We start from the raw sequence: 72,089 nt of genomic DNA on the forward strand, positions 1-72,089 counted from the left end.
CTTGTATACCATCCGAGAACCTTCATCCAGTGGCTGATGGAAGCAGAGGCCGACACCCGCAGCTAAAAACCAAACTGTGGTTCCTTCTTATTTCTACCTTTTTAATCTCTAAACTGTCAGGGAGAAACTGGAGAATGTGTGAGGTTCTTTCCCTGTGTTCCTCTTGAGGAAACAAGACACCCACACAGAGTATCAAATTACCCAATCAAACCATTGTGGGAATTCATATTTTTCATTAGGTTTTAGGAATTTCTAAATTGATGTGAAGGAAAATGTGTACCAGTATATCTCCGATGAATTACAAGTTTAACATTAACCCAGCAGAATAAATTAAGGAAGGTGAATGTTGGATTTGTTTTGTTCGTGTTTGAAAACAATGCCATGATTGAATTGGAGAGAAATCAGAGCAGGGAAGAACATACTTCAAGGAATACACCTGGAAGGGAGGACTACAAAAGATAAAACTCTCTTAACACAACAGAAAGACACTTTTGAATGTTACAATACAATGCACCAGGAGTAAGAGGTCACAGTTAAGGAGTTTTAAGAAGGCTGTGACACACAATACATAAACGTCAAAGTCATTGGAGTACTTGAAGAGATGGCACATAAGATTCTACTCCAGGATGAACGTTAGGGAAAATATATAGGAACTGAAGACATTGTAGGTAAAAGTCAGTGAGGAAATTTTTGCATGATATAGGATGTTATGTGCAGTATGTAACGTATCAAAAAGAACTCTGAAATTTCAGTTCTCAACAAGTTCAAAGGAACATCAAGAAAGACATTGGGAAATAACCCCCAAAAGGGTAAGAAATAGTGTTATGGTGAGAAAGTAAACTATCCTCAACAAATAGTTTGCATAATTATACAGTCTGTTCTCCAGGGCTTCATTGTCATACTCTTGAGGGTTGTGGGTAGTTAAAATTCCAAAGAACTCCCTCTGAGTGAGAAATGGGCGGGAGGATGTGTTCTGGATGATGTAACAGCCCTCCGATTCTAGGCAAGTCCAGAGACGGATGCTATTCCCTGATGGCAAACAGCGATTAAGTATGTGTCTGAGTGCACATGAAGCACAGCAGAGGAAGTTAGGAGGCAGGAGCATCACCATTCTGGAGTATATACCAAAATCGGTTTCTCAATGACAGCAGGATTTCTACTCTGTGTTTACATAATTAATTTAGGGACTGAATTTCTTCAGACAACACTTATAATCCATTATATACCTCCACAAGACTACAAGTCACGCCTTCAAAACTTCATTTTTTTACAAGTATGTGTGATGTGAGAACACAATTATAGAAGGAAGCTGCATTGATCCTCTTAATCTTTCTGTCTTAGGAGACAAGGCCAAGGTGGGATGCACCAAATGATAAAGACGCTTGAGGAAAAAGGGAAGCTATTCTATTACCAGCAGCTTTATTGAACAGAGAATGAGAAGACAGCTGTGAAGATGGAGTACCTCAACCAGACTACAGTGAGCCACTTCTTCCTTGAAGGTCTGATGTACACAACTGAGCGCCCTGGCCTCTTCTTCCTCCTCTTCCTCCTCATCTACAGCATCACTGTAACTGGAAATCTCCTCATTCTCCTGACTGTGGGCTCTGACCCTCATCTCCACTCCCCCATGTACCACTTCCTGGGCCACCTCTCCTTCCTGGATGCATGTCTGTCTACAGTAACAGTTCCCAAGGTCATGGCAGGCCTGCTGGCTTTGGATGGGAAAGTGATCTCCTTCCAGGGCTGTGCTGTACAACTTTATTGCTTCCACTTCCTGGCCAGCACTGAGTGCTTCCTGTACACAGTCATGGCCTATGACCGTTACCTGGCCATCTGTCAGCCCCTGCACTATCCAGTGGCCATGAACAGGCGGGTGTGTGCAGGGTTGGCTGGGAGTACTTGGGCCATAGGTGCTGTGCACTCCGCAATTCACACTTCGCTAACCTTCCGTCTGCTGTATTGTGGACCTCACCATATCGCCTACTTCTTCTGTGACATCCCTCCAGTACTGAAGCTGGCCTGTGCAGACACCACCCTTAATGAGCTTGTCATGCTTGCCAACATTGGTGTGGTGGCTGCAGGCTGCCTCATCCTCATCATTATCTCCTACGTCTTCATCGTCGCTGCAGTGTTGCGCATTCGCACCGCGGAGGGACGCCAGCGAGCCTTCTCCACTTGCACGGCCCATCTCACAGTCGTGCTCCTATACTACATGCCCCCTGTCTGCATCTACCTGCAGCCAAGCTCCACTGGCGCAGGGACAGGAGCCCCGGCCGTCTTCTACACAATAGTCACTCCAATGCTCAATCCTTTCATTTACACACTGAGGAACAAGGAGGTCAAGCAGGCTCTGAGAAGGTTGGTGTGTAGAGGCTCCTGAGAGTCTCCAGGTGGCCGTCCACGCCCCCAACCTGAGCCTGTGGCTGTGTTCCTTGCCTGACAGGAAGACAACCACTCAAGTCCTATTTTAAGGAGAAAACCGCTGAGTGTCAAGTAGGCCCCATGTACTCCTCCTTGCTCTGCCAATCCTATTTTAAGGAGAAAACTGAACGCGCTTCTCTTTGATCTGCCTCAGGATCTCCTTAACAAACTCCCATCAATAAAATGCAGACTAGAGATGTGACTCTAGTATTTCCAACACTTAAGCTCAGGGGTGTGTAAATTTTGTTTAAACTCTTGTTTGTTTTAGAATTTCTATAAGATAATTTCATTGACTATATATCTATTGCTAATTCTCAAAGCAAAAGTACAAGGTCCAAATTTTTGTCATCTATTATCTAGTTTAATAGAAGAGACTAAATTTTATCATGATTAAAATAAAATTCCAGTGAGAATTGTGGTTTGCCCAATATCACTTAAAAGTCATTATATTATCTTTTCCCATTCCAGGTAGTGACATCTAATATCAAACTCTTAAGGTGAAATAACAAACACAGGCATCATTTGAACCACCCAGATCCCAGACTCTGAATTCACTAGTCAATAGATAGAAAATTTTGTACAATTCTCACACCTGTAGCTTCAAGTTAAGAAGAAAAAAATAGTTTCCTTGTGAGATTTTATGAGGTCTGAATGAGATAATTGGTAAAGTTTTTGTATTTCCATTGGTGAAGTACTTTACTTATAAAACAGCCACAAGAACAGATTTTTCTAGGTAATGAGGTGACAAATACATCAAGACTCTGCTTAAAGTGATTTGCCACATGGTTGGAGGAATTGTGATGTCTTCCAGGATGAGTGACTGATTTAACTTTTAGATAAATGTGTCTTGACTGCTAAGCTAAATACTTTATGCACATGGCAGTTTATCACTTTAATTGTACTGTTCTTCTGCATGAAGAGCCTCAGCCAAACAAGTGACTATGCTATATTTTATAGCAAAAGAAAATAAGTGGTAGAATGACCAGTTAATAAAATATTACAATACAATAAACATCAAAAGAGCAAAACGTGATTAAATGGATGAGGTCTTGGAAGTTCAAAGATGTTATTATAGTTTTATTTATGAAGGAAAATAATTGAATATATTAGGATGAAAATGGAAACTGATGGATAACTTGACTGCATCTGTAGTCAACTAAATGCAAGCTGACAAGCACACCATTGAAGGATTTTCTTGATCAAACCATGTGAGGTAGAAAGATCTACCCTTGATGTAAACAATGCCTTCTAATGACAGTCAAGATGAAAGGACACCCAGACAAGAGTAGTAGCATTGATTTTTGCCTGCTTGTCTTCACTCTTGCTAGCAAGCTTGTCTACTTTGTTGCTGCAAATGCTACATTTCCTCACTGATATTAGAACCAGACTCTTCAGGCTTCCAATGTTGACTAAAGATTAGCAGTTCTTTAATAATATCCCAGGCCTACAGAGTCAGATTGGCACTGCTGAGCCCTCCAGTTTCATGGACTGAGCATGTACAGAATTTTCATCCTTCCAGTGTAAATGAACATTTGTTGAACTACAGAAAATGTACCATGTAAGCCGACTGAATAAAGCCCCTTTAATATGTATTCATTCTATCTGCTCTCTTCTTCCGGAGAATCCTAATAGCACAGTAAATATAATCCACTATCAAATCCATTTCCTCGAGATAGTGTGATGGTTGTATAACCTATTTTACTGCTCATCAGGATTATATATCAAGGGATATTTTTATTTTTCTCTCTATATGAACATGGGGTAACTGTGGGGATATATTATTTCTGATTTATTAAAGCTCGTCTGAGGGTTCAGGATGCAAAGCTAGCCAAGCCATAGAGCCTGTCATTGGTGATACACACCTTTCATTCCAACAGCCATACTAGTTACCATAGAAGACAGGTGGTGGTGATACACGCCTTTAATCTCAGGACTCAGGATACAGAAGTAGGCAGATCTCTATTACTTTAAGGCCACACTGAGCTACACAAAATTGATCCATTCTAAGAGAGAAACAACCCACACAAAGGATATCTCAGCACTTGGAATTCCAATCCTTTCGTCCCAGGATTTGAGAGGTATAAAAGGGTCTCATGAGGGCATTTTTGTCTCCAGCAATGTTGAGCGCATGATTGCCTCAGCCTGAGTAGAGGTAAGAATTACTGACTTGGCTGCTTTCCTTCTCTTTCAGCTTGAACCCAATATGAGTCTCTGAGTTTTTACTTTTCATGTTCTAGGTAACCATAATCTACAGACACAAAGAAACTTTCTCAAGATCATGCAGATTTAAGAGCTGAAGCAAGAACATCAGCTCTAATATATATGGCTTCAAAGACAGCATACTTCTTTAATGTGACAGTTCCTTAAAGGTAATCAAACCCATCCCTCCCCATTTAGGAAATCCATAGAGGACCCAAAACCATTTTAGGTTTTGTGGTCAAAATTCCCTAGTCTTTGAATTGTGCCTAGTCCTCTATAAATGTAGGACCTTAATCTAAAACTCCTGGAAATGGATAGTATATAGGTAACAGACTTCAAGATACACAGTTAAGCTGCAGCATCCACACAGAGCTCAGGGTTATTCTCCATGACAGTTACTGATAAAACTGCAAGAACGATGAAAGTAACTCAGGCAAGCTCAATGCAAGTTTCAATGCAGACTGAGTACAGAAGGGCCAAGATAAGCCCTGGTTTCATTCTACACTTCCCTCAGCCTTCTTAAACAGCTGCCTCCTGGAAATGCAAGGATGAATTATAGAAGACCAGTCACACGAACTGCAATTAGGAATTTTTCCTTTCACCTTTTGCTTTAACACTTCTCCATGTGTCTACCCAGTAAGAATCCTTCAATCTCTTAAGTTCTTCTCTTTCTCTTTCAAATGGTTCATGACATCAGCTAACTATAAGCCTTTATAACTGTATTTATAGATATCTTGTCTTTATTAAATATTTTGTGTACATATCACAGTTGTAAGAACTATAAGCGGATTTATATTGTTAAGTGTTCCAAACAAAACTACCCAACAAAAGTATTTTAATCCATAAAATATATGTTCCTTCATTATTCAGCATGTACAAATAAAAAAAGGTACAAATACATTCTTCATATTAGAGTTGCCAGATAACAGTATTGGTTTTCTAACTGTTTTAGGGGAAAGGAAATTATTAATCCAAAGAGATGTTCTGCAGAGCTGCACATGTCTCAAGTCTGTTTACATTTGTTTAATATATGAGGGTTTGTTTCATTTTCCTACCAAATTGTCCTTGATTTGACATTGAATTGATGATTCATTAACTATGTTATATTCAATGCCTTCTAAGATTATTCAGTAAGTTTTAAATTTTATTTGTTTTAAATTCTAGTTATATAAATTTTTATTATTTTTTCTAGAGAGAGGATGAAATAAAATTTAAAAACAAATTTTAGGCATAGGCTAAGATTAGTTACTATATTGATACATCTTGAATGTTGTTGTAGTTTTGCAGCAACATACATGTCACAATTTATTAATATTGGAACTTTAACTTCATACATTTTATTTGATGTTAACATAACTCAACAAAGAAAATATAATTGATATTAAGTATACCATACACAAACATATTTATTTAATTAAACAGGTACTTAATGATCTGATGTCATTAAACATTAGTTCAAAAGATGATTATTCTCCAGTTTCTTCATGTGGGCACTTAGTGCTATGAACTTTCCTCTTAGCACTACTTTCAAAGTGTCCCATAAGTTTGGGTATGTTGTGCATTTGTTCTTTAATTTCCTTTTTATTTCTTCTTTGACCCAGGAATGGTGCAATTGTGCATTGTTCAATTTCCATGAGTTTGTAGGGTTTCTGCAATTTGTGTTGTTGTTGAATTCTAACTTTAAACCATGGTGATCCAATAGGACACAGGGAATCATTCCAACTTTTTGTATCTTTTGATGTTTTTTGTGTTGCCAACTATGTGGACGATTTAGAGAACGTTCCATGTGTCACTGAGAAGAGATATTATTTTGTGTTTGGACGGAATGATCTATAAATGTCTGTTAAACCCAATTGGGTCATAACTTCTATTAGTTCCTTTGTTTCTATATTAAGTTTCTATCTGGTAGTCCTGTCTAGTGGTGAAAGTGGGGTTGAAGTCTCACACTATAACTGTGAGGTTTTATATGCCATCCCCCCTTGGAACTTTCTGGGCCAAGACTGAGGTGTGGTCAGACCCTGGGTGGTCTGTCCTACTGGAGCTGGTTCACCACAGGCAGGTCAGGCCCAGGGAGTTCCAAAGGGGGGATGATGAGGGCAAGGCCCTAGCAAAGCCAACACTCACCTCAAGCAGAGGGCCAAACAACAAGTTTTATGGTCATCATACACATAAAGAAAGTCATAAATTTATATTTTACATATGAGAAGTCTCAGGTTCACATAGCAGTAAGGACTTGCTTAATAATACATAAAAAGCAGAGGTAGTACCAAAGTCCCAGGCTCTTCAGTTTCTATATTCTGAGTGGTGAATATTTGAAATGGTTAACATCACTATCCATGGAGCAATATCCCCCAAATCCATCCACCATGTCAGTCATCATGTGTGTTTCTTTATTAAATTGATTTTGTTCCTATACTGTAGTTACTACAACACCTTTCTTTAATCTCCTTCCCCATTGAATCAGTAAATGTTTGATTACTTCTATACTACTCAAACCACAATTGCACCTATAGCCATATCCCATGAGACTAGTCACTACTGTAGTCATAGATTATAGTTAGATAGTACTGATGACTAATTTTCTTCTCCAGTAGCATGTGTAGCACCTTACAGCATTATAACAAACAGTAAGTAGAGGAAAAGCATCCACATCAGTACTAGTCTGATTTCTCCATGTTTAATGCTTCAGTTATGTGGTGTCTCCAGCAAAAGGCCCACCATGGAGTTCTAGAGAGTAGCCAAGCAGAAGAGCAAAATGCTTGGTGTTCTATGGTATACTGCAGACCAATGATGCCAACAGAGGTAGTCCATTCCAGACCTGTGCTATTTGATAGCCTAAAATAACTAAGAGGAACATTGTTTCCCCATTATAGGGCTGTTTAAATTCTTTTACATGTGTGTCTGATATATTTTAGGAGGCTACAATGCCCAGTTTCACATGCATTTAGGGGATTCAAACTCAGATCCTCGCACTATCCCAGGATTCCCCTTATCTATGGAACCATATCCCCAGCCCTTGTTTTCCCTCCTTAAAAGAACATCAGTGAGTTTTAATCAGGACCCAGGATAAAGACGTCATTTTATCTTATCCCCTGCCTAGAAGACACACTCTAAATAAGTTCTATGATTAAAGGCTTCTGCAACCCAAGTCCTAGAGTAGAGTCCTGATTCTGGACACTCATTATGCCTGATGTATTCAATCACCAGAAGAAAGCAAATAAAACTAAGGGTTAAAAGACAGGGAAACAGATTAATCAGAATGGGTACTTGGAAAAATGGAAATTAGGTGTTTCAGCCTATGTTTGAAATAGTGATATGAATTTTAGATTTAACTAGAACAATAAATTATTCAAAGGTGAATTTGCATAATTAAGCAATGATGGTCAAAAATGTAAATTAACCAATCATGATTTTGCTTCTGGTTCTGAAAGAGAGCTCAGGAAATTTTCTTACTACTTTCAGGAACAATGTATTTCCCATGATCAACTCAGTTTGAAGGTAACCTCGTCATGGGTGACATGTCTACTAATCCTGAAATCCATTGTAACCACCTGTTTAGAGCAATGACTAGAGACATATTTTAGAAATCTGGAATGGGAAATTAAAAATTTAACAGAAAGATGCCTTAGTTCCTCTTATCTCTGGACTGTCAGCCTTGAAGGGAATTAAGACAGATTAAGTAGAACCAATTATTAAGAGAGGACAATCAAATAATTAACATGCCTACATGTAAGCAGGTAGTTGACCCAAAGAGAAGACAGAGATAAATGAAGGCAAATATCCCCATGCTTTTATCCTGCTTTTAATTACTTCCTAAGCCCAAGTAAGGAATTGGTGTTTTTCAGAAAAAAATTACTTCCTGAGTACCTGTCAAATAGGATTACAGGGCTTCCTTGTGTGCATTTTAATGAAAGTAATTACTGCTAACCACAATTAATATGAAAAAGCAAATACTAACAGAACACCAACAATAAAACTTGTAGGAACTGGCCTCAAAAACAGACTGCATAGGTCCAAATTCAGTAGTATCTCCAAGTATAGAGATACTTGCACAGGAAAGCAAAAATATCCCCCATCTATGTCTGGAGAGATGGCTCAGTGATTAAGAGTACTGGCTCTTAACCAACTCCAAAAGAGGTTCAGTTCTTAGCACTTACATTGAAGCTCACAATTGTCTGTAACTCCAGTTCTAGATAATCTGATGTCTTCATGCAGACGTGCATGCAGGCAAAACACCAAGGCATGTAAAAATAAATCTTTTTTAAAAAATAACCCCACCTATCATGTACTCCTGTTTTAGCTGACATGTCTCTCACTCATTTTCTCTCATGCACACAGAACTAGCAAAGGAAACATCACCTCTCCCACAGGCCACAGAGTTCCGTGTTACTTACAGTGTATTGCTTCATAGCTTTAACAGCAAACTGTTTCTGAAATGTCTAGGATTGGTTGGTTATAAATAAACACAGACAGGTTTCTAAACAGGTGAGGGAAGATGCAATTTTGGCTATTTAGGAGGCTGATACACTAGGATTGCTTCAGATCAGTACTTCAAGGCCATCCTGAGCAATAGATGACCCTATGCCAAAAAATAAAAGCAAAGAAAGAGCTAAGTCCTCTGTGTGACTAGTACCACCTGGATTTTTACTGTTTTAATATCAGAGTCTGGGGAGGTAGTAGGACATTGTCTAGCACTTGAGAAGCTTTTCCCTCAATCCCTACAACTGTCATAAATAAATGAAAATAAGCAAACTGCTATTTTCCCGTCAAATCCCAAATATATGAACTCTATCTCCTAATTTTCCTCTATGCCACATACTTCTCTGCTTACCTCTTTTCTACTACACCAGAATCATAATCATCAGTTTCTTTTTTATAAATTTTATTTAAATTAGAAACAATCTTATTTTACATATCAATCCCAGTTCCCTCTCCTTCTCATCCTCCCTTCCAAACAATGGGCAATCCCAGCCCAACCCCCATCCACTCCCCAGGGAAGGCGAGGCTTTCCATGAGGGATCATCAAAATCTGTCAAGTCATTTGGGGTAGGTCCTAGGCCCTCCACCATGTATCTAGGCTAAGAGAGTATCCCGCCATGGGAAATGGGCTCCCAAAGTCTGTTTGTGCACTAAGGATACATCCTGGTTCCACTGCTAGAAGCCCCATAGACTGCCCAGTCCTCCTAACTAACACCCATATTCAGGGAGCCTGGTTTAGTCCTACATTGGTTCCCCAGCTGTCAGACTGGGGTCCATGAGTTTCTCATGCCTCATAAGCATAAAAAATGTTCCTGCATTCTGAAACTGTATTCTAATTTTTCAATCTTCCTGGAATGCTCTACTGACTAGCCTGTCAGCAAATTCAAATTGCATATCCCCTCCTCAGAACAGCTTGTCCTGACCAGGCAGCAGAAAGCAGGCACATGGTTTAGTCTCTGTACCAGCAGAAGATGAACACATAACAAGTCTCTGCTGTGGAAGGATCTCCACAGCACTCCTCTGGTATATTCAGTTGTTTAGTTGTTCTTCATCTGCTGAATTTTCTTGCTCACCTGGACTTTATATCTGCCTTATTGTAACTACTCAGACTATGGAGCCCACAGATAATCTGTGCCTTCCTCACCATAATTTTTATTTTTTAAAATAATCTTGGTACAAGAAGAATTTTAGTTTATATTTCTTGATTAATGAATACATCATTTGTGCCATTTAAAATCCCAAAACAAAAGAAGAATAAAACTTAATAAAAAAAATGAAATGCAGGGTGCTAATGAATTGGAGGGACTACAGTTCCTCTACAAATAATTGATAAATATTTGTAGTTCAAGTTCTTCCTAATAGAGATCTAGTTTGTCCTAACACTCAAGTTCTTGTTGTCAAATCGAAGATATAAAATCCCAAGTAGCTTTTGTTTAACTGGCTTCTCTAGATGTTATCCAGCTCTTAGTAACTGTAATCAGAGGAAAATCTACATCCTTCCTTAAGAATAAAGTATGAAGAGACCAAAAACTGAAATGAGAAGATCATGCCACAGGCCACTGCCCTTTTCAAAACCATAAAATCTCCCAAACAAAATATTCTCCAGTGATTAATAGAAATTTATTCAATCAATAGGTAAATGGTTGGCTGAAAGTCAGCTAAATGAGAATTCTAGAAAAGTTCAACACCAAAATTAGACTGCCTTGCCTTTTCTGGATTTGTTATCATCCCACTTTTTCTCCTTAAAATCTTATAGTTTGCAAATAACCTAGGAAGTGAAATTTTTCTCTTCTCTGTCTTACTTGCCTTATCCGTACTTGAGAAACAATTTCCATAATTAATTTAATTTTCTCTATTATTTAATCATTTGCATCTTATGGCAATGATGGATGTTTCCCTCCATACATTTATATATCACGTATGTTCCCATATGCAGATTCATCATATAGATGGATATATCTTCTATTAAAATGAACACCTTTTCCTCAAAGTCTTTCTCAGTGCACGTTTGACATCTTTGTTTCTCAAACTGTAGATGAAGGGATTCATCATGGGGACCACAACAGTATAAAACACCGTGGATACCTTGTCTTGATCCACTGAACCAACAGGAGAAGGCTTAAAGTATATGAATGATGATGATCCAAAGAACAGAGAAACAGCAACCATGTGGGAGCTGCAGGTGCTGAGGGCCTTGGACCTGCCGCTTGTGGAATGGATGCGGAGGATGTTGCAGAGGATCAAGGTGTAAGAAATAAAGATGGTGAAACTGGGAACTATCACACTGACACCTACCACAATGAAAACCACCAGCTCACTGATGGCAGTACTTGTGCAGGAGAGCTCCAGGAGAGGGGGTATGTCACACATGTAGTGATTGATGATGTTGCCATCACAGAAAGTGAGCCTCAGCATGCACACTGTGTGGGCCATGGCACCCAAAAACCCCATTGTATATCCACCCACCATCAGCATAAAGCAGACCTGATGGGACATTGTTACCTTATAAAGTAATGGTTTACAGATGGCAGCATATCTGTCATAGGCCATGGCTGTCAAAATAAAACATTCATCAATAACAAAGAAAGCAAAGAAGAAGAGTTGGGTCATGCACTCAGCATGGGAGATGATGTTCTGCTTCACAAAACTCACCAGCATTTTGGGGGTAATGACAGAGGAGTAGCAGAGATCTGTGAAGGAAAGGTTGAAGAGAAAGTAGTACATGGGGGTGTGCAGGTGAGGATTCAAAACAATCAGAACGATCAAGCCCAGGTTCCCCACCATGGAGACCACATAGATTGCCAGGAAGAGGAAGAAGAGAGGCAGCTGGAGCTCTGGCTGCTGTGTCAAGCCCAGGAGGATGAACTCCTTCACTGAAGAGTTGTTAACTGAGGCCATTCCTTGGGTCATGGCTCTGAGAATGAGAAAAATATGAACATTCAGATAATATCCCAGCTTTCATATATAAACTCACATGATGAGACTAAGAACCAGAATGGAGAGGTGAGCTCTAGCCCAACATTTCTGGCCCTTTCTGTTTGTCTAAATTTCACATAACTGAGAGGATCTAAATTTCATATAATTGAGAAAATGTATAAGCATGAATGGGAAAACACAGATGACAATTTTATTCAGCATAATAATAACTGTTCCCTTGCCCTGCAGAATCTCAGTTCCATTTCTGCCTTGGCAGTCTGCCTCTCTCAACTCAGTGAAGGTGTCAGGAGAGAGGGAATGAAACCCATGAAAGGCCCCACCCCAGCTTCCTTATGTGAGGTGTAATGGCCGAGGACCTTACACACAGTTGTTCACTCACCATTTTATATCCCCACCAGGAGAGGAAAAATTTAGCTCTTCAGCCCTATTGTCATACAGGGCAAATATCTTTGACTAATTTGGGGAGTAACCACACAGGAGGGTAAACTGATCTGCTCAGTTGTTTTTCCTACTTCAACTGTCACTCCTCCAAGCTCTGAGAAACTATGGGCTTCAGACTGTGATTTCTAGGATGGTTTTGCCCAGAGTGTCCTCTCCAAACTTGTTAGTTAAGAGCGCCTTCTAATGTCAAAAGAGCCAGCTGATAATATGGCCCAAGGGATTTAATGAATTGGAAAATCCTTGGGACATGATTAAAAGTTAGAAGGCCTGTGCTTCCCCAGGGCTTTCTCGGAAGAGCATGCTAAGTTAAACAAAATCCAGTATCCATATGTACAGCCAACTTCAATGACAATGGCTTACTAAAATGTCCCAACTTTATGTATATTTGGGCACATTCCAATTCATAAAAATCAAGATGACCTTTTCTTTCCCTTCAGCTATCTGCTCCTGTGAAATCTCTGCAGTACTACAAAATATAGTAAGTTTAAGGCATTATTTTTGCTCATCCCTGGTTCCTTTTTTAATTTATCAGAGTCTAATATATTCTAATGTAGGGAAGTTAGTGGAAATGTAAGCTTTGTATTATTCTATATTATCATAAAAAATGAAGAAAATAAAAACATATATTCAGCTGGATGGATTATAGTTGTGTCCCAAAAGACATTTTTCTAACTTTTTTTGAGATAATAATATAATCACTTTTCTCCTTTCCCTTTCCTTCCTCCAACCCTCCCATATACCTTTCCCCACTCTCCTTTAAATTCATGACCTCTTTTTTCACTAATTGTTATTGTATGCATAGATGTATATACATATATTCCTAAATATAACCTGATCTTTCTGTGTAGTTTATTTATATGCATGTTTTCAGTGCTGACTAACCTGCAAGAAATGCCCACAAAAATTGACAAGCGTATTTAAAATAAATGCATAACTATGATTATAAATAATAAATTGTGGTTTTAAAAATAAATTAAAACATTAACTTTACATGAGACCATTGCCTGGGAACCACCATTAAGACTCCCTTCCCGGCAGAAGCCTACGAACCCCAATTTCCTGGTCTTCTTCTCCACCAACGGGACCAGGAAATTCAAGGTCTGTTTCTGGTACCTGTTCCAGTGCCTGGAGACTGCCATTGAGCCTTTCCTCCCAGAGGGAGCCTATGCACCCCAGATTCCTGGTCTTCTCCAACAACAGGTCCAGGCAGGGCTCTGTATCTGAGCCTGCCTTCCAGTGCCAGGGGACTGCCCGGGACCGCCACTGAGCCTCCCCTCCCACTGGAGCCTACACATCCCAGTTTCCTAGTCTTCTCCACCCATGAGACCAGTGCCTGGGGACCGCCATTGAGACTCCCCTCCCAGCAGGAGCCTATGCACCCAAGTTGCCTGGTCTTCTTCTCCACCCACAGGACCAGGCAATTCGGGGCCTGTTTCTGGACCAGTTTTCCAGAGCCTGGAGTCTGCCACTAGTCTCCTTTCCCAGTGGGAGCCTACAGCCCCAGATTCCTGGTCTTCTTCTCCACCCACAGAACCAGGACTAGGACCAGAAAGAGGAGAACTACCAGAGTATTGGACATGCTTGCACCCACCGAAAGGGAACTCTGGTACCCTAACCTCCTAGACACTAAGAGGCTCTTTCTGCACCCACTAGAAGAAGGCATGGGAAGGAGACAATACAAAAACACACTCGGCAACAGAAAAGCAAATATGAAGCCGCCAGATTCTAGAAACTCCACACCAGCAAGACTCCAACATTCCAATGCAAATGAAGCAGAAGATAATGACCTTAAAAACAACTTCATGAAAATGATAGAGGCCCTCAAGGAGGATATGGGAAAATCCCTTAAAGAAACGGAAAAAAAAAAACCAAAAAATGCAAGAAATGGAAGAAAAAACAAACCAAAAAAGCAAAAACTGGAGGAAAAGACCAAGCAAAAATTGCAAGAAACAATTCAAACAGTGCAAGGGTTGGAAACTTAAATAGAGACAATAAAAAAAAAAAGCCGGAAGGAAGGCTGGAAATAGAAAAGCTGGGCAAAGGTTCTGGTACTACAGATGCAAGCATAATCAACAGAATACAAGAGATGGAAGAGAGAATTTCAGGTATTGAAGATACACTAAGAGAAATAGATTCATTGACCAAAGAAAATCTTAAGTCCAAAAAATCCCTAACACAAATTTTCAGGACATATGGGACACCATGAAAAGGCCAAACCTAAGGTATAGAAGAAGAAAAAGAAACCCACCTCAAAGGGGCAGAAAATATATTCAAAAATCAGAAAAAAAAATTTCCCAGCCTAAGGAAAACACAGAACATCAAATAGAGTGAACCACAAAATAGTCCCCTCACCATATAAAAATCAAGACCCCAAACATACAGAATAAAGAAAGAATATTAAGAGCAGCTAAGGAAAAAATGTCAAGTAACATATAAAGGCAAACCTATCAGAATGACACCTGACTTCTCCGTGGAAACTCTGAAAGCCAGAAGCTACTGGATAGATATTCTACCAACACTAAGAGACCATGAATGCCAGCCCAGACTGCTACACCCAGCAAAGCTTTCAATCACTACAGATGGAGAAAACAAGATATTCCATGACAAAACTAGATTCAAACAATACATATCATCTAACCCAGCCCTACAGAAACTTCTAGAAGGAAAACTCCAACCCAAGGAAATTAACTACAACCAGAAAAACATAGGCAATAGATAATCACACCTTACCACCAGTCAAAAGAAAAAGGCGGTGGAAATCCAAATATAATTCCACCACAAACAACCATTCCAAATAAAAGAAGAATGAGCAATCAATGTTCATTAATATCCCTCAATATTAACGCTCTTAACTTGTCCATAAAAAGACACAGGCTAACAGAATGGATTTGAAGACAGAACCCATCCTTCTGCTGCATACAAGAAACACTTCTCAGCCTCAAAAACAGACATTGCCTCAGAGTTAAAGGTTGGGAAAACATTTTCTAATCAAATGGACCAGAGAAACAAGCAGGGCTAGCAATCCTAATATCTAACAAATTAGATTTTAAAATAAAATCAATCAAAAGAGATGAGGGAGGTAATTTCATACTCATCACAGGAGAAATCCATCAGGATGAATTTCAATTCTGAACATCTATGCCCTAAATACAAAAACATCCATGTTCATAAAAGAACATTACTAAAACTGAAATCACATATAAAATTCAACAGACATATAGTGAAAGAATTCAAAACCCCACTCTCACCACTAGACAGGAATACCAGACAGAACCTTAACAAAGAAGCAAAGGAATTAATAGAAGTTATGACCCTATTGGGATTAACAGATATCTATAGAACATTCCATCCAAATAAAAAAGAATATGCCTTCTTCCCAGCTCCACATGGAGCCTTCTCAAAAATCGACCACACACACAGCATCATATCAAACCTCAACAGGTTAAAAAAAATTGGAATAATTCCATGCATCTTGTCAGACCACCATGTGTTAAAATTAGAATTCAACAACAACACAAATTACAGAAACTCTACAAACTCATGGAAATTGAATAATGCGCAATTGCACCCATCGTGGGTCAAAGAAGAAATGAAAGACTTCCTAGAATTCAATGAGAATGAAGACACAACATACCCAAACTTATGGGGCAATTTGAAATGAGTGCTACAAGGGAAGTTCAAAATATTAAGTGCCCACATGAAGAAACTGGAGAATACTTACACTAGCAAATTAACAGCACAGCTGAAAGCTATAGAACACAAACAAGCAAACTCACCCAGGAACAGTAGACACCAGGAAATAATCAAACTGAGGGCTGAAATTAATAAAGTAGAAACCAGGAAAACAATACAAAGAAGCAATGTAACAAAGAGTTGGTTCTTTGAGAAAATCAACAACATAGACAAACCTTTAGGCAAACTTACAACGCAGCAGAGTGTGATCATACAAATTCACAAAATCAAAAATGAAAAGGTGGACATAACAACAGACACTGAGGAAATCCAGAGAATCATCAAGTCATACTTTGAAAATCTGTACTTCACAAAACTCAAAAATAAAAAGGAAATGAACAATTTTCTGGACAATTATCACTTGCCAAAATTAAATCAAGAACAGATAAGCAATGTAAATAGACATATAACCCCTAGGGAAATAGAAGCAGTCATCAAAAGTCTCCCAACCAAAAAAAGCCCAGGGCCAGATGGCCTCAGTGCAGAATTCTAACAGAAATTCAAAGAACAGCTTATACCAATTCTTCTCAAAGTATTCCATGCAGTAGAAATAGAAGGTTCTTTGCCAAATTCGTTTTATGAAGCTTCAATAATCTTGATCCCCAAGCCACACAAAGACACAACTAAGAAAGAGAACTTCAGACCAATATCCCTCATGAACAATGATGCAAAAATACTCAATAAAATACTGGCAAATCAGATCCAAGAACACAGCAAAACAATCATTCACCATGATCAAGTAGGTTTCATCCCAGGGATGCATGGATGGTTCAACATATGAAAATCCATCAAGACCCAGACCTCCCTGAATGTGGGTGTCAGTGAGGAGGCCTAGGTAATCTATGGGGCCTTGGGTAGTATTTACCCCTGGTGTACAAATAGACTTTGAGTGCCCATGCCACAATATGGGGGGCTCTCTCAGCCGGGACTCTTGGGGGAGGGCCTAGGCCCTGCCCTGGATGAAATGACAGTTACTGGAGATCCACCATGGAGGGCCTCACCCTCCTTGGTGATCGTAGTGAAGATTGGGTGGGAGACTGGAGGCCCTGGTGGGGAGGGCAGGGGAGGAGGGGAGGAAGAAGGAGCTGGGAATGACATGTGAAACAAGATTGTTTCTAACCTAAATTTTAAAAAAACATTTAAAGAAAAAGGCAATGAGAAAAAAATAATTGCCATGGTCATGAACCCTATTTGCGACCCCCGGGAAGGCACCCCCGACCCGCGGGGGTGAGGTGATGAGGGTCGCTACTAATTTAGTGGGCCTTCACGAGCAGATCCGATCTGGAAAGTGAACTTCAAGAGGTTAATGGAATCAGGCTCAAGACAACGTTTGCTGATCAAGAGCCTTTATTTTTTGGGGCGCGCTGGAACTTATAGAGGGAGGACCTCAGGGGGTGGTACAAGCATGTCAATCAAGTCTCATTTTAAATATATACCAAATACGGTAAAGACAAAGCTGTAATTTTCCATCAGTCATTAGTTGCATTCCACAAATGCTTGTCAGCGTAAGTTAGGTGTAGGAATTAGGGAGGGGTAGGGAGTGTACAGCAGAACGCTATAATCTTGTTAACAAAGACAATTGTTCTGTAAGGGTACTTCCCCCTGGCTAGGCGGGTGGGCTGCCCTGTGTAAATTTAACTTTTATGGTTAGCCTTTTCCTTTGTCTCAAGGGCATGTGTGCTAGTAGTCACATAGTCAGAAGGCCAAGAAACGGTTGACAGACTCCATTTTGTTCAAGGTTCTAGCAGTCCCCAACACCTATTCACATCAGAATAAATGCTAAGACACTCTTCTTCTCTGGGATCTATCAGTCTACCTACTGTCTATCTATCTATACAAATACATGCATGAGTACAAAAAAAGAAAGAAAGAAAAAATCCATCAATGTAATCTGCCATATAAACAGTCTGAGAAACAAAGTCAGATGATCATCTCACTAGATGCTGAAAAAGCCTTTGACAAAAATCCAACACCCCTTTATGATAAAGGTCTTGGAGAGATCTGGCATAACAGGAACATACCTAAACATAATAAAAGCTATATACAGCAAACCAACAGCCAACATCAAACTAAATGGACAGAAACTGAACATGATTCGCTAAAATCAGGAACAAGACAAGGCGGTCACTCTCTCCATACCTCTTCAGTATTGCACTTGAAGTTCTAGCTAGAGCAATACAAAAACAAAAGGAGTTCAAGGGCATACAAATTGGAAAGGAAGAGGTCAAACTTTCACTATTTTCAGATCATATGATAGTTTACATAAGTGATCCAAAAAAACTGTACCAGAGACCTCCTACAGCTGATAAATACTTTCAGCAAAGTGGCAGGATACAAGATCAACTCAAGAGAATCAGTAGCCCTATTATAAACTGATGATATAAGGGCTGAGAAAGAAATCAGAGAAACATCACCCTTTACAGGTTTATGTTGCCACAAACAACATAAAATACCTTGGGATAATGCTAACCAAACAAGTGAAAGACCTGTATTTCAGGAACATTGAGTCTTTAAAGAAAGAAACTAAAGAAGACACCAGAAAATGGAAAGGTCGCCCATGCTCTTGGATAGGTAGGCTCGACATAGTAAAAATGGCAATCCTGCCAAAAACAATCTACAGATTCAATGCAATCCCCATTAAAATTCCAGCACAATTCTTCACAGACCTGACAAAACAATAATCAACTTTGTTTGGAAAAACAAAAGACCCAGGATAGCCAAAACAACCTTATTCAACAAAGTAACATCTGGAGGCATCTGATCCGTGATTTCAAGCTCTATTATAGAGCTATAGTCCTGAGAACAGCTTGGTATTGGCACAAAAATAGACAGGTAGACCAATGGAATTGATTGAAAATCCTGATATTAATCCATACATGTATGAACATCTGTTCTTCAACAAAAAAGCTAAAAATATACAATGGGAAAAATCGTTCTGGCATAACTGGATACTGGGATGTAGAAGAATGCGGATATCCATGTCTATCGCCATGCACAAAACTTAAGTCCAAATAGATCAAAGACCTCAATATCAATCCAGCCACACTGACCCTCTTAGAAGAGAAAGTGGGAAGTACCCTTGAACGAATTGGTACAGCAAATCCCTTCCTGAACATAACACCAATATAGCACAGACACTGAGGTCAGCAATTAATACATGGGACCTTCTGAAACTGAGAAGCTTCTGTAAGGCAAAGGACACAGTCAACAAGACAAAACATCAGTCAACAGGATGGGAAAAGATATTCACTAAACCCACAATTGACAGAGGGCTGATCTCTAAAATTTACAAAGAACTGAAGAAGCAAGTCTCTAAACCACCAAAGGATCCAATTAAAAATTGGGCTATAGAACTAAGTAGAGAATTCTCAATAGAGGAGTCTAAAATGACTGAGAGACATTTGAGAACATGCTCAGTATCCCTAGCCATCAAGGAAATGCAAAGCAAAACAACTCTGAGATATCCTCTCACTCCTGTCAGAATGGCTAAAATCAAAAACACCAGTGACACTTTATGCTGGAGGGGATGTGGAAAAAGGGGCACACTCCTCCACTGCTGGTGGGCGTGCCAACTTGTACATCCACTTGGGAAATCAGTATGGAGTTTCCTCAGAAAAAATGGTAATCAGCCTACCACAAGATCCAGCAATTCCACTCTTAGGCATATATCCAAATGATACACATTCATACAACAAGGACATATGTTCTACTATGTTCATAGCAGCATTATTTGTAATAGCCAGAACCTGGAAGCAACCTAGATGCCCCTCAACTGAAGAGTGGGTAGAGAAAATGTGGTACATTTATACAATGGGGTACTATTCAGCAGAAAAATACAATGGAATCTTGAAATTGCAGGGAAATGGATGGCACTAGAAGAAACCATCCTGAATGAGGTAACTCAGTCACAAAAAGACAAACATGGTATGTATTCACTCATATATGGATTTTAGACATGTATCATGGGAGTGCCAGCCTACAATCCCACTGTCAGATAGTCTGGCAAACAGAGCCTTCAACCAATGACTAATGGAAACAGAGACAGACACCCACAGCTAAACACTGAGCTGAACTTAAGGAACCCAGTGACAGAGAGGGAGGACTGATGAGCTTAGGGGTCAAGACTGGGCTTGTTTAACCCACAGAAACATCTGACCTGAACAAGAGGGAGCTCTTGAACTCCAGACTGATGTAACTTTTCAAGGCCCTTGAATGTAAGTGTCAGTGAGGAGGCCTAGGCAAGCTATAGGGCCTTGGTTAGTAGATCAATATTTATCCCTGGCATACAAATGGATTTTGGGTGCCCATCCCACAAAAAGAGATGCTTTCTCAGTCTGGCCTTTTGGGGTAGGGTCTAGTCCCTTCCATGGATGAAATAACAGACTATGGACACCCCCCATGGAGGGCCTCACCCTCCCTGGGTAAAGGAGTGGGGTTTGGGAGAGGGGTTGGGGTGGGGTTGGTGGAAGGACGTGGGATCTGGGGAGGGAAGGGAGAAGGACCTGGGATTGACATGTGAAGCAACCTTGTTTCTAATTTAAATTTAAAAATAAAAAATTAAAACATTAACGGTATGCATGAGTACAACTAAAAATTTATTAAAAACAGATAATTAATACATATTCATACAGATATGCTCATCTAGATGGCATAGACTATAACAATAAGAAGTGAATCTCTTCTCTTTCTTATATCCACTCTTGTATGTTTTACTCCAGACTTCAAACAAAATGATTCATGTCTCCACGTTTTCTAGAATCTGTCACTGGAAGAAAAATGAAGAGTTTTTCTCTCTGGTATCATTGTCCCTTTTAATTAACTTTATAGCTGCCTAAATTATCAATAAGATCATGCTAGTTTTGGCATAATCTCTGATTTCTGTTTTAGATGTTGATGGTTGTAGGACTGGTGTGGCATACATATATCTGTGCATGTGGCTTACTGAAATACATAAGTGTGTCGTATTTTCAACAATAGTATCTTATCATCAAATTATGGAGGACAGCCACTAGCTAACATCACCATTGTCAGGGGGATAACAACTAAAAATGTATAACCAATTCCAAATACTGGAAGCTTTATTTGATAAAAATAAGGTATCTAGTTGGGGCATTGTCACCACCACTGTATGGTAACTACATTTAAACTCTTTTTATATATGTATGTATTTTAAGAAGATTCTACAGCCATAGGCCTCTATATAGCTATTTCAAAAAGCCTTTAGTGTTAGTTGTCTCTCCATACTCTCTCTTCTACCCTGCCTTTCTGTCTCCCTCCCCATTTAATCCTTCAATTCTAGTTTCTACTTTATCTTCTTTATCTCTTCAGAACAATGTATTCACTTTCTCCTTCCTTAAAAGATTCATTCTTACCCATATCTGGTCCCATACTAGCTACCTAACCTCTCTCAGTATTGTAAATTAAATGCACATATCTAAATCATAAAAGCTAACATCCATATAGAAGAAAATACACAATGTTTGTCTTTCTGACTATGGTTGCCTTACTCAACATGGTTGTTTCTGGCTATATTATTTGCCTGCAAATTTTAGTTTTAACAACTGAATAATATTCCATTATATAAATGTACCACATTTTCAATATTCTTCAGTTTATGGGCATCTAGGCTAATTCCCACGTATGAGTGTTGTGAATAAAGCATCAATGAACATGAATGAGCAAGTGTCTCTGTTGTAAGATATGGAATCTTTTGTATATATGCCCAAGAGTGGTATTTTTAAGTAGTAAACACACTGATTTCCATTGTGGATATATCAGTTTGCACACCCAGAAGCAATGAGTAAGTATTCCCTTTCCATGCACCCTTGCCAGCATGTGAGGTCATGTGTTTTATTAATCTTGGCTATTCTGAATGAGACAAGATAAAATCTCAACTATCATTAATATAATTTATTTTTGTCCTCTGCCCTGATTTGTACTGATTTCTTTATTTTACCAACAATTTCTATAATGTCTTTGAATTCATTTCTAAGCTTAATAATATTATTATAAATATTATTTTGAATTTGGAGATGGAGTTTTCATCTTTTTCACTCTCATTGGAGTCCATTACTGCAGAATTAGTAATTTGGAGGCATCATCTTGCCTTACATTTTTATGATTGTGCTTATGAATTTGAGTTTGCACAAATAGATTAAGTTGTTGGTTAGTGATGCCTTTTGTAAACAACCATAGTATATCAGTGAAAGAAATCACAATGTCCAAGTGGTACTAGCTTTTTGTAGGGTTGAGATGTTTCTTCCCACTGAATGTAAGGTATATGTAAGCAAGTTAATCCTCAGGGCATCAACTTCTCTCTACAACTTTACTCTGAGAATATAACATTATATGTAGAAGCAAACACAATCAATATACATATTTTCTGTGAAAATGCAGTAATAGGTAGTTTACTTTGCCCTTTTAACTCCAATATTTTTGGAAGCAAGCAAACAAGAATAGCAGTAGGTTATTAGTTACTGAGGACAGAAATAGAAAGGAAATAAGCAGAGCAAGACCAGTGGAGTAGTACTGAAGGAACAAAGGAAAATGATGGGAAAGTAAATAAATCTATTCCCATGTAAGTAAACAAATGCTGCTCCCATGTGACCATGTTAGTGGGGGAAACTCAAGCTAAAAGTAGAATGAGATGGGGAAATGCAAGAAATGTAATTAGACCTTAAACAATCCCAGCTCTCAAGAACGGAAGCAGGGACATTGCCAACTTCTTTCCAACCTACACTAACCATGGACCACCTATTAGTTATTGTGTTCCACTGATGGACCACAGTCTTCACACATAGTTGTACTTATCTTCATGGGTACTATCCTTCCTGGACCTGCTGTGTCTCATAGGATGCTTGTCATCAGCCTCACAAGAGACAAATATTCCCAAGGTTCCACAGCAGCTGAGCAAAGGAAAGCATTCTCTGCTTGTGCCTCAAATCAGGCAGTGGTGTTCATGGTCTGTGGTAGATCTTTTTACTTTGTATCCACACAACAAAAGATCATGCCATGCTGCTCTCAATAAAGATGTTTCTGAGCCGGGCAGTGGTGGCCCACGCCTTTAATCCCAGCACTCGGGAGGCAGAGGCAGGCGGATCTCTGTGAGTTCAAGGCCAGGCTGGACCGACAGCCTCCAAAACAATACAGAAAAACCCTGTCTTATAAAAACCAAAAAAAAAAGATGTTTTTGTCCTTAATTATGTCATCACAATTTCCTGAACCACTCACTTTCAAGCCCTGTGGAAGAAGACATAAAGCATTGAGGTAAACTAAACTCATTCTGTGAAGAAATAATGTTGGTCACAAGTCAAAAGAAGTATCCTTCTGAGACTTTCAGATTGAAATTTTTCTGGAATTTGTTTAAATGTGTTAGAAGTGTGGGGTATTCAAGTAATACCCTAAGCTAGTAAAAGGTAAATCGTTATAGATACATGACACGATAGACTACCCTCCACTATCCTTGCTACAGCCTTACCAGAATCTCTAAATGTGTCAGGGTCTTTAGGTATGAAAGCATGTACAAACTCCTTTCCCGTGATTCTGAGGAAATCATATCAGATCATTAGCATGTTGACAAATTCAGAACTTTGAAAGTCTATGAGACAAACCAAGATAGACCTATGGATGAAGAGGTAAGCAAGATCCAATTAATGATCCTCAATTGTTTATAAGAAATACCATTTTAATGAAAATTATAAAAAACATTTTATTGTTCTTGAACATGTTCAAAATGTTTTTCTGATGTTTTGTAGGCTTCCGTGTATATATAATATATTGAGAGTATCAAGATTATTCAAAAACAGGCAAAGGTGCATGCACCTAAGACTGAAAACCTTTAGTTTGATCCACAGGCCATAGACAGTATAAGGAGAGAACTATGCACTACAGATTGTCCTCTGACATCCATATACATGCTGTCATGTGTGTCCCACAAAACACACACACACACACACACACACACACACACACACACACACACACACACACACGGAAAGGGGTGATGAGAGGGGGGAGAGAGAGAGAAAATATAAAAATAATCTAAACAGGATTGAGTTGGGTAGCTCTTTTAATATTGGGGTAAAATTATATCTCTTTTAAAATGACATAGAATGTAATAACCCCTTTATTTCAATTTACTAACAAATGGCACAAATTAAACAAAGGATTCCAGGTTATTTATAGAGCACTGAATCCTTAAATTACATAATAGCAATTCTTTTTTGTTTGTTTGTTTGTTTGTTTGTTTTGTTTTACGAGACAGGGTTTCTCTGTATTGTTTTGGAGGCTGTCAGTCCAGCCCGGCCTCGAACTCACAGAGATCCGCCTGCCTCTGCCTCCCGAGTGCTGGGATTAAAGGCGTGTGCCACCACCGCCCGGCCATAATAGAAACTCTTTATACCCTGTTTCTATCTTGTTGTTCATTGCTATTTGTCTAATTTATTTATTATTTTATTTTAAAATTGGAATACAACATTTTTTACTTTTTGAGATGAAGTCTTCTATATATCCCAGGCTGGCCATGAACTCACAGTCTTCATTGACCTTCAACAGTTCTGAGATTATAGATATGTGTCGTCATGCTTGCCTAGGTAGCAAAAATGACTTGGAACTCTAACAATCACAGATTTAAGAAGAACTATAGACTATATTTAGGTCTGATCAAATATACTTTTCTCATAGATGATCTTAGCAAGTGCATCATCATTAAAAGTATATTTCAGTAGTGAGATAGATAGATATGTATAGATATAGAGAAAGAAATAAAAACAGATAATATATAAATTGTACACATTAAGCATGCATAACTGAAAGATGGCAGTTAGACTGTTTTATACTGTAAGCAAGCCAAATAAATTTCATCCCACCTCATGAAAATCATTTAGAAAACAAGAAAACAACCTATACATAGAGGGTCCTTAAGTTGTACTTGCCAAGTGGCAATGGACAGCTGGCCAGCACCCACAGTTCTTAACTCCAACTATTGTAAATACACATCGGGATACTTGACCTGTATTGATCTATTTTTGAAAATGGTAGGCAATAATTTCAACAAGAAGAATCAAAAGAATGTGTCAGTCTTTTGACGATTTGTTTATCATTTTGCTCTGTCAATTAAATCATATAGAAAAATACATCTCCCATCTAGAAGAAAGAAATAATAAAGTTTCAATTAGTCATTTATCCTGAAGTGCAATGTTCCATCTTATAGGGAAGCACATTAAAACTTAGGAATCTCTAAGGTTGATCAATTAAGATTTGGAAATGAACAACTCACAAGTCTCAAGAAATCCCTCAAATTTAAAAGATTTGCCAAGGTCCATCCTTCCTGACGGTTAGATAGCAGTGAAAACTTGTCAAACTGCATGTAGATCATGCAGAGGGTTCTGGTGTCTTAGCTTTCATTAGTCATCACCCATGCTTGAAGGGGTTTTAGTGATGCATCTGCCTTTGAGTTGTCCAATCTTCTGTCAGTAACCCAATAAATGTAACTTAAATTGCACTTCAGTGGTATCATTAATTTGATCTGTCTTCAGTTTCCTTTCTGAGGTAAACAGGTGTTTGCTTATATCTCCTCAGCAAAACTGTCACACAATGTATATATATCATTCTGCCAAGCAATTGTAAAAAAAAAGAAACCTTACAATTTATAAGATTATAAATCTCTTTAGATTCCTCAGCCTCATAAATTTCATTTCAAGTTCAGATCTAAATTAGGTGAAATTGGCCATTTAATTTCCAATCATCTGTGTTGCTACCAGTCTACTCAGATAAATTAATTTAATAGTCTACCAGAACTATTTGATAGTCCACAGGGCAAAGATTCTGAGAATAATAAATCAAAATGTTTAAATAGCCTCCTTAAAATATGTATTTATTATGTTTTTCTATTACAAACATTTATTGTGGGGCTGAGAGAGGCAAGCATAAAAGATACCTACTAATCTAAGTCTTGAAATCAATTATATCAAGTTGGCAATCATTAACCAGGTGTGAGGACACACTTAAAATCTCAGAATTTAGGGGACTGAGACAGAAATAGAAATGTCATCAGTTTTGGACCATATAGCAAGGCTTTATCTCAAAAGTAATGTCATGAAAGTTCACTAAACCATGTCCAGGTGAATGATGACTCACCCATCTACATATAGGTAGACTACATGGACTCAAGGGGCTACAAAAATTTTTTTAAAAAATAGCAGAGTTTGAGAGGGAAAAGTCTTTAAGGGATCTTGGGGGAATTTGGGAGGATTTGTGATACAATTGTAATACCTTGTATACAAGCATGAATTTTTCCAAAGAAAAAGTTCATAGCTGTTTTAGAAACAGAAGCATTTGTTCTTCTTTTTGTTTGTTTGTTTTTCCAGACAGAGTTTCTCTATGTAGCTTTGGAGCCTGTCCTGGCACTCGCTCCTGTAGACCAGGCTAGCCTCAAACTTGCGGAGATTTGCCTGCCTCTGCCTCCTAAGTGCTGGGATTAAAGATGTGCGCCACTACTGCCCAGCACATTTGTTCGTTTTCAACATCCCTTTCACATGTAGTGTCTGCTCCTGATTAAGTCAGGAGAGCATAGCAAAGACAATCCAAAGCTTCTGAGGCTGAAGTGGAGCTGCTGAGGACACTTAGGAATACTCTCTCTCCTACCACCCTCTGTTCACGAATGAGAATGGAGCATCATCATAGCAGTCAACCTCCTCCCTGGACAGCCTGGCAGGCAGCTGAACTTACAAGACACGTGTGCAAGAAAAAGATTCATACATACATACCGGATGCCTTTGTTACTACTTTTCTATTGCTACGACGAAACACCATGTCCAAAGCAACTTATCAAAGAAAGCATTTAATTGAGGGTTACAGTCCCAGATAGCCTGTGATCGTCATAGCAAAGACCGTGGAAGCAAGCAGACAGGCATGATGTTGGAGCGGTAGCTGAGCACTTACAACTAATTCGCAAATACGAAGCAGAGAGCTAACTGGGCTCTGGGCAAAGTCCAACTCCAGTGACACACCTCCTGCAACAAGGCCTCACCATCTAATCCTTCCCCAATGGTTCCATCAAGCATTTGAGTTTATGGGTCATTTTCACACAGACCACCATACCAGTGTTCTGGATGTTAGTTCCCTAAAGTCAATTCTTCAGTTTTCCAAACTTCCTCACACGATTCCCTAATCTTCACATGCTCAGTTCAAGAATCACCCTCCCAATGGGTTTCATTCTCCAAACACCACTGACTTAGTCCAATACAAAATGTCATATCTGCCTTTTTCAGAGAGACTGAACCTAAGACAAAAAAAGAAGATTTAGATATAATGTAGGATTTAGACTTATTGTTCATGAGGGATATTGGTCTGAAGTTCTCTTTCTTAGTTGTGTCTTTGTGTGACTTGGGTGTCAATGTTATTGAAGCCTCATAAAAAGAGTTTGGCAAAGACCTTTCTGCTTCTATTCCATGGAATACTTTGAGGAGAATTGGTATGAGCTGTTCTTTGAATTTCTGGTAAAATTCTGGCCCTGTGCTTTTTTTGGTTGGGAGACTTGTGATGACTGCTTCTGTTTCTTTAGGTGTTAAATTGCTTATCTGTTCTTCATTTAATTTTGGTAAGTGATATCTAACCAGAAAGTTGTTCATTTCCTTTAAATTTTCAAATTTTGTGGAATATAGGTTTTCAAAATATGACCTGATGATTCTCTGGATTTCATCACTGTCCATTGTTATGGCCCCCTTTTCATTTCTGATTTTGTTAAATTGCATGTATACACTCTGCCGTTTCGTAAGTTTGGATAAAGGTTTGTCTATCTTGTTGATTTTCTCAAAGAACCAACTTTTTGTTACACTGATTCATTGTATTGTTTTCCTAGTTTCTACTTTATTGATTTCAGCCCTCAATTTAATTATTTCCTGGCATCTGCTCCGCTGGGGTGAGTTGCTTCCTTTTGTTCTAGAGCTTTCAGCTGTGCTGTTAATTCTCTAGTGGAGTATTCTCCAGTTTCTTTATGTGGGCACTTAGTGCTATGAACTTTCCTCTTAGCACTGCTTTCACAGTGTCCCATAGGTTTGGGTATTGTGTGTCTTCATTCTCATTGAATTCTAGTAAGTCTTTAATTTTTTTATTTCTTTTTTGACCCAGTAATGGTGCAATTGCGCATTATTCAATTTCCATGCGTTTGCAGGCTTTCTGCAATGTGTGTTGTTGTTGAATTCTAACTTTAGAGCATGGTAGTCTGAAAAGGTGCATGGAGTTATTCCAATTTTCTTGTACCTGTTGAGGTGTGATATGTTGCCAAGTATGTGGTCGATTTTTGAGAAGGTTCCATGTGGCACTGAGAAGAAGCTATATTCTTTTCTATTTAGATGGAATGTTCTATAGATGTCTGTTAGACCCAATTGGGTCATAACTTCTATTAGTTCTTTGTTTCCTTCTTAAGTTTCTGTCTGGTAGTCCTGTCTAATGGTGAGAGTGGGGTGTTGAAGTCTCTCACTATAAGTGTGTGACGTTTTATATGTGATTTGAGTTTTAGCAATGTTTCTTTTACGAACCTGGATGTCTTTTATTTGGGGCATAGATGTTCGGAATTGAGACTTCATGTTAGTCGATTTCTCCTGTGATGAGTATGAAATGACCTCCTTCATCTCTTTTGGTTGATTTTAGTTTAAAGTCTAATTTGTTAGATGTTAGGATTGCTACCCCTGCTTGTTTCTTGGGTCCATTTGGTTGGAAAATCTTTTCCCAACCCTTAACTCTGAAGTAGCATCTGTTTTTGAAGCTGAGGTGTGTTTCTTGTATGCAGCAGAAGGATGGATTCTGTCTTTGAATCCATTCTGTTAGGCTGTGTCTTTTTATGGGCGAGTTAAAACCATTAATATTGAGGGATATTAATGACCATTGATTACTCATTCTTCTTTGATTTGGAATGGTTGTTGGTGGTGGAATTCCACCCCTTGTTTCTTTTGCTTGTTGGTAAAGTGAGATTATCTATTGCCTATGTTTTTCTGGTTGTAGTTACCTTCCTTGGATTGGAGTTTTCCTTCCAGAACTTTCTGTAGGGCTGGGTTAGATGATATGTATTGTTTGAATCTAGTTTTGTCATGGAATATCTTGTTTTCTCCGTCTAAAGTGATTGAGAGCTTTGCTGGGTATAGTAGTCTGGGCTGGCATCCGTGGTCTCTTAGTGTTGACAGAATATCTATCCGGGACCTTCTGGCTTTCAGAGTTTCCATGGAGAAGTCAGGTGTCATTCTGATAGGTTTGCCTTTATAAGTTACTTGACATTTTCCTTAGCTGCTTTTAATATTCTTTCTTTAATCTGTATATTTGGGGTCTTGATTATTATGTGTCAAGGGGACCTTTTTGTGGTCCACTCTATTTGGTGTTCTGTAAGCTTCTTTCACCTTCATTAGCATGTCTTTCTTTAGGTTGGGAAAGTTTTTTTCTATAATTTTGTTGAATATGTTTTTGCCCCTTTGAGGTGAGTTTCTTTCCCTTCTTCTATACCTATTATTCTTAAGTTTGGTCTTTTCAAGGTGTCCCATATTTCCTAAATATTTTTTGCTAGGAATTTGGTTTAATTCCAGAAATAAGGTGAGTACTTAAGCAAGTTATTTAGTATCTCTAACCTGAAAATTTACTCATCTTTAAAACTGATGATGATGAATAATTCAAATAATATTGGGTAAAATAGGGGGAAGAGGGAATCATAGGTTAGAGGACAGATCTGGCACCAGTGAGACCTCTAGTGATCTAAAGGGATGACACCAATTGGAATGCAATATTGGAGAGACCACCTTGAATACCTATTCCTGATAATGAATTTGATGTCTGTAACCATCCTGGAGTCTTCATCCAGTGACTGATGGAAGCAGAGGCAAACACCCACAGTTAAACACTGAACTGAACCCATGGAACCCAGTAACAGAGAGAGATGAGCGATGAGCAAATTGGCAAAGAATGGGCTGGCAAAACAAGCAGAGACAGCTGATCTGAACAGGGGAGTGCTCTTGGACTCCAGACCGACAGCTGGGAGGCCAGCATGGGACTGATCCAGACCCCCTGAATGTGAGAGTCAGTGAGGAGGCCTGGGCAACCTACGGGGCCCTGGGCAGTGGATCAGTGTTTATTCCTGGCATATAAACAGACATCATATGTCCATAACACAAAGAGGGATGCTCTCTCAGCCTGGACTCTTAGGGGAGTGCCTGGACCCTGCCCTGAGTAAAATGACAGACTCTAGATATCCCCTATGTGGAAGGAAATGGCAATAGGGTGGGAGGCTGGGAGGGGGATGGTGGGGGGTGCGGGAGGAGGGGAGGGAGAGGGAACTGGGATTGACATGTAAAGCAAGCTATTTAAAATTAAAATTATATATATATATAAATGAAGGAATTCAAATAGATAATAAGTATGAACCACTACATTCAATGCCTGACACTCTGAGCTCTCACCAAGATGATGACAATGATGATGCTGATGCTGATGATGATAATGACAATAATGAGGATATTAACAACAGTGACAATGTTGATGATGATAATAGCTATGACTTTAAGAATCTATGACAGCAAAACTGACATTCCCAAGGTAATTTTCTTTCTTCATTGACAATCATCCAGTCTCCTGAAATTACATAAGAGTGTACATTTGTTTTAATCACCTGCCCCTAAGAAATTTCTTTGAAAAATAATTTCTAGACTAGAACATTCTTAGCATGGTCAGAACCACACCCATCTTGGAGCACGGTCTCCACACTATACACCAGTTGCTGCTTTTTTTTTTTCTAGGACACACATAGCAGTTCTAGAATAGTCTGCTCGTGTTCAAGACACCAGAAATTAACTATGTTTAAAACAATTCTTAAGCAACAGGCATGGAGTTTTATCCATTTCTTGGATCTTCTTAATCATTTTTCAGTTCCTCAAATTCTGGCTGCTGCTAAGTAGTCAGTGCTCTGGGGGACCAAGGAAATCTTTCTGCCTTCTCCACAACTTCTTCATGGCTGCAATCACTTCTTTATTTCTCAGGGTATAAATGGCAGGATTCAGCATGGGGGTGACCATTGTGTATAGCACAGAAACTGCCTTATCCATGGGGAATGTCCTAAAAGGCCTTGCATAGATGTAGATGCAAGGCACAAAAATGATAGTCACCACAGCAATGTGAGAGGCACAGGTAGACAGGGCCTTGCTGCGACCCTCCCTGGAGTGGCTTCGGAGCATCACAAGCAGGGCTGTGTAGGAGCCCAGCAGCACCAGAAAACACATGAGAGTGACCAAGCCATTGTTAGACACCATCAGAAGCTCTAAAACAAAGGTGTCCGTGCAGGCCAGTTTGATCAGCTGCGGCACGTCACAATAAAAGTTGTCCAGCTTGTCAGGACCACAAAATGGTAGATGGATAGTCAGTCCAATTTGGACAATGGAGTGGATAAAGCCCCCTACCCACGAGGCTGCCATGAAGAGCCCACAGATGGACTGGTTCATAATTAGTGAGTAGCGTAGGGGCTGAGAAATGGCGATGTAACGATCATATGCCATGACAGTCAGCAGGAATATCTTGATGCCTCCAATGAAGTGGAAAAAGAACAGCTGGGTCAGGCAGGCTCCAAAGGAAATAACGGAGCTGTGTGAGAGCAAGTCAACCAGCATCCTGGGGGCAGTGATGGAAGAATAGCAGAAGTCCAAGAATGAAAGGTTGCCTAAGAGGAAATACATAGTTGTGTGCAAGCGTGGGTCCCAGGTCACTATGACCACAATAAGAAGATTGCCAGTGACAGTCAAAAGATACACTGCTAAGAAGATGATGAAGAGTAGGAACCGAAGCTCCCATACCTGAGAAAGCCCCAGGAAGACGAATGCTTCCACCTGGGAATGGTTTGTTGGGCTCATCTGCCTGGTATGACCTGGTAAATGAGCCTGTCAAGAAAAATGGACATAGTCATTAAGGCTCTACAAATTTCTCTGAAATAATTCTGTCTGTTCCTTCTAGGGCAAATGTTCACTATTTTATTTAACATATGAACATTATAAATAGATGTTTCAGCAGGTAAAGCTATTCCCTGCAAATCATGATGACTTGAGTTCAATTCCCAAAACCCACATAGTGGGGAAGGGGGAACTCCTGCAAGTTGTCCTCTGATCTCCACATGTACACAGCGCAATGTATGCACACGTACTCAAACAGCACACCATCAATCAACCAACACACACAAACATCAATATAAGTTTAAATTTTAAAATGTATTATTATAATTGATTCAATAGAGCACTATGAAAATACACTGCCATTCAAGCTTCAGGGAGCTAAAATTCGGGTTACCATTGACAATATTCCTGCTTTGTAGAACTGAAAATAATATGTCTTTGATTTAGAAAACCTGATGAATCCCCACATGCCAAACAATGCCCATGGGATGACATAGTTATAATTTGTATCCCCAGATAACAAAATGCTAAAGTTGACACTATACCCAAGAATAAGCACTTAGTTGCCTTCTATGTATTAATCTTTGGGTCAGACACCTGGTCATAGGAAAGCATAATAAGAAAACTTTCCCTGATTTGAGTGTTCCTCTTTAAATGTGATTTTCCTTCTTTTCGATTTTTAAAAATAAATTTATTTATTTACTTGCCTATTTATTTGTTTGTTTGTTTAAAATCCTTACTACAATTTCTCCTCCTCCTAGCCTCCCATCCCCCCTCTATACCCACCCCAAATTCACTCCTCCTTCATTTCTGCTTAGGAAAGGGAGGTCTCCCATGAGTATCAACAAAACATGGTATATCAAGTTGCAGTAAGACTAAGCACCTCCCCATGTATTAAGGATGGGCAAGGCAACCCAATATGAGGAGTAGGGTTCCAAAAGTCACAGAGTCAGAGATGGGCCCTGCTCCCAATGTTAGGAGTACCTCAAGAGGGCCAAGCTACATAGTTGTAACATATATACAGAGAGCCTAGGTCCACACCCATGCAGGCTCCCTGGTTGTCAGTTTATGATTATTTAAAAATATGTAAGCCTTTTTATCTTAAAAGTCATGTAGCTTAGGGTTGAGAAGGCTGAAGGGCAGGTGAATATAAGAATAATGAAATGATCCATAACTGAAACATTTTGCCAGAATTCTTTGTGCCCTCTAAGACATCCATCTTTTCCCTTGGAAAACACAGTCTTTCCTTTGAACAACTTTATTATTATATAAGAAGTGCCACAGGCTGTGGGGCTAGAGGTTAAGAGTGCTTGTGACCCATGCAGAGGATCAAGGCTTGATTCCTAGCACCTTTGTGACAGCTTACAACCCTCCTTAACTCCAGTTCCAGGGGATTTGATGCCCTGTCCTGATCTCCCCAGAATCCAGGAATTCCCCAAGTGCGTAAGCATACAGGCAGACAAAACATTAACATGCACAAAATAAAATAAATAAACCTTAAAATTTATTTTAAGTTCTACAAGCCACAAAATTTATAGGAAAATAAGTATTGGATCCAAAAAAAGAAAATAATTAGGATTTTATTTTTATTTTGTAATTGTATAAAAATTGGAAAACCAAGGTGGGGGGGTTAGGACCATGATGGGGAAAACTACAGAGACAGCTGACCCAAGCTAGAGGGAGCTCCTAGACTATGGACTGACAGCTGGGGAACCTACATGGGACCAAACAAGACCCTCTGGATGTGGGTGACAGTTATGTGACTTGATCTGTGGGGGGGTGGGGTTGGCAGTGGCACCAGAACATATCCCAGGGGCATGAACTGGCTTTTGGGAGCCTATTCCCTAAGGTGGGATACCTTGCTCAGTCTTGATACAGGGGGAGGGGCTTGATTCTACCTCAACTTGGTATACCAGACTTTGTTGACTCCCCAAGGAAAGCCTTACCCCTTCTGAGGTCTGGATGGGGGCATGGGAAGGGTGGAAGGTGTGAGGAAGCAGGGCAGGGAGAGGGTAGTGGGATTGGTACGTAAAATAAAAAAAATTAATAAAAATCGGAAAACCAGAAAAAGCAGAATTTTAATGCTATTATCATTCAATTCATATGCATTATTAGGTTTAGCACCTGATGTTAGGTTAGCACCTTTCCTCAGATGTCTTCTATTTTATCATAAACTTCTGTCAGACAACTATAGTTTGTTTAAAATAAACTCTCGCAACTTAATGAAAAAAAATAAAATAAAAGGATGCTAAAGTCACAGGTAAGACAAAAAGATGGAAAACAATTTTCCTTTGCCCTCCACTTTTTAAAAGCAGAAAACTATTACTTTCTCTACAAATGCATGAAAATGCATGAAAGAAGAAAGTTTCCTATCCTATGGCTCTGGGGAACCCAGAAAAACTGCAGGCCTTGGGAAAATACAACGGAACGGAATGTAATTAGAATGATAAACCCCCTTCCACAAGTTTGAGAATGCATGTTACCTTCAAGTATATTGTTCAAGGAATAACTTTTACTCATATATGATTCAGGAGGTTGTAACTGAAACTTTAGAATCATTATAAAAATGCCAATCCACCCCAACATTTAGAAATTCTTAAAATAACAGGAGTGTTTATCTACACGGAAGTATTTTGACAGGAACTGAGATGTCAAACATTTAAACGACTTCAGGAATTAATTTCCTCTTATCACTTAACAGAAATGTGAAATGTCATTTCAAAACAGCTTAATGTTAATTTTAAATGTAGCCTTTTCAGTGATGTATTTCTTTGTGCTTTACTCATTGAATTTGTATATAAGTGAATTTGTATATTAAGTACCTTCTACTTATTAAGCACTTCACTGAATGCAAAGACCTTAGAAAGATGAGAATCAAATAGCTTGCTAAGCTGATGTCCTAGTTATTGTTCTATTGATATGAAGAAATGCCATGATCAAGGAAGCTTATTTAAAAAAAAAAAAAACATTTAACTGGAGTCCTGCTTGCAGTTCCAGATGTTGGTACATTATCATCAGGGCAGGGGCATGGCAGTGTGCAGAGCACTGGAGCAGTAGCTGAGAACTACATCCTGATCTGCAGGCAGCAGAGAACAAGACTCTGAGATTGAGTATGGGCTTAGGAACCTCAAAGCCCTCTCCTATTGGCATACTTTCTCCAGCAATGTCACAGCTTCTAATCCCTCTAAACCAGCCCACCCCTGGTGACTAAGCATTCAAATGAGTGGGGGTCATTCTTATTCAAACCACCACTCTTGGCATTTGTTGAAAACCATGTTCCTAACACTTGAGAGGTTGCCACAAAAGAACAAGAGTTGAAAGTCAGCCTGAACTACAAAGTCAGCCTGTGTCAGAGAGTAAACCAAAAGAAAAAGAATGGGGAAGAAGAGAGGGGGTGAAGAGGAAGAGAGTTGGTCATGGGGGAACAGGAAGTTGAGGGGTTGGGGGTAGAATAGGGGGAAGAGGGAATCATGGGATCCAATACAGATCAGGCACCAGAGCGACCTCGAGTGATCTAAAGGGATAACACCAATTGGCAAGCTAAGCAATAGTGGAGAGACCACCTCGAATGCCCATTCCTGATAATGAACTTGATGTCTATAACCATCCGGGAGCCTTCATCCTGTGACTGATGGAAGCAGAGGCAAACACACAATTAATCACTGAACTGAACCCAAGGAACCCAGTGACAGAGAGAGAGGAGTGATGAGCAAATTGGCAAAGAATGGGCTGGCAAAACCAGCAGAGACAGCTGATCTGAACAGGGGAGAGCTCTTGGACCCCAGACTGACAGTGGGGAGGCCAGCATGGGACTGATCTGGACCCCCCAAATGTGAGTGTCAGCAAGAAGGCCTGGGCAACCTATGGGGCCCTGAGCTGTGCATCAGTGTCTATCCCTGATATACAGTCTTCGTGTGCCTATAGCACAAAGAGGGATGCTCTCTCAGCCTGGACTCTTAGGGGAGTGCCTGGACCCTGCCCTGAGTAAAATGACAGACTCTAGATATCCCCTATGTGGAAGGATTTGGCAATAGGGTGGCAGGGTGGGGGGGAAGGGGAGTGCGGGAGGAGGGGAGGGAGAGGGAACTGGGATTGACATGTAAAACAAGCTATTTAAAATTAAAATAAAAAATGATAAAAAAAAAGAAAAAGAAAAAGAATGGGCTGGCAAAACCAGCAGAGACAGCTGATCTGAACAGGGGAGAGCTCTTGGACCCCAGACCGACAGCTGGGAGGCCAGCATGGGACTGATCCAGACCCCCTGAATGTGAGAGTCAGTGAGGAGGACTGGGCAACCTATGGGGCCCTGGGCAGTGGATCAGTGTTTATCCCTGGAATACAAACAGACATCATGTGTCCATAACACAAAGAGGGATGCTCTCTCAGCCTGGACTCTTAGGTGAGTTCCTGGCCCCTGCCCTGAGTGAAATGACAGACTCTAGATATCCCCTATGTGGAAGGAAATGGGGATAGGGTGGGAGGCTGGGGGGGATGGTGGGTGGGTGCGGGAGGAGGGGGAGGGAGAGGGAATTGGGATTGACATGTAAAACAAGCTATTTAAAATTAAAATAATAGAAATTTTAAAAAGAAAGAAAAAGAAAAGGTTTATCTTGTCTCCAAATCTTCAGTGTGCAACACTCTGTCAACAGCTGACCCCTGAGTACCAATCTTGTCTAGTCATAATAAACAGTACACTTCCTCACACTGCACACCAACCTTCCTGAGTTCCCAGAACTTGACACTCTTAATCCTTGATTCCCTTTCTATGTTTCTTTATTAAACTCTATGCATCTAGGTCTTAATTTGATGGAATACTTTAAATATACAAATAATCTGCAATTTCTACTGTAAATTTCAACATTTTAGGAGCTTGAAAATCAATGCTCAATTTTAGAAAAATTTCTATAAATTGAAAGTCAGAAAGATGAGGTTGTAGGGCAAACAACCTCCAAAAAAAAACAATATTTGGACAGAACTTTAACAAGTATGCATAAGATCTACATGAGGGAAACTATAAATTCATAATGTTTAAAAAAGTTTAAAATAAAAATAAATTATCACTTCTTATCTACAGTCATAATAAACCTTGGCATTATCAAATTTTCAGTTCCTCCTAATTTGATCTGTAGGTTCAATGTAATCCCAATCAATATCCCAACATGTTATTATAAAGACATCAACAAAGTGATCTTATGGTCTATATGGAGAAACAACTCATGTTAAATATCTAACAAGACTGGAAGACAGAAACTGGCCAAAGTTAGGTCTCACTGTTAAGCCATGTTGTCTAAGATGCTGTTACATTGACAAAGAAAGATAAATAGGCCAATAGACTAGGAGGGGTAGAAGAGTGGGACACCTGTTCTCCAGCTTACATCAAACATTCTCTAAAGTAGACCATGTTACATCTCAGAATACATAAATTAACAAATCTAGAAGAATATAAATCACAGTGTATGAATTATGCTGCAAGTCAATAATGGAAAAAATATCTATTTCCAAATATTTGGAAATTAAACAACATTTCTAAGTGGCATGTGGTTCAAAGAAAACATAAAAGAAATCTAATTTTGAGAAACATAACATCTTAAAAGGTAAATATAATTTACCAAGATGTGTTAATCAAAGGCAATGTTCAGAAGTAAACTAAGGCATTAAATATATTATATGAGAAAACAAGAAAATTCTAAGTCAATAAATGAGATTTCCATCTCAACAGAGAAAGACTTAAAATGCTGGCCTAAAAAAATCTGATTAAAATAAATCTTAAATGTTTAACATAAATCAGTACAACAAAAATTAGAAAATCAACAATGAAAAAATAAACAAAACTCAAACTGGTTCTTTGAAGAGATAAATCACTAATAAAAAAAAAGAAAAGAAAGGAATAAATATTGCTAAAATTACCAGACTTTACAAGATTCAAAACAATTCCTACTAATCCATTAGTGGCATTTCTCACAGAACTACAAGATAAAAGTAGCATAGAATCACATAAATAAATAAACAAATAAATACATAAACAAACAAGCCTTACTAGATAAAACAAGCATAAGCACAAAGAACAAAACAGGAATAATTACACTACCACACATCAAAATATACTCCTGTGCTATGAATCAAAATGTCAAGGCAATGACATAAATACAGACATGCTGACCAGGACAGAGAGGACTAGAAATAAGTCCAAGCGAGCAAAGTCAACTGCTCTGACAATAGCACAAAGATGCCTTGAATAGAGACTGTCTTTTTGATGGGAAAAAAGGAATGTATCAAGCTTTAACATTAATTAAGGAAGATTAACAGTGTCTTCCTTCTACGTAGTTAAAAATCCAACTGTTAAACTGCAAGTTTCTGCTTAACACATTGTCTGCCCTTTTCTCTTGAGAAGTGACCACCACTAGTACCTGCTTAAACAGCCAGTTCTGTTTGCTAAGATGAAACTGCTCTAACCAGAAACCTGCCCTTTCAACTTCTGTGAAATGTGCTTAGCTCCAGAGAAAAATCTCTTTCAGAGCAAGGATAAAAGCCCACACCAGGATGGTCATGTAGACAAGATTATGACAGTACCTCCTGTCCTAAGTAAACCATAGCATGTTTCTGCCCATGACCTAACCTCCTAGAGCAGAATCTTGGATTTTGTGCTCATTAAACAACTTTCCCTTTTATTCTGAGTGCTGTTGAAGTTCTTGTTGAAGAAGGGTTAAATCCTTAACATTTTCAGTAAATAGTCACAGGCAACTCCAAACACAGCACCTGCTCCTTGACTCCCCAGTTACAAATATCAAATCAAAACAGATTTGCATGTAAGACTTGAAACTCTAAGACTACTGCAGTAAAACACCACAAAAAAATGAACTGGGCAAGGATTTTGTTTGGAAAAGATGCCAAGGGCACAAGAGAAAAGAAAAGGTAAATGAAATTATACCAAACTAAAATCCTCCCAGGAATGAAAGCAAGAAGCAACCACAAACAAAGGGGAAATACTTGTAAGCTGTACATCTGACAAGTGTTACTATCTAGAATATACAAGGAATTCTGAAATCTAATAATAAAAATAAATAATAACCCAAATAAAACTGGATAATGGTAAGGCATGGTAATTCATATCTCTACACCTACTACTTGGGATGGTAATTCAGGGAGATTACCACAAGTTCAAAGCCAGACTGAATTACACAGTGAGTTCTAGTATATCCTGGACTGAGTGAAACTATGTCTCAAAAATAAATAAGCAAACATTTCTTAAAAGAATGCAACTATTCAACTGAACAGTGGATAGAGAAAATGTGGTACATTTACACAATGGAGTACTATTCAGCGGGAAAAAAATGGAATCTTGAAATTTGCAGGCAAATGGATGTCACTAGAAGAAACCATACTGAGTGAGGTAACCCAGTCACAAAAAGACAAACATGGTATGTACTCACTAATTTATGGATTTTAGACATGAATCAGGGGAGGGCCAGCATATAATCCTACTGCCAGAGAATCTGGGAAATAGAACCTTCATCCAGCAACTGATGAAAGCAGAGGCAGATACCCACAGACAAACACTGAACTGAACTCCTGGAATCCAGTGTCAGAGAGAACTGATGGGCAAAGGAGTTAAGAGTGGGCTGGTTTAATCTACAGAAACAGTTGATCTGAACAAGGGGGAGCTCTTGAACCCCAGATTGATGACTGTGTAGAAAGCATGGGACTGACCCAGACCCCCCTGAATGTGAATGTTAGTGAAGAGGCCTAGGTAATCTATGGAGCCTTGGGTACTATTTATCCCCAGCGTACAAATAGACTTTGAGTGCCCATACCATAATGTGGGAGGCTCTCTCAGCCAGGACTCTTGGGGGAGGGCCTAGGCCCTGCCCTGGATGAAATAACAGTCACTGGAGATCCACCATGGAGGGCCTCAGCCTCCCTGGGGACCAAAGTGGAGATTGGGTGGGGGACTGGGGGACCTGGTGGGGAGGGGGGGGGATTGACATGTGAAACAAGATTGTTTCTAACCTAAATAAAAAATAATAATTATTGTTATTTTTTTTAAAAAGGAATGCAACTATTTAAAGAATTACGGAAAAATATTCCATATCACTAATTGTCAGGAAAATGCAAACCAAAATCTCTCTAAGATATTAACCCCACTCCAGTAAGAAAAATGAAGGAACAGGAGTGAACAGGATCAAAGTACATCATGTATGAGTGAAAAATCACATGAAAAGCCATCATTTCGTACAATTAATATACTTGAATAAAATGCATTAAAACTAAAAGTGAATACTTACATACAATATTTTGAGAAGTTAACACATCATAAAACTAGAGATTCAAGTTTATTGTCAAAAGTTTACAGACTCCTTAAAGAAGCCTTCTATTAAATCCATTATTTTAGGAAAAAAGTCAGATTTGTATATTACACATGAAATGTAAATTCCAACTTGACTAAATATTTGAACTCAAATAATATATAAAATAAATGTTCTAGAAGAAAACACAGAACTCATTATGACATTAAACTATGAAAGTATTCCAAACAAAACATAAAGGTCACAAGTCAGATGAAACGACAGAAAATGTTTTGGGCAGTGCAGAACTTAGGATGACACACATATGAGGAGCAAAGCAGAAGCGGAAGCTACAAACATATGAGAAAATAACTCCACAGGGCACTGAGTCATAAGAAAAGTGTGGGATTAATACCAATAAAATAGGGAAGAATAGAGGGGGAGAAGAGGAAGAGAGAATAAGTCATGGGGGAACAGGAAGGTTGAGTGGGGAGTAGAATAGGGGGAAGAGGGAATCATAGATTAGAAGACAGATCAGGCACCAGTGTGACCTCTAGTGATCTAAAGGGATGACACCAATTGGCAAGCTAAGCAATAGTGGAGAGACCACCTCGAATGCCCATTCCAGATAATGAACTTGATGTCTATAACCATTGGGAGCCTTCATCCTGTGACTGATGGAAGCAGAGGCAAACACCCACAGTTAAACACTTAACTGAATCCAAGGAACCCAGTGACAGAGAGAGAGGAGCGATGAGCAAATTGGCAAAGAATGGGCTGGCAAAACCCAGCAGAGACAGCTGATCTGAACAGGGGAGTGCTCTTGGACCCCAGACTGACAGCTGGGAGGCCAGCATGGGACTGATCCGGACCCCCGAATGTGAGTGTCAGTGAGGAGGCCTGGGCAACCTATGGGGCCCTGGGCAGTGGATCAGTGTTTATCCCTGGCATCCAAACAGACATCGTGTGTCCATAACACAAAGAGGGATGCTCTCTCAGCCTGGACTCTTAGGTGAGTTCCTGGACCCTGCCCTGAGTGAAATGACAGACTCTAGATATCCCCTATATGGAAGGAAATGGCGATAGGGTGGGAGGCTGGGGGGGATGGTGGGGGGTGCGGGAGGAGGGGAGGGAGAGGGAACTGGGATTGATATGTAAAACAAGCTATTTAAAATAATAATAATAAAAAAGAGTTTCCTCAAAGTGCTAAGAACATGCATGTGAAGATAATTCACAGGAAAATATATTCAACTCCAAAAATGGTTCAATATATATATAAAACATTTAAAACAATGTAATGTTTATGCATCTTTGAGATAAGAAATTTTAAGTCGTTGGTGATTGTTGAAAACAATGGCGGGAGGGGACAAGGATGCTGACATAATATTTAAATGTGAACCACCATCACCTCTAAGAAAGTAGTTGGGCAGCTTCTCCTCAACACTCAAGCAAGCATTTTGCATTTGAATACGTTTTGAATCCACAACTCCACTTCTTGCTATCTAACATCCAGAAGCCTTAAGAATACTAAAAGAGATCAATATAATAGTGTAAGTACAGCCTCGGTAGCAGAAAAGTGTAAATAATTAAGTTCTTGTAAAGAAACTTTTAAGTAAATTGGAAGAAGGTTGAGGACAGCATAGAAAATGAAATGCATAAAACGATTCCCTTTCTGGTTCTGAAAGCTTTATTTTTTTATTGTTTGTACGGTATGTAAATGCACACTATTATTGTGAAGTGCTCAGAACTGGTAACAGTGGTTACCTCTAGATGGGTAAATGGCATTAGAAGGATGTTGGGGTGGCGAATTTCTGTGCTTTATTCCATTACATGCACTTATTTCGATTTCCCATAATTGGATTCACTTACTTCTTGTGTAATGAAAAGTCAAAAATATAATTAATCAATTGGAGCCTTTCTTTTCTCTTCTGAGTGACCCAACACTTTTGGCAGTGTAACTCTGCTCCATTATCTCAAGCTAAGGAAGAGAGATTCAATTGCACTGGCTTCCTGTAGGAACACTAGCTAGTGGGAACCCACAAAAAAAAAAAAAAAAGCCTGAAAGCCTGAGCACATCTGCTCTTGGCATTGTTTTAAGAATACCTAAGTCTTCTAAGTTCATACTTTTTAATGAAATAAGTATACATCATTTTGCCACACTATACCTGAAAACAGGTTTCTACCAATGAAAGCTCTGACCATACATTTCTAAGCATGTCTAGCACACGGCGTAGAAGAGCATACATTTTCTGTACCACATGTTTTACCACCTGCTTCTCATCTTTCCAAGGTGAAATGTTCTGCTAATCTCCATAGCAGCTCTCTTCCCCTCCATTCGTGTGCCCCACATTAATACCTGATCACCTCGTTTAATGTCTGCGTCCATCCCTTGTACCCACACCACGATTCCTCCATCCCTAAAAATAAAATCATTCTAATGAAGGTCTTCTGTAACATATGATAGGCAAATTACAGATTCCTCTATTGAGAAATTTCTGACACCAAGAAATTACTTTTCTTGCCTAAATATGTCACACTAAAAATGTGGGAATTAAATAGAGTTAATGCACATAAAATGTCAAGAAGAAACAATGTATTTCATTTATTGTATATCGTTAATTGCCTGCAAAATTCTTAGCAGCTAGTATTTCAAACTGATGAACAGATGATGCCACTTTAATGTATAATATGATAAAAATTATAGTCTCAAATATGATTAAACAATGAGTGTTTGCCATTCCTCCATCCTGCAACATCTTAAATGCAGACTATCATTTCAAAATCAGAAACATCTACATGACACATAAAAAGACATCAAGAAATTACTAATGGGTGGGTTTGTGATAGAATCCTCACCCTTAGTGGCTAGTAACAAAGCAAATAGGCTCTATTCCTGTGAACCCTCCAATCATGCCTCCCTTTCCCAGCAGATCTTACTTGACCACTCCAGAGATGAATTACAAGAGTACAAGTGCAAACCAACACTAATGTTTATTTACAGTTGTATCTCCTACTAATAAACTGTTAATGAAATCTGTTCTTGCTCACAAGTCTGCTCTGGACTATGACAAGATGAGAAGGTAAAATTGTCTCCTGCTTGGTTTTTCTTCAACTGATCTCCATTCATTGTGCACTCCCATCTGTACGCTGAGCCTCCTTCTACACTACAATCCGGAAGATACCAGTTTCTGCTGTGTTATAACAGGCACAGAAGAGCACATACTATGTCACCCTTTAGCTTTGGAAACACAGCCCTGAATAAAGCCCTGGGAGTAGTATCAGGAACACTGGACAAGGGCTCCATGCACTAAATATATGGCTTAAATGGGCAAGGAACAGAAGGACCCAACGATGAGCTTTGGTAGAGTGCTGTGACAGAGCCTTGCCTCAGGAAGGGAGGTGGCTAGAGTAGTACCCTAAATAGAAATGTCACAGCATCCAACACCAGACACCTCCCTTCTGTAAAACTGTGTGGTTGTTACTATATTTTCAACCAACCCTAGAGGAAAGTTTTAAAGGACTACTAAAATATATGGTTCTCTGTGGGTTTGAGGCCAGCCTAGTCTACAAAGTGAGTTCCAGGACAGCCAGGACTATTACACAGAGAAACCCTGGATCCAAAAACCAAAAAGAAAGAAAGAAAGAAACAAGCAAAGAAAGTCAGTCAGAAATGACAAAAGAATGCAGTAGATAGGCAATTAAAAATCTGGAGAAACATTGTAGGAAAGATTTGCTGATATTCACCTCCATGAAAGCCTTGAGCTACAATGTTCTCAGTTTAATAGAGGGTAGCTGCAAAGCTAGACATTGGCATGCTCAAAAATGAAAGTCAACTGTATTATTAAGTTCTTAAAGTAAATAACCATATCATATACAAATAAAAGATCAGATACTGTGTAACTACTTTCATAGAAAAAAATGAAATAGTACATGGCACTGGTCTAACTAATGAATTTTTGGATTTGACCCCAAAGATTGAAGAAACAGAAATGAAATCACAGAAATAAGATGGCATCAGACTAAAAAGCTCCTTCATAAGCAAGAAAACAAGGAGCATGAGTGAAGAGTCAACCTATGAAATGTGAGAAAATCCCCTTAAGTCAGAATTTGCTAAGGGGTTGCCATAAAAAATATGTAAGAATCTTGCTGGGCAGTGGTGGTGCACGCCTTTAATCCCAGCTTTCATGAGGCAGAGGCAGGTGGATCTCTGTGAGTTTGAGGCCAGCCTAGTCTACAGAGCTAGTTCTAGAACAGTCAAGTCTGTTACTCAGATAAAACCTGTCTTTAAAAAAAAAAGAAACAGAAGTAAGAATCTTGATTCCTTTTATATTATGAATATAATCATGTTACATGTATTGATTTCAGAAATAGTGATAAAATAATAACCTGAATGAAAACTATAAAAAACATAAAGATTTCTCAAAAGAAGGCATGCATTTGCCAATATTTACATATATATATGACTAAAATGTCTGACATTGCCAGTTTTTAAGGAATGGAAAATTTAAACCATAGTGAGATACTACCTCACACCTGTCAGAATGGCTATTATCCAAAACAAAGACAAAAGTCAGCAAGAATGAAAAGAAAAGAAGTTATTGTATTTTTTGGCAGAAATGTATGTCAATTAATGTTCTGGATTCCAAAATAATTGTGATACTAGAAATTTTCTTTAAGTTTCTTTTTAGGTTTCCTGTGTGTAAAATGAGTATCATAACAATATACCCAATTTGCCTCACTGAGCTCTTTTCAGAATCAAATAAGGTCAAATATGTAAAATAGATATAAGGCATTGTGTTTTTGAAACCTTTGCCCACCAGGACTGCCCAGCCATTGAAAACTGCAGCATGACATTGTGGTCAACAAATAAACTATGTAAACGTGTGGGTCATACTTACAGCTATCCTGTATGCATAGTTAGTGCAAATATAAATTCATATTCACATAAATCTACAGGTAGAGAGCTGAACTGCCTGAATAGGAAATTGCCCCAAAACAACTCATTGTTACAGATAAGAGTAAAATAGGATGAGAGGGACCTATGACTTCACTGTACCTCAAACCTTCCCTAGACTCAAATAGAGCATCACTGTAATGTTTTGGAAATGTGAGTGCAGAACTTAGATTTGAACTGACTTGTCTTTAGCATACATTTCTCTGTGTAATCATGTACACACATGTGTGAAGTTTCCATTTCTTTTAATTCAGCAAGCATTTACTTCTCTAAATATTTTTGTGTAGAGCATGCTGGCCATCATAGAAGGAATACAGCTGAGCCTAGCCATGCTCATCTATAATTCATCACTTGTAAGGCAGGTGTGGGTGAGTGGGCCTCAAGATCACTCAAGGCTGTCCACTTCATTACGATGCCCTGTATAATAATAATAATAATATCACTACATTCTTTACCTTCTTAGGTCATATTTTAAGTGAAAAAGTAGGGAAAATCACTTTTGTGAATAAGTTAAGATTGGGAATAAACTGAATAAATGGTAACTATTTATGTAGGATTGTAGACACAATGCAATCAGGGAAGAAGTCACCTCTACCTGAGCACAGTGGACTTCATGTTTTCTTTACTTCAGATCCCCCATTCCTGCCAACCTTGGGTTCTGAATAACCATAGTTTTTGGTGACCCTTAAGGGTAGGTTTCATAGGGAATCTCTCTCTGCCTTTAAGGCAACACTATCTAAAAGAATGCTGGCTCTAGAGTTAGTAGTGAACATCTGGACAAGCATTCCTAATTGTTCTGGAAACTCTGCAAAGTGTTGGCACTGAGGTCAACCCTGTAGTTTTCAAAACTGTAGACTAGAAATGCCATTTGCTCTGTAGAGGATTAATTATGAAATTAGGTAATATAGAAAAAGCCTTTAGCCTATTGCCTAGAATAAGATTAACTATCAATATTTTAAATGCAAACACGTGCCTGAGTAAATCTTGTAATTTGGAGAGGATAGTTAGTTGTCAAACGTAGAGCAGATCAGAGATGGGGAGTTTCAGTTTCAAAGAGAAAAGACTAAGAAAATACATAGCAGTGAAGAATATGCATGAATACAGCCAAAGTATCTGATTTGGAATAGAACTCTGAATAACAGACAATGGAGATATGTAAATAAAGGGCAAATTGTGTTCCAGCTAAATGTTAGATTAAGGAGTCCCTAATCTAAACAAGAATCTTTGAAAAGGAAGACAGGGAATGAAACCTTGGCTTTCGTGTCATTTACCTGTGGCATTTGAACATTCAAATTAAATAATGACTTAAAATTAGCTAGTCTTATCACAAACACTTAAATCTATTTTAGCAAACAGACATTTCTGTGTGACAGGGAACAGGGTAATTTTAATCTTGTTTTACATCCTGGAAATAGATGATATCACACACACACATACACACACACACACACACACACACACACACACACAATTATGAATGGTGACCCAGAGAGGCAAGAGTCTCCAAAGTCACTTAGTAGCACAGCCTGAGCTGGATCCTTCAGTGTACTCTTCTAGTGGGTAATCGCAGGTTCAAACCTTCCAAATGAATGAGGAAAATCTTAAAAATTACACTAAACAGCTGAGATTCACTCACCTCCAGCTTCCTACATGATATCACTGTAGAAATTGGTGATGCATAAATTTGGATCAAAAGACTGCTGCAGGCCCTCAAGAGGGCTTCAGGACTTGAAGGTCTATTGCAAAGGGATTTTGACAAAGCAGAGGTAGATGTCAGCTGTGGGGCATGAAAATCTCCCATGCTATCCTCAGCTAAGTGTCTCTGGGGACCACACCAGGGACAAATGCAGGGAAGAGCAGTGACCTACATGAACCATCCCTGAAGAATAAATTAGCTGCAGTCCAGCACCTCCACATCACAGCTTCATAATTCAGAGAACAAATTTTTTATGATTTTTTCCAAAATTCTTTTCTTCATATATTTCCTTTGTTTTTGTTAACCCCACCAACCTAATGAATGGCTTAATGATATAATAACAACGAATAAAGTAAAAGAAAGAAGTCTACTTACCGAATATAAATATGCCTCACTAAGTCTTTACTTCCTGTTTGCTGTGGTTGAAACCAGGTCCTCATAACTGAGTGGGTGATCCCTGCCACTAAACTCCACTCTGAGTACTATATCTTTGCACCATTTTCCCAGTTGAAGGCTTTAAAAGTCAACTAAATAACTGGCAGAATTCAGTACATGTTAATAAGTTGATATCTTAGAAACATTTCTCAGAAATAGGCAAAATCATGCCTGGAGGTGGCTCAGCAGTTAAGAACACTGGCTACTCTTCCAGAGGTCCTGAGTTCAATTTCCAGCAACCACATGGTAGCTCACAACTATCTATACTCAGATCTGATACCCTTTTCTGGCCTGCAGACATACAGACAGACAGAGCACTTGCACATTAAAAAAATACATAAACTAAAAAAAAGAAATAGGCAAAATCAGTAGACTTCTTGTAATATATTTATTTTACACTGTTTGTGCATTTTTACCATATTGTTGCCATGAGTAAAAGTTGCCAGTTTTACATGATTTTCAGTTGTTTTCTAAAGCTCTACTTTTATGTACATTTTATTGTTATTAAAGATGAACACTCCGTTTGCCTTTCAATTTTCTTCAGGGACTTTCAGGGAGTTATTATATTGTTTGTTAATATGCTAGCTGTTTATTAAAAACTGTAACTCTGAAAGTCAGGCATGGTGATACACAGCTGTAATCCCAACACTTAGATGCAGAGAGAGTAGAAGTTAAAGTCACATATATTGAGGGCCAGGCCAGCCAGGTTTACATAGCAAAACTATCTGTCTCAAAACACCAATAAAAAAAGAAAAATTTTAAATAGTAGTTCTGGATACATATAAATAAACACAATATTAAATGTGATATCATGGTTTAAATATGGCACAGCCCACCTAGGCTCATGTGTTGAATGGTTGGTCCCAAGCTGGTGGTGTTACTGGAGATGATTTGGGGAGATTGTAGACATTTTAGAAGTAGGAACTAGCTAGAAGCAGTAGGTATATGATTTTGTGAGCTTTGTCTTGTCCTGGCCTCCCTCCTTTCATCCCTTCCTGCCCACCATGAAGTGAAGACCCTTCTCTACAGCCACCATGATATTTTGCTCAAGCCCATGAGCCCAAACTGTCAAGAACTGAACCCTCTCGAGCCAAAATAAATAACTCCTCTTTGTACGTTGTTTTTCTTAAGTATTTTACTCATAGTTATAGGATGTAACACGGCGCAGTGCCTGCTGCCCTAGTGTAAGTTGGGGAAGAGCCTAGCACCCCTGGAGTTAGCGCACCGCGGGGTCGTTACAGCGAAGCACTTGGGGAGCCCTAAGGTCTGGGAGCAGCCACCATGTCGATCTTCACCCCCACCAACCAGATCAGGCTAACCAATGTGGCCGTGGTGCGGATGAAGCGGGCAGGGAAGCGCTTTGAAATCGCCTGCTATAAAAACAAGGTCGTCGGCTGGCAGAGTGGCATGGAAAAAGACCTTGATGAAGTTCTGCAGACCCACTCAGTGTTTGTAAATGTTTCCAAAGGCCAGGTTGCCAAGAAGGAAGACCTCATCAGTGCATTTGGGACAGACTGAAATCTGTTAGCAGATTCTGACTAAAGGAGAAGTTCAAGTGTCAGATAAAGAACGGCATACACAGCTGGAGCAGATATTTAGGGATAGTGCAACCATTGTGTCAGACAAGGGCGTGAACCCAGAAACAAACAGACCCTACACGGTTATCCTCATTGAGAGAGCCATGAAAGACATCCACTACTCAGTCAAGCCCAACAAGAGCATAAAGCAGCAGGCTTTGGAAGTGATAAAGCAGTTAAAAGAGAAGATACAGATAGAGCATGCCCACATGTGATTGCGCTTCATTCTGACAATAAATGAAGGCAAGAAGCTGAAGGGAAAGCTGAAGCCACTTATGTAGGTCGTGGAGAATGAGGACTATAGCCAGCAGCTGGAGAGAGTATGTCTCCTCGACCCTGGCTGCTTCAGAGAAATCGATGAGCTAATAAAAAAGGAAACCAAAGGCAAGGGTTCTCTGGAAGAGCTCAGTCTGAAAGACGTGGAGGAAGGAGATGAGAAACTCTAATGACACTCTCCAGTTCCTCAGCTGGAACACGGCAGAGGACATTGGCTCCCAGCAGCAGCAGTTTGTTTTTGTGGCCTGCCAAAGGCCCTGCGCAAGGCAAGCAACGGGCCACTTTCTCATCTTGTGTTAAACTTTGACCTACCTACTGGGTGTTTTGTTTTAAATTGGGGTTTCCAGCAAAAATGACAATCCCAAAATACAGTGTACAGAACAGCTAAAAAAAAAAGAAAAGAAAAGAAATGTAACACATGCACATAGGTATTGTCTATACAGGTATATGTATCCATATATGTATATATATTTATAACTTATATAAATGTTTTATCTAAGTTTGTTGTTGGTTTTAAAAAGTCATTTCAATAATCATATTAATCAAGTTTTTCCTGGAGGATGTGTTTTTTAAAAATATTTTCTTTGACAATTTCATATATGCATATAATATGCTTTGGTTATATTACCTCCCACCACTCTTGATCACATTCACACCTCAACCAATTTCTGGTACCTTTCTGTTTCCCAACAAGTCCCCTCTTACTTTTATGATGTCTCTTTGAACCACTGGGTTTAGTTAGGTTGCTTACAAGAGCATGAGTGCAGAGTTATTTATAGAAGCATGAGCAGCTTAGCAGTGTCTACACAACTGTAAAAAAAAATGATTTTCATGTCTTCAGAAGTCATTATTCCTGACCTTGGAGTAAGGGCTCAAGAGTCATTCCCCATCCATGTTGGAATATTGTCTGGTTTGATCTTGGCTGTTGACCACAGTTGCTGTGAGATAAGTTCAATGGCCATGTTACATAATCCAGAAAACAGCACTTCACAACAGTCTTTCTCATCCTCTGGCTCCAACATTCTTCCTGCAACAATTACGATTGTGTTTCCTAAGCCTTAGTGGAGGACAATAGATATCCCCTCTACTTTGAAGCAGTCAGCAGTCACTTACACTCAGATCTTTGACCAGTTATGAGTCTCTTGCTGCCCACTGCAAAAACAAGTTTCTCTAACCAAGATCGGTAGCAACATTCATCCATTGCTATGAACATAAACATTTAGAAGGCAGTTTGACAGCATATTCATGTAGCAAAACACCAATGATAAGTTACCCCTTGGGACCTATGACTTTCTGAGCCATAGACTTTTGACCAAGTTTACAGAACCAATTATTAATTCCATTTTAGGATGCAAACTACAAATCTAAGAAAGTTGTTGGTAACCCCACATAAGTGTTATGCCAGTACAGCACAAGTGGGTTTATCCTGCCTAGAGGTCAGAATTGTGATATGCAGGGTCGAGCCCTGGATAAGACTACTGGTGAATTTTCTCCGCCATCAGCTGACATAGCACCTCTCAAGACTATGAAAGCCAAACAGTAGGGAAGAATTTCTAGTTCTGTCCAGCTTTGTATTTTAGGTTTTTATTTCCCAGTTAAATCTAACAAGAGCTGAGATTTTTTTTGTTTAAGGAGCTGTATGTCTTATTTTGTTTTGGTGTTTTTAGGGGGGCAGTGACTAAATTTTCAAGCTCTCTTCGTTGTCAATCTTAGCCCTTTGAGTTTGTTATACTATATCAATAATATTGATTTATTCATTAAAGATTCTATAAATTCTATTACCAGTATGACCTAGCATTATTACCTTTAAAATAAGGCACTTTGGGTTTTTACCTTTTTTAAATTAAATTTAAACCCAAAACTCATTATACAGAAATGGTGATAACAGTTTTGCCTTGTACTTCTCATTCTGATATAAAATAAGAACTTTTTTGTTATGATAGTTTATGTCAAGTTAGATACTGGAAAGTATAAAATTATCACTATTTTATAATATAATTAATATGTATGAAGTAAATTTTGATATATTATTTAAAGAAATATGTCCTGAGCTTTCTGGATTGCATTTTAGTTTTAATATTATGTTTAGTAATACTAGTCTTAATATTTATGGTATAGGAGTTTTGTTTGCATATATGTCTATATACCATATATGTGCCTTGTGCCCACAGAAGCAAGAAAACGGTGTCAGATTCCTTGGAACTGAAGTTACAGATGGTTGAGAGCCATCAAGTACATGCTAGGAGCTGAATCTGGGTCTTATGAAAAATCAGCCAGTCTATTCAGCTGTCAGACTGGGGTCCATGAGCTCCCACTTGCTCTGGTCAGCTGTTTCTGTGGGTTTTCCCAGCATGGTCTTAACCCCTTTGCTCACCACTCCTCCCTCTCTAAAACTGGATTCCAGGAGTTTGGTTCAGTGCTTAACTGTGAATCTCTGCTTCTGCTTCCATCACCTACTGGATGAAGGCTTGAGGATGGCATTTAACATAGTCATCAATCTCACTATAGGGGAAGGGCATTTAAGGTAGCCTCTCCACTATTGCTTAGATTCTTAGTTGGGGTCATCATTATGGATCCCTAGAAATGTCTCTAGTGCCAGATTTCTCATTTATCCCATAATGGCTCTCCCTATTAAGGTATCTCTTTTCTTGTTCTCCCTCTCTGTTCTTCCCCAACTCAACCTTCCTGATCCCTCATATTCTCCTCCCCCTCCCCTTCACCCCTACTCTTTATCCTACCTCCCTCACACTACCCAGTGCTCCCAAAGTGCTCAGGAGCTCTTGTCCCTTTTCCCTTCTCAGAGGGCCCATGCATGTCTCTCTTAGAGTCCTCCTTGTTTCCTAGCTTCTCTGGAGTTGTACATTGTACTCACTTGTAAGTGGATATTAGACATAGAGCAAAGGATAACAAGCCTACAATCCACAACCCCAGAAAATTTCAAAATATTGAAATAAAAAAACAATTTTGAAAACTTAGTTTCCAAAGAATTAGGCTTCATTATTGCTATTTGCAAACAAAATTTTTGTTGTTTATCTTCTGCCCTTTCCTTTTTGGCATCCCCCTTCCTTCCCTTATGTCCCACCCCACCCCAGTAGCCCCCCTTCTGTTTTCATGTTTTGTACTATGTTTTATTCCTCCTTCCTTATTTTTATATTGTCTCCTCTTTTTTTTCTCAACCATCATAGCTAAGTTTCCTTATAGTTTTTTGGGTTGTTTAATTTCTCCCAAGCAGACTGGGCCTGGATACTCTGTTGTTTATTATCTAGATCACATACACTCAGTCAACTCTTTGTTGCTTCTTCTCTTCTGTTACTGGTTTTAATTCCATGGGTATAAAGATATAACTTCCCTATTTTTAATGTGCAATACAATTTAAACCTTCGAGTCATCCTGTGAATTTTGGCATATCTGACTTTTTGTTTTCTATTCATCTTAAAGTATGTCTTCCTTTATTTTCTTCTTTGACACAGCAAGTACTAAGAGATATATCATTTAATTCCCACATTTTTGTTCATTTTTAAATTTTTATTGTTATTCACTGCTAGTTTTATTCCATTGTAGTTTGATAATACATTGTGGTAGTCTGGAAGAAAATGGTCTTCAAAGGGAGTGGCATTATTAGGAGGTATGGGCTTGATGGAGTAGGTATGACCTTGTTTGAGGAAGTGTGACACTGCAGAGGTGGGCTTTGAGGTCTCATGTATGTTCAAGATACTGCCCAGTGTCTCAGTTCATTTCCTGTCTCCTTGTATGATGTAGAATTCTCAGCTACCTCTCCAGCATCATGTCTGCCTGAATGCTGCCATGCTCCCAGGTCATGATGATAATAGATTAATACTCTAAAAATATAGGCTGCCTCCTCAATTAAATGTTTTCTTTGTAAGAATTATTGTGGTTATGATGTCACTTTACAAAACTAAATACTCTAAGAAATATACTTTCTATTAATTAGAATTAATTTTAAGAAAATGTGTAACTTAGAATACTATTTGTCCTGGAAGACAGTCTACATGTATTTGATAAAAGTATATATTCTGCTATATTTGGATGCTGTATATAGGTGACATATATGTCATTTTCATCTACCATGCTCAAATTATTTTAGCCATTGTTAAAATTGTGACTTGCACTCTCTAGCTACTATTATAAAACTTTCTTACTTTATATGTTTTGGGACACTGTTGTTTGGTAAAGGTGCTAGATAAATTGACCTTTGGTCAGCATATGAACCTTCTATATGTCCTACAACAGTTTGATTCAAGGTCTATGCTGTTTCATGTAACTGTAAACTCTCTTGTGGCTCTTGATTTCTATGTTCATCAGTTATTTTTTGTGCTTTCTCTTTCAACTTATTAGTGGAATCTACCTTGTAAAAAATTAAAAAGAACATGCAGTTGTATTATTGTCTTTCTTCATCCACTATAGGAACACTATATTTGGCTCATTTACATTTAAAGTGAATGATAGGCCTTCTGCAATGTTTTGATTTTATTTTAGTAAGTTTTGCAGGTTTTCTGTCTTTCATTCCCACAATCACTGCTTATTTGTGTGTTTAGATTCAATGCAGCACTATTATGGTTCAAAAAGTAACTGTTGTCTAAAGTAGCATTTGTTTGGATTTTTTAGTATTTCTCTTTTTATATATCTTATTTAAATTAGAAACAATCTTATTTTACATACCAATCCCAGTTCCCTCTCCCTCCCACCCTCCCATGTCCCCCACTGACCTCCCCTTCCCACCTATGCACTCCCCAAGGAGAGTGAGGCCTTCCATAGGGGATCATCAAAATCTGTCACATCATTTGGGGCAGGGCCTAGGCCCTCCCCTGTGTATATGGACTGAGAGAGTATCCCCCCATGGGAGAATAGGCTCCCAAATACTGGTTGCATTCGCAGAGGCCCCATAGACTGTCCAGGCCTCCTAACTGTCATCCACATTCAAGGGGCCTGGTTCGATCCTACACTGGTTCCCCAGCTGTCTGGCTAGAGTCAATGAGCTCCCACTTGCTCAGGTCAGCTGTTTCTATGGGTTTCCCCAGCATGATCTTGACCCCTTTGCTCACCACTCCTCCCTCTCTAAAGCTGGATTCCAGAAGTTTCACTCAGTGCTTAGCTGTGAATCTCTGTTTCTACTTCCATCAGCTACTGGATGAAGACTCTAGAATGGCATTTAACATAGTTATCAATCTCATTATAGGGGAAGGGCATTTAAGGTAGCCTCTCCACTATTGCTTAGATTTTCAGTTGGGAGACATCCATGTGGATCTCTGAACATTTCCCTAGTGCCAGATTTCTCTTTAAACCTATAATGGCTCCCTCTATTATGGTATCTCTTTTCTTGTTCTCCTCTGTTCTTCCCCAGACTCAATCTTACTGATCCCTCATGCTTTCCTCCCCCCTCTTCTTCTCCCCTCCTCTTTCTCCTACCTCCCTCCCCCTTCTTCCATGCTCCCAATTTGTTCAAGAGCTCTTGTCTCTTTCCCCTTGTTTCCTAGGTTCTCTGGAGGTGTAGACTGTAGGCTGGTAATCCTTTGCTCCATGTCTAATATTCATATGAGTGAGTACATTCCATATTTGTCTTTCTGTGACTGGGTTACCTCACTCGGGATTGTTTCTTCTAGTTCCTTCCACTTGCCTTTGAATTTCAAGATTCCACTTTATTTTTCTGCTCAGAATTTGTCCATCATGTAAATATACAATATTTTCTTTATGCATTCTTTGGCTGAGGGGCATCTATGTTGCTTCCAAGTTGTTAAAGACTTGGTTCCCAGTGTGTTGAGAGGTACTTTAGCCTCTGGTAGATGGGATCAAACAGAAGGAAGTCATTAGAGGAGATGTTTTAATGGGATGTTAAGATCTCAGTCTTTTCCTCTTTTGATGGGGAAGTCCTTCTGTGTATATGTTTGCCCTATCGCTTGATAAATAAAGCAATGTTGGCCAATAGGGAAGCAAGATAGGTGGGGCTAGGAGTCAAGGAGGATTCTGAGAAATACAGTCAAGAGTAGAGAGTCGCCATATGATCCCAGGAGGAGAGGCTGCAAGCCTAGTGTTCTCAGTAAGATAAGACCTTGGGTATATATATATATATATTAGACTTATGGATTAATAATTAAGTCAGAGCTAGTCAGCAAGAAACTATAGCAAACGGCCAACAGCTTCATAACTAATATAGTGTCTAGTGTGTTATTTGAGGGCTGAGACAGTGGCGGGACCAAGGAAGCTGGCAGGAAGAAAGCACGTTACATTGTTTCTTTGCTTCTTGGCTACAATGATATAGCAGCTTTTCCCCATTGCACTGTCCCTACAATGGTGTTCCTCCACAGGGTCCCAAGAACAATGCAGGTGCTATGTATGGACTACAGCCTCAGAATCTGTCAGACAAAATGAGCCATTTCCCGTAGGATGGCTGTCTGAAATGCTTTATCCTGGCAAAGGAAAGCTAATACGGCTGCTCCTCTTGTTCTTCCCTCCCTTTCTTTCACATAAACATTTTTGATACTTACCTAATGATTACCATGGAATGATAAATGACATCCCAAATGTATAGAAAGTTGGTTAAAGGGAAAGAGTTTTACTGTTAAAAACATGGAAACACTATGATCTTATATGATTATATCTGTCCCTTTTTAAGAAATTTTGTGACAAATTACATCATTATACATTCTTCACTCAATGAGGTAAATTTATAATTCTTTTCATGTATATGTCTTTAAATATTTTACATTTAGAAGGTATATTTATAAAACTATAACAATATTGGATTCTTCACTTACATACAGAGCTACTGCCTTAGAAATCTTGTGTTCATCACTTAGCTTTGTGTTAATGCCTAGTCTCTTTTCTTGTCACTCTGTCCTTTCTCATAGGATAAGTGAGTAGTGACAGCACATCCCTCAGCTTTTGTTTGTCTGGAAATAATCAAATTCCTGCTTGTTCACGTGTTTGACTGCCTGTTTTCAGCTGGTGTTTTTCCAAATATTCTCTTGATGGCCAAAAGCCAAAACCAAAGTAAGAGAATAAAGCAGAAGAGGAGAGGGAGGGATGGGAAGTTGAAGGATAGGAAAATAGGTTTCTAAGAATAGCACAAATATCTGTCATTGCAGATTGGCTCTGCAGTAGGCACTGCTACTCTCCTTCAGCCACACTTCTGGCACTAATACTAGAGACCAGTCAGATATGAAAATTTACTCTTCTTTGGTAGTTATTCACATGTGTCTTGCCTGGGCGTCATGAATGGCTCTCAAAAGTCCATGGTATAAGGCTAGAGAAATGGTTCAGTGGGTAAATTAAGATCACCTGCTGCTCTTGCAGAGGACCATTGTTCAGCTCCCATCACCCACATAATGGCTCACAACCATCCATAACTCCAGTTCTAGAGGATGCGCTATTTCAATCTCCACAGGAACCAAGAACACACATGGTATATATAGCAACATACATGTACACAAAACACCTATATATGTAAAATTAATAACTTTCTGACATATATGTTACTTTTGAATATTTTAATTCCCCCAAAGATTTTCTCTTCAGATTTAACTGTCATGCTTTCAATGTCCTGGCATTTGCCACAGTTTTTTTTTTATTATGTGAACATGTGTGTGCATGGTGATGTTATACATGTGTATGTCAGTGTGAATACTCATGCTGTGGCACACCTTTGGATGTCAGAGGGTAATCTGCCTCAGCCAGACAAAAATACTGCATATGCAAATCTCAAATTATAGTGTATCATATGTAGTGGTATTTCTGTTACTTTGGGCAAAGGCGATGAAAATATTGTATCTCCTGTCATGTGCTCTCCAGAGGTTAAGTCATACAAACATAATTATTTTAAAATAAAATCTAATCTGCTCCTCCCAGTTCTGAGGACTAGGGGGACTAGGGTCCCACAGTGTGACCACAGATTGAATACTCTGCATCTACCAGGAAGCCACAAGAAGACTGGGAAGTTAACCCAGGGATTAGTGCCTGTGAGGCAAGTGCTTAACTGCTGAGCTATTGCCTCATCTGCCTCTTTATTGAGCCATCATTTACTTGACCATTATAGACCAAATTCTAACAAAGTTGATCTTGACAATTTGGGCAACATTTTTGTTTTCCATGCAAAAGCAAAGAGTATTTTTTCAAGTCTTTTTATTTTAAATATAAATTAGAAACAAGGTTGCTTCACATGTCAATCCCAGCTCCCTCTTTCTCCCCCTCCCACACCCTCCCTTCAAACCACCATTCCCCCTCCCCCAATCCCCATTCCTTTACCCAGGGAGGGTGAGACCCTCCATGGGGGGTGTCTATAGTCTGTCATTTCATCCAGGCCAGGACCTAGGCCCTCCCCCAAGAGTCCAGGCTGAGATAGCATCTCTCACTAAGGGATGGACACCTAAAGTCCATTTGTATGTCAGGGATAAATATTGATCTACTACCTAAGGCCTCATAGATTGCCTAAGCCTCTTCACTGACTCCCACCTACAGGGGGTCTGGATCCATCCCATGATGGATTCCCAGCCATCAGTTTGGGATTCAAGAGCTCCCCTTTTTTCAGGTCAGCTTTTTCTGTGGGTTAAACAAACCCAGTCTTGACCCCTATGCTCACCTGTCCTCCCTCTCTGACACTGGGTTCCTTGAGTTCAGCTCAGTGTTTAGCTGTTGGTGTCTATCTGTTTCCATCAGTCATTTGTTGAAGGTTCTGTTTCCCAGATTCTCTGATAGTGGAATTGTAGGCTGGCACTCCCCTGATCCATGCCTAAAATCCATATATGAGTGAGTACATACCATGTTTGTCTTTTTGTGACTGGGTTACCTCACACAGGATGGTGTCTTCTAGTGTCATCCATTTGCCTGCAAATTTCAAGATTCCATTGGTTTTTTCCACTAAATAGTACTCCATTGTATAAATGTACCACATTTCTCTATCCACTCTTCAGTTTATGGGCATCTAGGTTTCTTCCAGGTTCTGGCTATCACAAATAATGCTGCTATAAACATAGTGGAACACACATCCGTGTTGTATGAATATGCATCTTTTGGGTATAAAAGAGTGGAATTACTGGGTCTTGTGGTAGGCTGATTCCCATTTTCCTGAGGAATCTCCATACTGATTTCCAAAGTGGCTGTACAAGTTGGCACTCTCACCAGCAGTGGAGGAGTGTTCCCCTTTCTCCACATCCCCTGCAGCATAAAGTCTCATTGGTGATTTTGATTTTAGCCATTCTGACAGGAGTAAGATGGTATCTCAGAGTTGTTTTGCTTTGCATTTCCCTGATGGCTAGGGATACTGAGCACTTTCTCAAGTGTCTCTCAACCATTTTAGACTCCTCTATTGAGAATTCTCTAGTTCTGTACCACACTTTTTAATTGAATCCTTTGGTGTTTTGGAGACTAGCTTCTTGAGTTCTTTGTAAATTTTGGAGATCAGCCCTCTGTCAGATGTGGGGTTGGTGAATATCTTTTCCTATTCTGTGGACTGCCTTTTTGTCTTGTTGACTATGTCCTTTGCCTTACAGAAAATTCTCAGTTTCAGGAGGCCCCATGTATTAATTGTTGACCTCAGTGTCTGGACTAATGGTGTTGTGTTCAGGAAGCGGTCTCCTGTACCAGTTTGTTCAAAAGTACTTCCTACTTTCTCTTCTAAGAGGTTCAGTGTGGCTGGATTTATGTTGAGATCTTTGATCCATTTGGACTTAAGTTTTGTGCATGGTGATAGACATGGATCTATCCGCATTCTTCTACATGCCAGTATTGAGTTATCCCAGCACCATTTGTTGAAGATGCTTTCTTTTTTCCATTGTATATTTTTAGCTTCTTTGTCAAAGATTAGATGTTCATACATGTATGGATTAATTTTGTGGAGTACAGGTATTCAAAGTATGACCTAATGATTTTCTGGATTTCCTCAATGTCAGTTCTTATGTGCCCCTTTTCATTTCTGATTTTGTTAATTTGCATGTTCATACTCTGTCATTTGGTAAGGTTGGCTAAGGGTTTGTCTATCTTGTTGATTTTCTCAAAGAGCCAACTCTTTGTTACATTGATTATTTGTATTGCTTTCCTAGTTTCTACTTTATTGATTTCAGCCCTCAGTTTGATTATTTCCTGGTGTCTACTCCTCCTGGGTGAGTTTGCTTCTTTGTGTTCTAAAGCTTTCACCTGGGCTGTTAATTCTCTAGTGTAACTATTCTCCAGTTTATTCAAGTTAGTGCTACGAACTTCTGTCTTTGCACTGCTTTCAAAGTATCCACAAGTTTGGGTATGTTGTGTCTTCATTCTCATGGAATTCTATGAAGTCTTTAATTTCTTTTTTTATTTCTTCTTTGACCCAGTAATGGTGCAAATGTGCATTATTCAATTTCCATGAGTTTGTAGTATTTCTGCAATTTGTGTTGTTGTTGAATTCTAATTTTAATGCATGGTGGTATGATAAGATACACTGAGTTATTCCAATTTTTTTGTACCTGTTGAGGTTTGCTATGTTGCCAAGTATGTGGTCGATTTTTGAGAAGGTTCCATGTGGCACTGAGAAAAAAAACTATGTTCTTTTCTATTTGGATGGAATGTTCTATAGATGCCTGTTAATCCCAATTGGGTCATAACTTCTATTAGTTCTTTTACTTCTTTGTTAAATTTCTGTCTGGTAGTCCTGTCTAGTGGTTAAAGAGATGTGTTGAACTCTCCCACTACAAGTTCTTGGGGCTTTATATGTGATTTGAGTTTTAGTACCGTTTCTTTTATGAATGTGGATGCCTTTGTATTTGGTGCATAGATGCTCAGAATTGAAACTTCGTCTTGGTGGATTTCTCCTGTGATGAGTATGATATGACTTCCTTCATGTCTTTTGATTGATTTTATTTTAAAATCTAATTTGTGTGATATTTGGATTGCTACCCCTGCTTGTTTCTTGGGGCTATTTCATTGGAAAATCTTTTCCCAACCCTTAATTCTGACATAATGTCTGTCTTTGAGGCTGAGGTGTGTTTCTTGTATACAGCAGAAGGATGGGTTCTGTCTTTGAAGCTATTCTGTTAGCCTGTGTCTTTTTATGGGTGAGTTAGGACCATTTATATTGAGTGATATTAATGATCATTGATTGCTCATTCTTGCTTGTTTTGGAATGGTTACTGGTGGTAGAATTGTATTTGGATTTCCACTCCTTTTTTCTTTTGGCTGTTGGTGAGTTGGGATTCTCTATTGCCTATGTTTTTCTGGTTGTAGTTAAATTCCTTGGGTTGAAGTTTTCCTTCCAGTACTCTTTGTAGGGCTGGGTAGTGGATATGTATTGTTTGAATCTGGTTTTGTCATGGAATACCTTGTTTCTCCATCTATAGTGATTGAAAGTTTTGCTGGGTATAGTAGTCTGGGCTGGCATCCGTGGTCTCTTAGTATTTGTAAATATCTATCCGGGACCTTCTGGCTTTCAGAGTTTCCATGGAAAAGTCAGATGTAATACTGTTAGGCTTGCCTTTATATGTCACTTGACCTTTTTCCTTAGCTGCTCTTAATATTCTTTCTTTATTCTGTATGTTTGGGGTCTTGATTATTATGTGTACAGGGGACTTTTTTGTGGTCCACTCTATTTGGTGTTCTGTAAGCTTCTTGCACCTTCATTGGCATGTCTTTCTTTATGTTGGAAAAGTTTTCTTCTATGATTTTGTTGAATATGTTTTCTGCCCCTTTGAGGTGGTTTTCTTCACCTTCTTCTATACTTGTTACTTTTAGGTTTGGTCTTTTCATGGTGTCCCATATTTCCTAGATGTTTTGTGTTAGAGATTTGTTGGGCTTAAGATTTTCTTTGGTCAATGAATCTATTTCTTCTTGTGTATCTTTCAACACCTGAGATTCTCTATTGCATTTCTTATATTCTCTTGGGTATGCTTGCATCTGTAGTACCTGCCCATTTGCCCAGCTTTTCAATGTCTAGCCTTCCTTCAGACTGTGTTTGTTGTTGTTGTTGTTTCTATTTCAGTTTTCAACCTTTGCACTGTTTGAATTGTTTCTTGCAATTTTTGCTTTGTCTTTTCCCCCATTTGTTGCATTTTTAGGATTTTTTGGTTAGTTTTTCTTCCATTTCTTTAAGGTGTTGTGCCCAAATTCTGAACCCCAAAATCACCAAGAGGTCCATTTCAATGCAAAAGCAAAGTGTCTTTTATGAAAGTTATTTAAAGAGCTAAACCCATTAGCTCAGGTCCTTCACCCCGCCACCATGATGGATGGCTGGAGAAAGACCCTGAGAAACCTCGAGGCAGGGATCTAAAAGGCACTGTAAGGGGAATGTCTAGAGGTATAGAACAGTCTCAGGATTGGTTGTCTTTCAAGTTTGGATGACCTGTCCTCTCTTGATTGGTCAACTGGTTGTTATGGCCCACTGGCCCTCCCACGGTGGTTGCTATGCTCTGTATGTCACTGTTGTGCACTGTCTGTAAAGCACACCCAGAGCTATAAATGACAGTCCCACCAGCTAACTTTTGATTGGCTCCTTGCCACAAGGAGGGCATCTGACCTCTTAGTGACCAGGACAGGAGCTGCACGGTTATGCAAGCACATGGTAGCCTGCCATGGCTGATAAAACGGGGAGGCTGGTCACTACAAAGGAATTTTCCCATATCCTCTTTGAGGGCCTCTATCATTTTCATGAAGTTGTTTCTAAGGTCATGCTCTTCTGATTCATTTGCGTTGGGATATTTGTATCTTGCTGGTGTAGAGTCTCTAGAATCTGGTGGCATCATATTTGTTTTTCTATTGATGAGTTTGTTTTTGTATTGTCTCCTTCGCAACCCTTCTTCTAGCTGTTGCAGAAAGATCCTCTTCCTGGCTTGGTGGTTAGGGGACCACAGTTCCCTTTCTGTGGGTGCAAGCAAGTCCAATACTCTGGTAGCTCTCATCTTCCTGGTCCTAGTCCTGATCCAGGTCCCATGGGTAGAAAAGAAGACCAGGATTCTGGGGTGCATAGGCTCCTGCAGGAGGGGAGTCTCAGTGGTGGTCCCCAGGCAGTCCCCAGGCACTGGCAGGCAGGCCCGGATGCAGGCCCCAGTTTACTAGTCTCGTTGGTGGAGTAGAAGACCAGGAATCTTGCAAAGAGTGTTTTATTGTAGTTGTTTAACAAGCTAACCCTATTAGCTTGGGCCTTTCATCCATTCACCATAGTGGATGGCCGGAGAAAGACCCCAAGAAACCCCGAGGTGGGATCTTAAAAGGCAGTGTAAGAGGAGTGTCTAGGGGTATGCAACAGTCTCAGTACTAGTGCACTTCCAGGTTTGGACGACCTGCCCTGTGTTGATTGGTCAACTGGTTGTTATGGCCCATAGGCCCTCCCAGGGTGGTTGCTATGTTCTGCACACCACTGTTGTGCCCTTATCCATCAAGCACACCCAGAGCTGTAAAGCACAGCCCTGCCAGCTAACTTCTGATTGGTTTCTTGCCATGAGGAGGACATCTCACTTCCTAGTGACCACAATGTTCATGTAGCAGGGTGGGCCCTTCTACACTGATTTAACTGATGTCACTCCTCTTTGGACACTTATAATACTTTTTATTTTATCCTCTATAAGCTTGTTTTTTTATGTTGTTTTCATACTAAACATTTTAAGGTTTCCTCCCCTTAATTCCATCATCTCTATTGCTTCTATCCATTTTATATTAATTTTCCCCTGCTTGTGAGATATAATATGCAGCTCCTTGCATGAAAAGGTGTTCTAATCTATTCATAAATTGCTAACATTACACTGGTTAATATTCTGACTTTCTTGTCTTACTTTAATGGGTGTTACATTTATTTTAAGGTCCAAGCATAGTGATAACACACAAGCAATTTCTGCACGTAGGAGGCTGGGGCTGGAACACCATCAGTTGTACACTAGCTTAAGTTACATAGCACAGTCCTGAAGAGGGCATAGACTTCAGTTTTGTTTTGAAACTATTTATTAATGAGGTTGAGCTACTAAAATCTTTAAGTCCAGTTTTTAAAACACAGTTATGCCCTGGATTTACTCCAGAGAAAATTCAGCTGTCATAATGTTTCTGACTTCTGATTATGCTAATCATTCAAAAGAATCTGTGTGCTGTTCCCTGGATGGATGGATCTGGCACGGCTAGCTGGTCACTACAGGCACTAACAAGATTGCCCCATCCAGCCTCTCAGCAATTACTATTCTCAGTCTCAAATGCCCTCTCCCTCTCCAGCATAATGTTATGTAACTTAGGCTAGCTTTACCTTGCCCACTGGTATTCATTCAGTCACAACTCAGAAGGTACCTGAAGCCCTTTCTCTGTTCAATTCCTTCCTCTCATTGTCATGAAGAGCCTTCACTTTCTCAAACTCTGATATATATCTCCTTAAAGCATCAAAGCTACTACTCTGTGCTCAGGATTCCTTTCTCTAAGTTGCATCTGGAAGGTGTGTGCAAGAAGAAAGCCATGATACTTCTAAGTCCCACCTTGGTTTTTTGGAATAGGAAAAACAAGTCTTGGGACTATCTCAACGCATCACTAACAGGAGGGAGCTATCCCACAAGAGAGAAATGGGCCAAAAAAAGAATAAAAAATAAGTAGATGATAGACAGACAGATAGATAGGTGATAGATAAAGATACCTGTACTGATGCACAAACCTATATTTGTCTCCTGTTAAAAGATCAACCTACTAGCATGTTTTAGGAAGCTCCATATCACCCCCCAGCTGACGAGTTTCTGAGAAAGAGAAAATAAGTTTTCTTTAAGGGTGTCACCCCAGGTAGGTCAACTACACTCCAGTGGAAAGCCACACATCCAAGAGTACAAGAGCAGCACAAAGTGTAATTGATGGGTTATAAAGGGAAAAAACCCATAAAGTTGGGGGACAGGGAAGGAGGTAGATCTGGAAGGAGGTGAGAGGAGGATGAATATGATTAAAACACACTGGACACAGTTCTCTTCTCAAAGAGTTAGAAAAATTATTTTTTAAAAAACTTAAAGAATCTGTGAAAGAAAACTTTGTTTACTATAAATAATTGGAATATTTTTCTACCATAATTGCGAGAATTGTGTGGGATCATTATGGAATCCTTCGATTCTTGTCTTCTTGAAGGAGGAATTCAGTCAAAACAGAGATAATTTGCTTGTCAAAGAAGCACAAGTAGAGTGGAGGAAAGCAAGCTCTCCCAAGATTGGGTGAACTCTGGAAGCACAGCATTGTGGGTAAGCTAAGCTGGAGCTCCAGAGATTGAAGGGAGCTCCCCCAAGGCAGGAAGCTCAGTCAGCAGTTCAAGGAGTGAATGGAGTGGTCTTCCCCAAGGTGGGAAGCCGCATAGTGGATTCTCTGGTGTGAGTTTTCAAGGAGTACTAAATGAATATTTATGAGGAGGATAACACATTTAAGAGGTGAGTTGACACAGTTCACGTCACAAATCACGGTGGGCCAGGTTTTAGTTCCATAGTATTTGTTTTCTATGATCCCAATAAACAGGAAACTGTTGTGGAATATTCTTTTACAATGTGTGAAGAGGTGTCACTGTGATTGGTTTAATAGAGAGCTTATTGGTCAATATCTAGACAAGAAGAGATTAGGCAGAACTTCTGTGTAGGAACCCATCTTCGGGGTCTTCAGTTGGATCTGGCCGACTTGCCTGATTTGTACATGAGGGGGGGGAGTATGGATTGAGAAATGGCAGATAAACATACTAAAGAAAAGACAAAGACACAAAATAGAGTCAGGAGAGCATTCCAGTGAATACTGAATACCCCAAGTTTATTGCTCAAAATTCTAATTTGCCCAAATCCAAAGGGGGGAAAGGGCAAAAGACTTCTTTACCATGATACAAGGAACAAACAGATTTACTTCCTTAATTCTCCAAACATTCACTAGTCACACCTTAGACTAAATCTCTTATTATCTGACCTTGAGGATTAAGAATAACCAGACCTTGGACTAAGTCTCTTGTTATTTAGGTAAGACATCCATGCCTTAGATGAAATATCCTTCAGTAGCCACACCTTAGACCTTTAGGTCTTATGACATTAACCTTGGGAGAGTAAGGATAGTTTTTAACTCTCTGAATTTATGTCAAGATGAAGTTGAGCCACTTTTATGGATCCCAACACTTCTGGGGACAAAGAGGTCTCTGGGAAGAAGAAAGACAGACTCACCAGACAGGCAGAGAAGAAGCAGGATAAGTAGTGCAGAGTAATGGTAACCAAGAGACATAAAAGAACATAAATGAAAAGATATGGGTGAATTTAAGTTGTAAGAACTAGTTAGGAACAAGCTAAAGCCAAGCACTCATAAGTAATAACAAGTCCCCACATGATTATTTGGGACCTGGCGGGAGAAACAGAGAAAGACTGGTTATAGGGAACAGGTATCAAAAACAAAATGTGAGATTCTTGAGGTTGAAAGTCCTTCATTAGGAAAGGGGTTACCCTAATGCTTTAGCCTCTGGACAATCTAACTGCAGCTTCAAGGATGTTTAACCACAAAGGGGGCTTTTTGACAGACATAGCAACCAAGATGCAGCTGTAGCTGTCCTTGGTTCCATCATATTTAGCTGTTTGTCTACGTGGTGGTCTTCTAAATCCACTCCTGGAGTATTGTGGTGGATACCATTCTTACCATTTATACTGTTGCAGTCTGTTAGAACATGTGAACAGCAACAATGCCTCACATGTGTTCCTCTGGAGAGAGAGCTGCTCCCAACCTGGAAGCCTGCCAAGACCAGCTTTGTTTGTCTTCCAGAGCCCTATCTTTCTTCTGAACAAGTCAGTGTGACCATTTCATATTTAGCAAGGCCTCTCATTACTTTTCTGGGCATTCCTAACCCCACCACCATAACCCTAACAGTTTTAACTGAAAAACAGATTTTTTTCATACAATATATTCTGACCATGATTTCCCCTCCCTTAACTCCTCCCAGACATTCTCCACCTCCCCACCCACCTAAATCCACACTCCTTCTTTCTCTCTCTCTCATTAGAAAACAAACAGGTATCTAAAAAATAATAATAAAATAAAAGCCAGAATAAGACAAAACATACAAGGAAACAAACTGTTTTTTAGAATATAGTCAAAGAAAAAGCACAAGCAAAACATACAAAGACACACACAATTGCACACACAGAATCCCATAGACAAAATCAGAAGCCATAATATATAAACAAAAGAAACCTGAAAGGTAGAAAATACCCAGATAAAACATTATGAAACAAAAAATCCTCCCAAAAAATACCATTGAGTTCTATATTGGTCATGTTTCCCCCCCCCCCCATCTTGACCAGTATGTCTTCTGCTTAGATGACCAGCTGCAGAGTATTCTAAGGTCATATTAGTTTGATTCTTTGCTAAAGCTCCATCTTAGAATTGCACTGAAACAGTGTGTTGGATTTTAATGCGCCCTTTGCAGCAAACTTCCTCCACATTTAGGTGTGCTTTGTATACTCAGTGAGACTCCATTGGAGAAAATTAATTTTTCCTTTAAAAGAGGAAAAGCCCTACAATTCTAACTTCTATTTAAGCCTAAAGTGTGTTTTATCACACAAATCACATACTAACTCTCCCATATTTATATTAATTTCAACTCCATGGGGAAAATCACACATGTATGAAGTTCACACTTATTTATGCCTCTCATCTAATTTTTCTTTTATTTAAATAAAACTCAACTAGTGCTTGTGGTTTATATTTTTCTTATTTACAAGTTTGCTTTAATTCTACCGAATTTTATCACTGCTGGACACCATATTTTCTATTGAATGATAAATCTTGATTCAAAATTAGTTTCAATCCACTGACGCTTTCATCTCTAATTTAAATCTAGTTTAAATATTTCCAGATGATTTCAATAGCCTAACAAGTGTTCTGTACATTTCCATGCTGGCCAGTACCATGTTTTCCTTATCCAAACAGCCCCTCAGATGAGCCTGCATAAATATACTTTTCCTTCTACTATCACCTCATTCCAAATGTCTTTCCTTAGATGTATTAATTAAAACCCTTTGGTAACTGGAAATTATGTAACAGTGTTTTCTAAATATGCTTCTATGACTGTAAGTAGAATGTTTGCTTATTTAATTACTGCTATTTTATCTATCAATGTCATCCACCAAAATAAGGAAAGATCCTGACTATCACATATTCCATACTATTCCAATACTTTGTTCCTAGTATGTTGGGTCTAATATTCAGCACAAACTGAATAAATGAATTACTGTAATAAATACATTGTGCCCTTCATGCAGCAGGGTCTTTTGGATAGTCATGAGTTTAAGGACATGGAGAGAAGAGGGTCTGCAAACCCCAAATAGGACAGGTTTTTAGATAACAATCATGTGCTCCTGGATTTCCAACTCTCACTGTCTGGTTAATTTTAACCTTTAAAATCAGTTCTTCGCAGACATACTGACGCTGTTAAAGTAATAAATAACTTGAGCGTGTCTTGCTTAGCTTATCACAATTCTTACCTGGAAGGCATAACACCAATGAGTGACCTCCAGACAGACTCCAGTGCTATTCTTTACAGAGACCCACAGCCACCACAATTGCAACAACTGCTTTGCAGTGACCCTTTTGGAGGTTTGTTTTGGTTTTTTTTCCTTTTCTTTTGCTCAGACATGCACAATGTCATTTCAATGCACTTATTCCTGGTCAACCTTGTTTTGGCTCAGATGAGCTCTGTTTATATTCAGTGTGCCTCGTTTTGCTTTTCACATTGACAAGCTCATTCTAGAAACTGTTTAATGTAACTTTTCATCAAAATGTACTGTAAATTGAAAATCAAGGACACCTAAGCATAGAGAAAATATGTCATCTCACAGAAACCAAACAAAGAAGTAAAGTACTGCAAACATACTGGTTAAGATTTAAATATTTCCTAATCTTATAAAAATATCATGTTTCCCCCCCCCCATCTTGACCAGTATGTCTTCTGCTTAGATGACCAGCTGCAGAGTATTCTAAGGTCATATTAGTTTGATTCTTTGCTAAAGCTCCATCTTAGAATTGCACTGAAACAGTGTGTTGGATTTTAATGCGCCCTTTGCAGCAAACTTCCTCCACATTTGTTATAAAATTTTTGTGCTAAATTCCATTACACTGTAAATTTTTGTTTGATTTTGTTTACTTTAAATGATTATGCAGTGCACTGTGTTTCTGCTAATCTTTGGACTAGATTTAGAAAAACAAGGGTTAAAAATGTTTTATTCCAGTAATGATATGAAACTTTAAATTTAAAATATATGCTACTGCTAGCTTTCATACTATATTGCACCATGTATTTCTGTATAATTCTGTAATCTGAATATTTGCAGTACAGTGGCATAGATAACCTCAGTTCAGCTCAGACTGCTTTTAAGGAGTCAAGGTATGAACATTTGAATATAAATATGATTAGGAAATACATCTCAGAAAAAAGTGCATTTATTGTGAAGAGTTTTTTCTTCTTACCATCTTCACCAGTGCATTTTGAACATCCTTGTTCCTCAGACTGTATATCAGTGGATTTAACATGGGAATCACTGTGGTATAAAACACTGAGGTCACTTTCTCGTGGATGAGTGAACCGTTAGAAGCGGGTTTCAGATACATGGACATGAGCGACCCATAAAATATAAGAACAGCTGTCAGGTGGGAGCTGCAGGTGCTGAAGGCTTTGGACCTGCCCCCTTTAGAGTGGATGCGGAGGATGCTGGACAGGATAAAGCCATATGATGTGATTATTGTCAGGCTGGTGGCTACCATGTTAAACCCGCCAATGACAAAAATCAAAAGCTCATCAATGTAAGTGCTGGAGCAGGAGAGTTGAATAAGAGGGACAATGTCACAGAAATAGTGTTTAATGATGTTGGATTTGCAGAAGGATAACCTTAATATGCAGCCCCCATGAATCACAGCATCAATGAAGCCCACTGAAAAGACAGAAGCCACCAGTAGAGAACAGACCCGAGGGGACATAATGACAGCATAGAGCAGTGGACTGCAGATGGCCACATAACGATCATAGGCCATGGCTGCCAACATGTAGCATTCAGAAATGACAAAAATACAGAAAAAGAACAGCTGAGCCATACAACCTGAGTAAGAGATACCTCTATCCCTGCTTAAAAACCCCACCAGCATTTTGGGGGTAACAACAGAAGAGTAGCAGAAATCTAAGAGGGACAAACTACTGAGAAAATAGTACATGGGGGTGTGAAGCTCAGGATTCAGCTTGATGACTGCAATCATGCCGAGATTTCCCACCGAAGTGACCATGTAAATAGCCAAGAATAGACAGAAAAGGGGCAGCTGAAGCATGGGCTCCTCGGTTAACCCCAACAGGAGAAACCCGGTCACCGTGGAGTGATTGCTGAAGCTCATTTTCTTCTGAGAAATTTGAACTGATTGGGGGAATGTCAGATAAGAGAGAATCCCAACTGGTCTCTAGTCCTTCAGAGCCCAGGTGCTTCTAGCTGTGAAAACAAAGACTGTGTTATAAAATTCAAAGGGTAAGTATGTACAATGGGAAGTCAGTAAGCGCCTACTACCATCAATTTTATGAACCATCAATACACTTCACCACCTCCTCCTGGGCCTTGAATTCTTTGGAGAAAGGACCAAGCATTCCAACCATTCCTCCCTAGAATCTAGGAGGAGTGATGCTCAGGATTGTGAAGGTGTTCTCCTGAAGCCAATCAGCAGAAGTTCATAACTAAGAGGATGCGGCTAAGACACTTCTCTGAAGCAAGTGACTGTAGCTCACTCTGCTTGGCTCACACAGAAGTTGTTGTCACTATCAAGTATTTTTCTTTGCATCCTAGGTTTTCCATCATTGATAGCAGAATACTAGCTAAGTGAAAATATTAATAGGTATTACAAGAAGTGGTTACTCCAGGATAATTTATTAGAAACACCTCATGCTTTACGTAGAAAATTCCTCAGTTCTCCTAAAGGACTATATAGAATAAAATGTTTCCAAACGTATTTAATGATAGATCATTTGGACCCTTTTTTAAATATAGCGTTTTACAAAATAGCATGACTCTGGAAACAAGTTCTCATGTGTTTGCTATGTTTTGAAGTGTATTTTAAATGGTTTTTCCTAGATGAAAGTTTATGCTCCTCATACTTGTGGATGATGGGAGAATGTTGACCTCTCAAAGCCCCTTCAGGCTTCTGGATCTCAGCTACTGTCTGGGCTCAGTCTCCATCACTACTGCTTCCACTACAGGAAGATGAGCAATGCAGAGATATGTATCTGCCTGAAGGCTTCCAAACAGTACTTCTTATCTGTTGCTGTCCTCTGATAAAGAGCCAAGATGGTACCATCTTGAAGTGTCCTGCCCTTGGGGCAAACAAGGACTTGTCTCCAAGGCCTAACTACTTCCATGGTGTTGTGCTGGCCACAGAGCTCTGTCTGAACTCTCACATGTGGAGTCCTTCTCAGGCTTGTATCTATCATTTTCTCAACCTCTTTGGTTCTGAATCTGCCTCCCTCTGTGGCTCTTCAAGAAGCTGTCCCTTTTAATTTCCAATCAGTTACTAATAATAATGATGGACATTATTTTGCTTCAGGAACCTCCAAAGATGCAGGACAATGCTTATTTCCCAGAACCCTCTCTCTTTCTGAAGAAAGGGTACTTACTGACACTCAACAGATATTCTCTTAGTGGTCCTCAACTCTATGAAGCATGAATCTTTTGTATCATTAACAAATGGGGGTAGCCAGTTGCCTTTTCCCTGTTACAGAAATACCTGGGTATCTTCCTTTCCCATTATCCCTTACCAGTTAGGATACACATATGTAGAGGAGTCATAGCAACTGTACAGAAAGAAAAATGAAAGGGGTGCTCAACAAGGTCATGTTCTCAGGTTCTATTTTGCCTTTAATCACACAGATGTTTCTGTGCTAGTCTTTAATCTGTCCTGAGGGTCACAAACATGCTAACCATTCTCAGTACATATCTAGTCCTCCCATACAAGACCCTAGTCTTACTGATTTTTCTATCAAAGTAAAAAGTTTTTCATATTTCCCACTTCTTCTTTTGTTCTAGTGTCCTCCATGTTTCTGCCTTCTGTTCAAATCAAGTATCTTTTCTATTTTTCCTAATGGCCATGGGAATTTTAGGTCTATGTTCTTTCTCCTCAAAATGGCTCATTACCAAACAACATCTGCATCACTTGGGAACTTGTTAGGACAAATCTTAAAACACATAATGCATTTCAATTTATGGCGCATATAAAATCAAAGTAGTCAGACTTATACTGCTCAGAAGCCACTTATAGATATAGGCTCTCCTACTGTAATTTTTTTAAATATGAAGTCTCATTATGAACACAGAGGAAAACATAAAACACACTCTTATAGTTCTGACTATAGTTCTAAGATGTATGGGGAAGCCACTAATTCATAAGGCAATCTTTGTGAACTTTTTACCTAGAAAATTCAGAAATGCTGCAAAGCATTTTTGTATAAGCTACATAAGACCAGAAGTATGAATGGACTGCAACGTGATAAAGTCTGCAGAGCATTTCTTGAAGCTGCATCTAATGGCATCCTCCCTCCACTCCTGCCGCTGACTCAGTGGAGGCCAAGCACGCCAAGACTCTAGAGCTCGTGGGGTAATCAGGAGTAGAAGTTAGACCATGTTATAATAGGAAGACGATATGAGATAAGAACATTTCTGAAACTCACCTTCTTCCTCGTGGCTTCAGGTGAGATTCTCTTCTATTGCCTTCTTCTCTAAGAAATTAAAGCAGATTAATTATACCTTCTTTCCTAACTGGCTACATGACAGCAGATAGCAAGAT

General features: G+C 39.2%; 4 protein-coding genes and 1 pseudogene across 4 annotated transcripts; 2 read left to right on the plus strand and 3 right to left on the minus strand.

Annotated features, from left to right (window-relative positions):
- Positions 1-1,453: 1,453 nt before the first annotated feature.
- Positions 1,454-2,440, plus strand: LOC101825468 (olfactory receptor 10S1). Its single transcript, XM_013112881.2, is given in 1 exon segment — positions 1,454-2,440. A coding segment is annotated over 1 exon segment (987 nt).
- Positions 2,441-11,064: 8,624 nt separating this feature from the next.
- On the minus strand, positions 11,065-12,009 carry LOC101825730 (olfactory receptor 145-like). The gene has a single exon (XM_040730142.1). The coding sequence runs from the start codon at positions 12,007-12,009 to the stop codon at positions 11,065-11,067; it is 945 nt and encodes a 314-aa protein (XP_040586076.1).
- A 19,136-nt stretch (positions 12,010-31,145) lies between these two features.
- Positions 31,146-32,090, minus strand: LOC101842780 (olfactory receptor 4D5). Its single transcript, XM_005069388.1, has one exon. It carries the CDS (start codon positions 32,088-32,090, stop codon positions 31,146-31,148), a length of 945 nt encoding a protein of 314 aa, XP_005069445.1.
- Positions 32,091-48,749: 16,659 nt separating this feature from the next.
- LOC101825993 lies at positions 48,750-49,516 on the plus strand (annotated as a pseudogene).
- Positions 49,517-68,720: 19,204 nt separating this feature from the next.
- Positions 68,721-69,659, minus strand: LOC101843041 (olfactory receptor 8D4). The gene has a single exon (XM_005069389.2). The coding sequence runs from the start codon at positions 69,657-69,659 to the stop codon at positions 68,721-68,723; it is 939 nt and encodes a 312-aa protein (XP_005069446.1).
- Between the last annotated feature and the right edge of the window lie 2,430 nt (positions 69,660-72,089).

This window comes from Mesocricetus auratus, unplaced genomic scaffold (genome assembly GCF_017639785.1).
Source record: "Mesocricetus auratus isolate SY011 unplaced genomic scaffold, BCM_Maur_2.0 Super-Scaffold_100022, whole genome shotgun sequence".
In the NCBI taxonomy this organism is placed as follows: Eukaryota; Metazoa; Chordata; class Mammalia; order Rodentia; family Cricetidae; genus Mesocricetus; species Mesocricetus auratus.

Coding starts and splice junctions, on each gene's coding strand:
- LOC101842780 (XM_005069388.1), bottom strand. CDS start 32,090: ATGAGCCCAACAAACCATTCCCAGGTGGAAGCATTCGTCTTCCTGGGG.
- LOC101825730 (XM_040730142.1), bottom strand. CDS start 12,009: ATGACCCAAGGAATGGCCTCAGTTAACAACTCTTCAGTGAAGGAGTTC.
- LOC101843041 (XM_005069389.2), bottom strand. CDS start 69,659: ATGAGCTTCAGCAATCACTCCACGGTGACCGGGTTTCTCCTGTTGGGG.